General features: G+C 46.1%; 2 protein-coding genes and 1 pseudogene across 8 annotated transcripts; all 3 read right to left on the bottom strand.

Moving 5' to 3' along the window:
* Positions 1 to 4,410: 4,410 nt before the first annotated feature.
* Positions 4,411 to 9,664, bottom strand: Prnd (prion like protein doppel). Of its 5 annotated transcripts, NM_001429638.2 has the most exon segments (4): positions 4,411 to 6,172; positions 7,023 to 7,597; positions 9,456 to 9,495; positions 9,610 to 9,664. In NM_001429638.2, a coding segment is annotated over 1 exon segment (537 nt). In that variant the 5' UTR covers positions 7,587 to 7,597; positions 9,456 to 9,495; positions 9,610 to 9,664; the 3' UTR covers positions 4,411 to 6,172; positions 7,023 to 7,049.
* An 11,964-nt stretch (positions 9,665 to 21,628) lies between these two features.
* On the bottom strand, positions 21,629 to 37,236 carry Prnp (prion protein). Of its 3 annotated transcripts, NM_001395658.1 has the most exons (4): positions 37,188 to 37,236; positions 34,854 to 34,951; positions 24,906 to 25,001; positions 21,629 to 23,629 (listed from the first exon to the last, which is right to left on the bottom strand). In NM_001395658.1, the coding sequence occupies exon 4, from the start codon at positions 23,617 to 23,619 to the stop codon at positions 22,855 to 22,857; it is 765 nt and encodes a 254-aa protein (NP_001382587.1). In that variant the 5' UTR covers positions 23,620 to 23,629; positions 24,906 to 25,001; positions 34,854 to 34,951; positions 37,188 to 37,236; the 3' UTR covers positions 21,629 to 22,854. The 3 variants fall into 3 exon arrangements, with proteins under 3 accessions (NP_001382587.1, XP_087504791.1, NP_036763.1); XM_087648665.1 differs by lacking the exons at positions 34,854 to 34,951; positions 37,188 to 37,236 and adding an exon at positions 32,920 to 33,432; NM_012631.3 differs by lacking the exon at positions 24,906 to 25,001 and having other exon boundaries at positions 21,633 to 23,629; positions 37,188 to 37,234.
* Positions 37,237 to 38,342: 1,106 nt separating this feature from the next.
* LOC147995693 (cytochrome c, somatic pseudogene) lies at positions 38,343 to 38,686 on the bottom strand (annotated as a pseudogene).
* Between the last annotated feature and the right edge of the window lie 19,422 nt (positions 38,687 to 58,108).

The raw sequence follows: 58,108 nt of genomic DNA, 5'->3' as shown, positions 1-58,108 counted from the left end.
GTAAGATGCATATGTATATAGTCTATGTTAAGGAGAACATCTATTCAATAAGCAATTGCCCTAGATTTCATGTTAAGTCCTGTCAGATGTTTTCAGCTTATGCTTCATAAGGCCTTTAGACTGAGCTATGGTACATTTTCATAGTTTAAAAAGGAATGCCCAAAGCATGTTTGACTGCTAATACTATTGATGATTAATGTGACAGGTTGTAGAATCATCTAGGAGGCAAGTCTCTGGGCAAATACATGAGGAATTAATCGACGCGAAAAGACCCATCTTCTGTGTGGGCGGCTCCAAGTGGGTGGGAGTCTAGAACTAAGTAAAAGGAGAAAATGAGCTGTCTTTGTTACTTTTCTATTGTTGTGATTCTATGACCATGGCAACTTACAAAGAAGATGCTTAATTTGGACTTACAGTTTCAGGGGCTAGAGTCCATGAGCAGATGGCAGGACCAGTGGAGTGCTCCTATCTTGATGTGCAAGTGGGAAGCAGAGAGAGGGAGAGAGAGAAGGACAGACAGGGAGTGGTGAGTCTTTTGAAACTTCAAAGGTGCCCCCAGTGACACACCTCCTCAACAAGACCACACCTTCTTTTTTTTTAAGATTTATTTATTTATTATATATGAGTACACTGTAGCTGTCTTCAGATACACCAGAAGAGGGCATCGGATCTCTTTACAGATGGTTTTGAGCCACCATGTGGTTGCTGGGAATTGAACTCAAGACCTCTGGAAGAGCAGTCGGTGCTCTTAACTGCTGAGCCATCTCTCCAGCCCAAGACCACACCTTCTAATCCTTTCCAAACAGTTCTACTGATTGGACAACCAAGTATTCAAATGTATGAGCCTCTGGGCTCATCACGGGATCAAACCATCACAGGAAGAGAGCACCAGCATTCATCTGTTTGCTTCCTAAGTACAGACGCAATGTGACCCTGACCACACTCACTGTTTAGACAAAGAAGTGGAAGATTAAAGAGGAGGCTACGTGCATAACTCAGTGATGGAGTATTTGCCCAGTGTGTGTAAGGGCTTAGGTTCCTCCAACACACCATAAAACAAAGAGGTTAAATAATTTGATCAAAGATTACCTGTGCAAGGGTCAGGAAAGTGGCAGGGAGCAGCTCCACACAGAGCTATTCAGGGCCGAAAAATGAATTGTGTGTAACTGCTGACAGAGAAGGATGTGCACAAATCTCACATTTTATCACTGAGCAGAAAGATGCTCAAGATGTACACATTGCACGGCTCTGTCTTTATGGGGCACAAGAACAGACAGAGCCCACAGGGCAGAATGGTGCAAATGGCCATTTAAAAAGATGAAGAAAACCCCCAAGAATGTTTCTGTGTTTGTAGTTCTGTAGATATACACATGCCCAGGTTAGCATCCTCTCAGACAAGAGGAGCAAAGCTACAGACATCACCATGCTCAGCCAGGAGTAATTCTTTGATTCTGCTCAGAAATCAGGAGTAAGGGATGGGAGAGGTCCTGTCCTTTGGTGATTCTGAGTGGGCCAGAGGCTAAGGAAAACTTACTAAACCTTTGCCTCTTATTCAGAGGAAAGCAGAGGGGAGGGAGAACATGATTTTGGGTCTGGTCTTATTTTATGTATACTATGTTTATGCATATGGGTGTTTTACCTGAATGTATGTGAACAGTACATGTGCAGAGGCCTGCAGATGGCATCAGTTGTCCTGGAGCTGGAGTTACAGACAGTTGTGAGCTGTCATGTGGATGCTAGGGATGGCAACTACATCTTCTGAAGAACAGGCAGTGCTCTTAGCTGATGCTATGTCTCTAGACCCCAAGGATATGTTTTGGCTTATTCAAGCTTTCATCCCCTCCCCTCAAGTCTGTCTCTCTGTCTCTCTGTTTCTCTGTCTCTCTCTCCTTCTCTCTCCCTCCCTCTCCCTCTCCCTCTCCTCTCTCCCTCTCCTTATCCCCCTCCCTCTCCCCTCCCCCTCTCATTCTGTGGGTTGAATCTAGGGCGTTGTGTATGCTGGGCAGTTGTACCCTGTTCCTTTTTGTTCCTGAGTGCTAGGTAGCATAGATAAAAAAAAAAAAAAAAAAGCAAACCAAAAAACCAACCAATCAAACAAACAGTCAAACAAACGGACAAAAACTAGCTAAAAATGTAGGAAGCTTAAGTATGGATTTGATGATCCTAGACCCATACGCTGTTGTTACTGTTGACTTGACCCAACGCTATTTTGAGCTGTGTCTTTTAAAAACCCCTCTCCGAGGTGCTGAACTGTCTGTAAGGATTGCGTGGGGGAGGGCAGCTAAAACTACCCCTTAAGTCACAGGTCTCACTTCATTTCTAATGAACATGAGTTCTAAGGACTTCTTCCTTAGACACCCGTGGGTGTGCTCTCCACTGCCCTTCACCATTCTGGACACTGACCATCTCCTTCCCTCCAGAGAGGCCAGCTGTGCAGGTTAGTACCTCTGGCCCTGACCTGCTTGTTTCCGGCTTCCTCTAGTTCCTTTCTGTCTCCTGCCAATTTCCTTTCACAGTTTTTGGCCAAGTTGGCTGGAGTTAAAACAATTTACATTGTTTCAGAAGGCGACATTTCCACAAAAGAGTTAGTACCAAAATAGAATCTGGGAATCCCCAGGTGGGTGGGCCTACGGGACCCATGCACTGGGAGGCGTCTTGGGAAAGGAGGTGACAATTGAGTCCTGGACGATGTACAATTTGGAGGGTCGCCTGTGTGCCCATGAGGGTCTTTATGGGTGAGAATGGTGGCTCAGGTGGCTGATTCTTGTCTGATGCTTCCCACACAGTATCAGAGAAGCCAGTCCTTCCACCCACCCATCTGGTCCAATGCTTGCTGTGTAACAGCTTTCTGCTTTGGGGTCTAGAGAACGAGACCTCGGTCATTCTTGGTGCCTGTTTCTGCTCAAAGGGGGCACTCTCCCAGGCCCCGGACCCGATAGTTCCTATTTGTTGAGGGGTCAGCTGAGTGTATTTCTCTGGGACTTTCTTTGGACTGTTTAAAATGGGCTTAGAGATATCTCAGCGCACAGTAGCTTGTGTCTGCTCTTCCAGGAAGGCCTAACTTATTCCTGTTGGCAAAGTCCTGAATTCCCACTAGCAGAATGGTCTGATCCTTTGCCTTCTACCAAGAAATCTTGGTGCCTTGTTGAAAGGGATCTCTGCTACCAGTGAGGTACTGAAGAGAACTCAGTTTGTCTGACTTAAAGCCTTGGGGTAGGAAGGGCACTTGCTGCTATGGTTGCTGGCCTGGTCATGCTTGCCAATGGGTCTGCTCCTGAAGAGAGCTTTGCCTAAGCTTCCACTGAGGTGGGGAGGGGCAAAAGATGTGTGTGTGTGTGTGTGTGTGTGTGTGTGTGTGTGTGTGTGTGTGTGTGGTGGGGAACAATGACAATGTACACTGGTGAAGAGTTTTGTTTTTTTTTTAATTTTTTTCATCCCCTTGAAAATGAAATGAATGAAGAATTCTCTACTACAATGCTGTCTGCCTTTGGGCATGTGAGCCCTTCTGCTACTGTTTCAGTACAGACTCTGGTAGACTCCATAATGTGGCATGTGGGAATACCCAGGCACATTAGGGCACCCTTGTCTAGCCTTACACAGTGGAGAAAGTTCTGGGTAGAAGTGTTTGGGTATCCACACTGCAAGTTCATGGATCAGGCCTTGAGGTCCCTGATTCAATGAGCCACCACCACCCAGGCCAGTTACTGGCAGTTAGAGAACTTGAGGCCGGGAATGTCATAGCCACTGTTAGGGGCACATCTCACAAAGTCCACAGGTGGGTCTTCTGGAGGCTGGAAGCTGCCTTCTGGGTCAGTGGGGCACAAGGGTCTTGAAAGAGATGCTGGTCTTTTACCTAAGCTGAGAGGAGAGGGTGGCTGCTATGACAGGGCTCCATCCTGTTCTTAGTGAACCTGGTAATCTAGGGCATTCTCACTGGAATACAGGACTGGCATGGACAGGTTTATTGAGTCTGTCAAAAGGTCAGGGCCAGACTACCGGAAGAGTAAAGTCCCCTCTTACTGGGGGACACGGAGCCTGTGGACACTGCCTTCTGTATAGAAGGCTCACAGGCCCACTGTCTAATGTTTCTCTTCCACATGTTTTAGGCAAGGACCAGGTCTAGACTAGACAATGTTGATGGTTTTGGGCTATCTGAATGGTCTTCAGGGTCCTCAAGAAGTTTTTGTGTGCCCTCTGCTGAGGACAGCAGATGCTTAAGCAGTGTTGGAAAGAGTGACCTCCAGCTTCTCATACTTCAAAGAGATCATTCGCGGGGTGCTGAGAGCGCATCTCAGCTATGTCCCCACACAACCAGGGGATGCCTAATAAAGTCTGAGTTATCGATCTGCTTTGTCTTAGGGATTCCGTGGCAGGGAATCTTTTCTGCAGAAATAAAACCACCAGGCACCGTGGCTGTCTATTTACGGGTGTTTATTGTTTGCAGGATAAGAACAATCTGAGAATCTGTCAACAAGGAAATTGCTAAGTCACTTGAAGTGCATCTGTCCTGTGGAATATTTCATGGTCATCTAAAAGGACTAGTTAGATGTTACCTAGTTACCGATCCAGAGAGTGTAATGGTATTCCATTAAGTCAGGAATACAAGCCGCAGAGAAACAAACATACAAGTGCTCTTTGTATTTTAAAGGTTGTAATGAAACAAAATTAAAACCCTCATCTTTATATTTAGACACAGTAAAGGGGTACGGGTCTCATACTAGGGTAGAAGGAGGGGATAGGGTTAAAGAAACAAGAAAACAAAAGTCATTAAAAAATGGACAGAAAGCACTAAATGATGTCAAGTAAAGCTTTAAGGTACCCAGCGTTCTGGCCCGGTATTAGGATTGCAAATTGCTACATTTGCAGTTGCAAATGAGTAAAGGAGTGGGGAGTCTGGAGAGGTGAAAACTTTGTGACCGATCAGACTCAGGAATTGCAGCCCCGCCCCCTTTTACTCGGCTGTCAGTTTGCGTGCAGTTCTACAGAGCACACGTTTTAGCTCAGGAACTCTTAGAAGGGCTAAGAAACCCCCTCCTGATCCGTAAGTAAGTAAGCAAGAACATCCCTGCTTAAATAAAAAAACAAAACGAAATAAGCGAATTTGGTAGTCAAATCACACTGACACTTATTGGCTGTCGCAGTTAGTTCGTGGGCAGAGACGACCAATAGTCGGAGAGAACACGGCAATCGTGGAGCATGGACTCTGTCCAGCCTAAGCATTTTCTCGCCAGAAGGAAGTTGGCTGTCCACGGCTTTGTGCGTCCTGGAAACTAAGCCTTAAGCCTGGAGCTGAAATGACAACATCACCATCTAAGAACTATTCCTTCTTTCTTGCCTGATATTTAAAATGACATGCAAGGGATAAACTGTGTGTTCTGGGCTTCTCCACGCCCTCTGCTGTAGAATTAGTAGACAGTAAGCCGAGGGGGCGTGTCTTGGCGGCAGTGGAGTATTGTAGCAGGTTGGTTTTCGGGGGCTGTCTGTCCAGTGGTACAGGTTCCAGGGGAAGGCTGTGAATCCTTGGGCTGCCCTGCTTCATGTCCCTTTACCATGTGAAGCTTCCCAGAGGTGTCCTTGAGGAGAACTGATAGCACAGGGAACTCGGCTCGTGAGGTACTGTTATCAGCACTCGTGTTCTGGAACGTTGCAGATGACTCCTTTGACAATACCCGACCCCCCTGGCAGATGTTCCTTTTACAAGAGACTACAACCAGCAGCGGTTATCTCCAGAACCGTTCAGTTCAGCAACTTCTGGGGTCCTGAAAGGTGAGGAAAGCCTGCAGAAGAATCTTAAAAGATTTTTAAACATTCAAGTAGCACTCATAGTTTAATACACATTTAAATCCACAAAGTGGCATATCGATTTGTTATTGGGTCTCTCTAAAGGTGTCATTTCTCTTCAGCCTTTTGGCCAATAATTATATTTTTTGGAGTGTTAAATGATTCACAGAGATTAGCTCTTACCAAAGAGGTTTTAAAAACGGAGTGATTGCAGAGAGTCCTGTGCAAAGCAAGCGTCACAGATGTCTAAGAACACGCATGCACATAGGGCCAGGGGACTTCAGCAGTAAACACACATCGGGCTTGGTGCTATGTCTGTAATCCCGGCATTCAGGAGGCAGAGGCCAGAAGATCATGAGTTTGGGGCCAACCTGGGTACATAAATTCCTTTCTAGAAAAACAAAGGAACACACACACACACACACACACACACACACACAGAGAGAGAGAGAGAGAGAGAGAGAGAGAGAGAGAGAGAGAGAGATGCAAATGTGTTATTTACAAGGGTGTTTTTTTTTTAACTTTGCAGATATTGCAGGGACCCAACTAGCAACCGGCAATCCTTGTGAAGAAGCATCTAGAAACCACAAACACATCCGCCCTGAAGCTGCTGTCTGGGAGGTGAGTGATGAATTTCCCTACAATCTGATTTCTGAGCCTTTGTCTAGTGTCACGTCTACTTTAGTTTGACTTCTGTTATATTGTAGTGTCGGGCAAGGTGTCGTGTCAAGGTGCTCAGGGCTTCCCACTTACTTCAGAGTGTGACTTCCACATTTCACTCCACATTCAGGACTGCACTTGGACCTGAGTCTTGAAGGGACCAGGAGGCAGCTCTACACAGCCTCTTGTGTAGCTCTAGGCTACCCAGAGCAGAAAACCTGAGGGAAGATAGACCAGGGGAACCCCAGCTCTGCTATTTTCTAACTGTCCTGGAGGGGGACTCCAGCAATGTGAGCCTCAGTTTCCTGGAGTTGGGAAATCAGGTGGAGTGCCCAGGACAATTCTTTCATACTTTGACTGGTTTATCACCTAGTGTAGCTGTAAAGGCAGGAACAAGCTAGGTCCCACAGGGGTGGGGCATGGGGGCACTGTAACACCTTATCAAACACAGGGAGCAGAGGGAGTACTCGGGAGGGACTTTGGAAGTTGCCGAGAATCGCTACACACTGTACTTTCAGGACACTCGGGGGCTAGAGAGTGAGAACTGGGCTACCTCTGTTCACCTTTGCCCACCAGCTCACCTCTGTGGCTGCCAGTTTCATTGCTGTTTACTTCACAATAAACCAAATGAAACCCAGCAGGCAGACCATCGCCTGTTGGTCCACGGTGATTCGCAGCGCGGCTCCCCTTTCCAGCCAGAAATCGCAGTGCTTGGTGGAACAGATCTCTTTGATCAGCCGCCACAGGACTCGCTGGTGGAGCTTGCTATCCTGCTTCTCCCGGGAGAACTCAGCCTGATTGGCCGCCTGGGTGGCGTTGACGCAGCGGGTCACCAGCACCTCCTTGGTCACGTTGGCTTCAGAGCAGCCTTCGTAGTAGATCCCATCAGGGAACTGCCAGTAGTTGGCCGCATAGTACTTGTTGCCCTCTGCTCCAAAGTCGATGTCCAGCTTTCGGCCTTGCTTGATGAAGGCTCCTGGGCGGTTCTCAGCCACCTGGGCTTCGGTAATCTGGCCGCTGCTGGGCAGGACCTTCCGGTTCCACTTGAACCTATGCTTTATGCCCCTGGCCTTAACCGTGGAGAGGTGGCTAGCAAGCAGCAGGCAGAGGATGGCCAGCCCCCATGTACCCAGACGGTTCTTCATGGTGGGAGAATCTGTAAGGGAAAGGCTGAGCTGTCACTCTCTCTCCTCAGATGTCCTCCCGCCCTCCAACAGGTGACAGATTTTAAAGGAATCCTCATATCATAATGACGTCTCATGCACAGGCTGCCCAGGGTCAACCAGATGCCAGCTTTCTTTCTTTGTTTTGGCCAGGGTTACTCCTCTCGCTGTGATCTTGGCTGTTTGGGGCAGAGCTATTGACCAGGCATAGGAACACAGATATATAATGAAGACTGCTTTCTCTTGTGTTCCCCAGCCTTTCAAGTTAATGATCCCTGGGAGTTAAGAGTTGGAATCAAAGGACCTGACTTAGTCTTACTTTCCAGTGCCCCGAGTTGGCACCGTTCCAGACCTGTTCTGCTGTCTCCTCCCAGAAACTGGCTGCTGATTCTCAGAAGACCAGCGAGAGAAGTAGGCAAAGTTGGAGGAGAAAAGGAGAGTGGACACGTAGTCACCATCAAAATGTGCTGCCGGGAACTTTCCCAGTCTCACTCAGGGATGGTGTGTCCTCTGCTCATCCTAATAGCTTTTAATTACAAGCTTATTAAATGTCTGCCCTTATGCCAACTATGTCAAGTCCGTTTGTGGTATGATCTAATTCTCACAAGGAGAAAGTACTTTTCTCCAATCTTTATAAACTATTCTGGGATTCAGAGATGTCAAGTAATTTGCCCTAAGCTGCATGTACTAGGTGGCCAACTCGAGTTCAGCATTGATTCTGAGAGCACACACCCATAGCTGAGTCCCACTGCCTGTGAGGAATTCAGGGGCAGGTGCTGCTAATGGTTTGTGTTACTAGGGGTTACTAAGGGCGTGATGGCTCCTAGGCCAACAGAAATCAGGGCTGTTGAGGGATTTCGAGAGAAGCTAGAGCAGTGGTTCTCAACCTGTGGGTCATGGCCTCTTTGGGGGTCATGTATCAGAGGTACAATTCATGACAGTAGCAAAATTACAGCTATGACAGAACAAAGACATCATTTTATAGTTGGGTCATCACAGCATGAAAGGTCACCGTATCAGGAAGATGGAGAAGCATTGTGTGATTGCAAAGGGATATTAACAAGACTTGGGAGACTGCCAAGGCTACCTATCCCGGGGTCCAAAGAGCTGTTGATCTCAGGGAATCTGCCCTCCCTCCCCTTCACCGCCAGTTCTAGCAGTTGTGACATCTTGCTCCTGAAGCTACAGTGGCCACTGTGGAAATCCACCCTGAAGGCCAGCATCAGAGTTTTCCAGCACCAGGGTCTTTGTCTGTGTTGACCAGGGACATAGAGAGATTCCTACAGCATAATGTATCAGGGCTGTCACCTAGATGAAGATTTACCATGGACCGCTGGAGTGCCAGAGCAGGCATCTATCACTCACAGTAGGGTCCCCAGAAAGGCTCAATGATTCTGTTAGACCATTTGTCTCTGGGAGCAACACTTACAAAAACACAAAAGAAGACCCAAGCCTCTCCCAGCCTAAGAGCATACCCTGTCATCTACAGAGGATGCAAAGGGGCTTCACTGCACCATCCCTGTGGGCCCTGCCTGTCTCAGTCCTTCAGTGGGTAAAGCCTCTAACACCTCCCACTCCAAACACCCAGTGAACTCAAACCAACTTTTCCCCAACACAGAGTAAATATCCATTGGTCTTCCAATGAGGACTGTGATGTCGGACTCTACCTTGTGATAGTAGAAACCTTAAATAAAAGTAATAACATAAAAGACATTTAAGAGTGAGCCCTGCCCACCAAAACCAATTTTTTTTTATGAAAGCGCAGATTTCTTGAGATAAGACTTAGTTTTTACAGACAAGGGCTTAAAAGCAGCCACGAATTTCCCACCAGTCAGTCCTACAAGTACCTACCATTTCCCAGTAGCATCAGAGCACAGGAATGCAGAGGCAGCTAGGAATGAATGAGATGGCTTACAGCATCCCTCCCTGCCTGGGACAGGAGGGGGTGTTGGGTGGAAGGGAAGTCACAAGTCACCGCTGGGTCTGGGAAACCCCCGCCACATACCTTTGTTCTCTGCTACTCTGGCCTCTGAAGCTTGGAGCCCTCACTTCTCTGGAACAGTGTCTGTAAGCCACCACTCAGCTATATAGGCACTGCAGGGGGAGGGGGACCTCTCCACCGAGCTCCAGCCCTCCAAATAGGGCAGCCCTTCCCTTTACAACAGGGCCAATCAAGGGCTCCTGTGTCACTCCTCCTCCCTGGAAGGTTGGAGCTTCTTGTTACTCTTCACCGATAAAACCACGTGAAGATCCTGATGTTAAGAAAAGCCTGGGAAGAAGATTCAGGACTACAGCTTGAACAACTTCCAATGCCCATAGCCAAGAGGACTTAGAGAAATCTTTCGGGACACAGCTCTTGTCCTGCCCCTCAAGACCAACCTCCAGTGGCAAGGGGGCCTCTTTCAGGCAACCTCATGGGAAGGGACAATTAAGAAGGACTGCCATTTATCTGCACCCCCCTCCCATGCCATGTTGCTGGAGCTCACAAAAGTGGAAGAGTCATCACTTTCTCCTAGGTGGGTGGGAGAAGTGGGACTAATGAGCGAGTGGGGAGACGAACTTGAGAAGTTTCCAGGACTTTGGGCTGTTGGGGTCTCTATGGATACTTGAGGGTCAAGGTTAGCCCTTAGGCCAGTAGGTTACAGGTCTGTGAGAACTGGAGAAGTAGAGCTAGAAGGGCAGAAACCGGCTATACACAGATGATGGCAGTAAACGTTTATTCCTTCCTTACTGCTCAGGTGCGGTGAGGAGAAGATCCAGAATCACGACCCTGCCCCATGGCAGGAGGCTCACAGGTACCCGTGACTGTCCCAAGGCCTTAAACACACGGGATTTCTGGAGTGTCCCTGTTGTGATCACTACTGAAAGACAAAATTAAAAGTGAGTTCAGGAGGTAAGGATAGGTAAGATTGCCTGTAAACAGAATACAGCCTTTGTCTTCAACGGTGTCCCACTGCAAACTAAGTCAAGCTGCCTTTCCTATAATGGTCAGCAGATGGCGCCAGAAGACTCAACAAAGATTTTTCAGCCCGGAGGCAGACTCACTAGCTACCCACAACAGAATTAAGAACTTTTATAATTGGATTGAGGACGACTAGCTGTGCCCCAGCCTCACCTCCGCCTTTTTGCCTTTGTTTGTTTGTTTTACTTTAAAGGTTGTTTCATTTTCTTTCTTAAAAAGATGTTTGTATTTCTTTGTAGACTTACAGACTTTCTGTGCATGGGAACACACATCTCCCAAACACGGCCACTGTGATCTTTGTGTATATTATTTGCACAGGATTACTTGTGTAGACTATTTGTATTATTATATGCAGAGAAACAAAAACAACCCCCCCCAAATTTCTAACATTTACTACCCGAAGACAATCATCTGGATTTTTGTTGGTTATATACATGCTTAAGGGCATAATTACGGTTTGCTGCATGCAGAACTGGAAAGGACTCAGAATCTTCTAGTTCAGCAACTCCGTACTAACCGCGTCACAGGCTCAGACAGGTTCAAGACCATTTAACCTGGAGGCAATGCGTTCTGGGCCCTCATCCCTCCATACTGCCTCTGTGAACCACCCCTGCTGCTGCCTGTCTCCCTCAGCTTTCTAGTCCTTTTCTGAGGAGGGCTTTGCCAGAGGGTGGTAGGAAGCAGGGCCAAAACTGAAGAGATTTCAGATTCCTCTTGAATGAACAAAGTGCCGTCCTCAAAGGCACCAGGCTGGAGGACAGAACACGCTGGAGAATAAGGAGGAATTCTAGAAGCTAAGTGGCCAGCAAGACAAACTAAAGTGTGAGTCAGATGCAGTCTGTACATCGGACCCTGCTCACACGTGGCCTTCCTGCCCCACCTCACACGGTGAGGAAGAGGGAGGCTTCTTTACAGGAGCAGAGAGACCAGATTCAAGGGCATTGTCTTCTCTCCCAGACAATGATTGGAAGGCCACCAGGATGGTTTGTATATGTGTGGCCCAGAAAGTGGCACTATTAGAAGGTGTGGCCTTGTTGGAGTGGGTGTGTCTCTGTGGGCATGGGCTTAAGACCCTCACCCTAGCTACCTGGAAGTCAGTCTTCCACTAGCAGCCTTCAGATGAAGATGTTGAGCTCTCAGCTCTGTTTGCACCATGCCTGCCTGGATGCTGCCATGTTCCTGCCTTGAAGATAAAGGACTGAACCTCTGAACCTGTAAGCAAGCCAGCCTCGATTAAGTGTTGTCCTTATAAGACTTGCTTTGGTCATCACAGCAGTAAAACACTAAGACAGCTACCTAGGTGTGATGAACTGGCCTTGGGATGTGACTGTTCCAGGACTCCAGGGGCTATGGCACATATCTTGTGATTGAACGAATATTAGAAATTCAAGTGTGTTGAAAAGAAGTTACAGGAAAAAGGGATAACTCCAATATGCACAAATGGGTCTATATTTGATAAAGTCTTCAATTTGATTAGATCTTGGGTTAGTTAAGAACTCAAAAATAAATACAGTGACCGTCAAGATCCAACCTCCGACATGAAATACTCTTTTTTGAAAGCCTCCTGTGGGAGATCACTCCCTGCATTTTGTGCCAGGAGGAGAAGAGAATGGCATAGCTCCTCCTCTCATCCCCTCTTGGGTTCAATTAATGAATCATAGTTCCATGATGCTCTCAGTCATTCAGACCTCCAAGCTTCTCCGACATCATAAGGATCACATGCCACCATGGATCTCAGCAAAGACACTGAGGTCCAGGTCCCTGCTGAGTCCGCCCCTCTCCTCACTCTCCTGCGACTCTAGCCCTGTGTAGCTTGGTGAACAGAGCATCAACCACCAGCCTCCCGTACTCAAGCCCTCAATAATGCCTGTCCCTCCTGACCCCGTTGGGCCAAAGTTAAGTGTCCTGGTGGCTCAGAGGAGCCAGTCCACTGGATCCTGGCTTCCCATGTATTGCTTCAGGCCATGCCGCCTTTCTCTGGAGGACAGCTGGGCAGCCATGTTAGCCAGTGTCTCTGTTTCCACAGCACTCGACGCATCCCATCTGCCTCCTTGCCTCACAAACCAGACTGTGATGCTATTGGTGCTTCTTTAAAAGTCTTTCCAGCCCAGTGGCTTGGGTGCTGAGCAGCCTGATTGTGAGGTGTCCGGTACTGGGTGGTTATCACAGTCCCACCACAGGCTGGATGGTGGATTTTCCCCTTCCTTTATATGAAAGGTCAGTCCCCAAGGGCATCCATTATCTTCTTCACCTCACTCTTCTCCTCCTTGTTATCCAAATCTTCTCATAGGCTCCCCGGCTTTGGATCTGAGGAAGGACTCTCAGCATGCAGCTAATTTGCCTTTTTTTGCCAGTGCACTCAGCTAGGCGTAAGAAACAGCAAGCCAGGCCTCCATCTCCCCTTCTTCCTTTGCAAGTTAGAGGTGAACATGGAGGCTACCCTCACATGCATACCTTTCCCCCATTGTAAACCCTCGCCCCTTAGTACAGGCAAGTTCTCTCTGGGAAAACAGCTCAGACTAATTTACACATCTCCTTCCCCACAGCCCGAGCCATACAGCTGATACCACAGCTTGCTTTCAATATAGGTAGTTCACCAGAGGCTCGAGGGGCAGCCCATAATCACACAGGAGCTCATCAAGAGAGCACAGACTCCGTATCACATAGAAGAAGGTGACCACCCTAATGCTCCCCCCAAGGGCTCTGACATCTCAGACCTGGCTGCATGCCCCGTGCAACCAGCGTGTAGCCAGCACTGCCTCAAGGAGGGGGCCAAGAACAGCTTCACTGTTCTCTCAGAAGGTCAACAAAATAAATCCTCCCCCCTTATCGATGTCAGGTACATGGTCAGAGCGACAAAAAAGTCACTAATACATTCCCACCCACATCCTATGACAAACGAACCTGCGTTGTTTATAAGAAACCGTGTGAGGTGCAGCAAGGAGAACCAAAGGCGGCTCCTTACCTCGTGCACTTAACCGTTTGCCCCAGGTTTCTTTGGAACCTAACATGTGTTGTCCCTAAACCAGCAGGTAAAGGTCCAAAAGGACGTTCCTGAGGATGAAATCACTTGGAACAGACAAGCGGGGACAGGCAGTCACTGTCATAGTCCCGGGTGGTCTTTTCTCTCAGGGAAGTCCTTAGGTGCTGGGCATGAGCTCTGCCCCCAGACACTGGGGTTATCACACCAGAGGAGAGCAGAGAACCCTTTGCCTTAGACAGACAATGCTGTGTCTCCTGGGCATCTCTGGGGGAGGTGACAGTTGGTTCCCACATCCCTTCATAAGGTGCCATCGTCATAGCTGCTACAAGGAAGGGTTATCAGACGCTGCTGGCTACATACACTTGGGAGGACAGCGTTCCTTACACTCTTCCCCTGGAGCAGTAGAGAGCATTGTAAGTGTGCAGAGGCTGGTCTGGATGCACACGGGCACGCGCTGACATGTTAATTAGCGGCCTACCAGAAGCACTCACAAAGCCTTTAGGGCTGTAAAGGCAATGGACAAGGAATAGAGAGGTTGGTGCCAGAGACTGTGTCTGTGATAACCTTGGTCTCAAATCAAAGCTTTCTGTGCAGGGTAGCTTTGGTAGAGAAATCAATGGCCAAGCTGCAGAGGAGACAGGAGAACGCCAAGGTCACTTCTTGGAACTAGATCTGGCAAGAGTGGGAATTAGGGACTTGCGTGCTCTTACTGAAGTATAACATACAGAAAAAAAAAGGACACAATTTATTAACTAAAAAAACCCAAACTTTGTGCCTCTATCCATGTATGTAATAGATTATTCCAGAGAGTAATGGTACCCGATGTCTTGGCTTCTAGTATCAGGCTGGACCCCCTTGTCTTTTGTATGGAACATAGATGAAATCACGCGATAGCTTCTCCTTTACGGCTGGCTTCTTTTGTTGAGCATTGTGTGTGTGAGATTCACCAACATGGTTTCTTCAGAGATAGGATCTTTGATTCTCGCTGCTGGTACGTAAAAACAGACCACAGTCTACTTCCATTCGTCTCTTGCGAATGAATCTACTGCTATGGAAATTCTTGCGTAGGTGTGTTGGTGAGCATGGTCTCTATTTCTGTTCAGCAAATACGTAGGACTGGGGTTTTGGTCATTGATGAGACGTCTGGAGTACCCTTACGGTGACATCCACTTCCAACATGGATATCCTCAATTTAAAGGATTGGCTAAGTCTTCATTTCACTTTAACTGACATATGGGAAGAAAAATCAGATTTTGCATCTGGATACGAACCAACAGTCAATGGAAGAGACAAGCAGTGTGAAGTGCATATAGGAGAGGAGGTCCAGGTACAAAAGGAAGTCACCACAGAAAAGACCAAAGAATCCCAGACAACGCAGACAGGGTGACCCATTCTTAAGGATTTAGCAAGGCCCAGAGAAGGAATGCAGCGTGGGCTCTGGGAAGCTGAGCCCCAGGCGAAGCCTCCTTTTGCAATACCTGGAATTCACATAGCCCAGGCTTGCCAAACATCTTAATCATGTGACGAGGGTGTGCCCTCCCTCACCTGCATAATTTCCTTGTGAGGTAGGGAAGGGACATCTGGACAGAATGAGAAGGTAGGAGGAAGAAGACCACCAGGTATGTGAAGCAACCTCCAAGGCAGACAACATTCACTCCTTTACGATCCAGAGCTTGTCCTCCAGAAAAATCTTAGCTTGATTCTGAGTTAACTTTCAGTCTGTGCACATTCAAGAAGTAGGAAGTACGACTTCATTATTCAAAGTTTAGTAAGCTGGAGTGTAGAGAAAGAGTTTTCAGGCAGGATTGTGAGAAAAGAATAGTGCTTGTGGTCCTCCCTGTCATTGAGTGTTATGATCCATAAGTCCACTAGGGAAGGCCAGGGATGGTGACACACAGCAGAGAGGGCCTGGAGGCTGCGGAATCTTCCACGTGTTTTTTTTTTTTTTCCTTCATTGCTGAAGTTGGGCCCTTGGAAAGCAAAACTTTATTATGAAGCTGAGTGGATGCCTCCCGCATGTAAGGACTCATCCCTTGTCTGAGTGGTGTTGGTAATGTGGTAGGCAAGCCCACAGGATGGGCTTCACATCATGAAGGCAGAGGACCTTGCCAGTTTTCCATAATCCCACTGAATCACAGCCAACGCTCACTGCCTCATGTTAACTCATAATTAGCCTAGCTTTATGCCAGGACTCTTTGCCACATTATCTGTGTGGGAGGGGACATTATCTGCTTTAGAGTTTTTGTATCTTCACAGACATCAGCCAAACTAAACAAAATTTGGTTGAACATGAAACTTTTCCCTTGGTGCCAGACGTCATGGTGCGGTGGCTGAGCTATATAGAGAGCAGGAACATCTCTGTCTGCGCTGCAGTGGGCACTGGCAGGTGGCATCCTTGGCAATCCTAAAGCAAGTGCTGGGTAGTGGCTTCCATCTGTGCAAGGGCACAGAGCATATCAGACAGCAGTAGCTTCAGGAGAGACTTGGGGGAGAACCCAGAAGGTCCACACAGTCCTGAGGACGTCTTCAGACTCGTGCAGAACAACAGGCACACTACTAGGATGCTTACAAAGAGACGGCGTCGAGAACTGAATGGTGCCCTCACACATGGATAGGGAGAGATTCTAACTCCTAGTACCTCAGAATGTGGCTGTATTTGGAGATCAGGGCTGTGAAGGAGAGATTAAGTGATTAGGATGAGGTCATATGTGTGAACCATAATCCAAACAAAGCCGACGTCCTTATATGGAGAGGTGACTATGACACAGACATGCGCAGAGGGAAGCCCATTGCAGGAAGAAGGTGACCTCTGTGCCAGATTCCTGAGTTCTACAGTAAACCAATGACAAAGCATTTCCATAGTATATTTCTGGGAGAACTAATGGTGTGCCTTTGGACACGTGACAGATGAGTCCATCATCTGTCAGGTTTTTAAACTGGAGACCTTTGTGAGGACCTAATAAGGCCAGATGTGACAAGGGCGTGGCACAGAGACAAGACTGAATCAGTGCTAAAGACAGGATCCCTGAAGGCAGTGGGCCAAGATAAGGTTTCCTCTTTGGGGATTAGAACAGTTGCTAATCTTCTCTCTACAGAAGTATTATTTGTTCATTGTGAAAGATAGATCTGAGAAACAGAGCCCAAAGTATCACAACTTATGGGAGTGTGTGTGTGTGTGTGTGTGTGTGTGTGTGTGTGTGTGTGTGTCTGTGTGTGTTTGTGTCTGTGTGTGTGTGTGTTCATGTGAGAGATCCATTATGAGAAACTGGCTCATATAATAAAGGAGCTATGACATTCCATGATCTGCTCTCTTCTAACTGAAGAGCCGGGAAAGCCAGGGTTTCTAGTCCAAAGGTCCAGGAACCAACAGCATTGGTGTAAACCCCCGCTGTAGGACTGAGGAAGTGGACACTCAGATGATGCAGGGAGGGAGGAAGCAAAGTGGGCAAATTCCTCCTCCTCCCCCTTTTGTTTTAGTCCAAGCCTCAAGGGCTTGAAAGCTGACCATACACAGTGGTGGGAACACTCTCACACAGCCATTGAGCTAAATGCTAATTTCACCTACAAACACTCCCATAGACACGCTCAGATTAATGTTTAATCTGGGAACCCCTTGACACATGAAAGCAGCCACCACAGTATATTGTTTAGAAATATGAAAAATTACAAAAAGAAATAAAGATCACACCATCTTGTGGTAACTACCACCGACAAATTTATTCCTGCTACTTTCCTGTGTTCTTAAAAATACATATCTATATATGTGTATTTATACATTTGTACTCTGAGTTTCATAATGTAATATACATAATCTAATTTAATTTTTATACTTTACATTATATTATGTATTATGTACAGTTCCTTGAGTAATGAGCATTTTTGAAGCACAATTTTTTCTTCCATTTTTATTAACTTGTGTATTTCTTATTTACATTTCAAATGTTGTTCCCTTTCCTGGTTTCCTGTCCATCAGCCCCCTAGCCCTTCCCCCTCCCCTTCCTTATGGGTGTTCCCCTCCCCATCCTCCCCCCATTGCCGCCCTCCCGCCAACAGTCTAGTTCACTGGGGGTTCAGTCTTGGCAGAACCCAGGGCTTCCCCTTCCACTGGTGCTCTTACTAGGATATTCATTGCTACCTTTGAGGTCAGAGTCCAGGGTCAGTCCATGTATAGTCTTTAGGTAGTGGCTTAGTCCCTGGAAGCTCTGGTTGCTTGGCATTGTTGTTCATATGGGTTCTCGAGCCCCTTCAGCTATTGAGGTACAATGTTTAGTTGCCGTGTAACGTTCTATTGCACGAGAATACTATATATTTTTTTTAACTTTAAAATATGCTTTAGTGCAACGTTAAAATCATATTGGCTCCGAGGTCAGAGTTCAGAGTCAGTGTCAGCAAGTTCCCCTTGGGAGTGCACGTGCTCTGGCTGGGGCCAGTGGCATCCTCACGGTCTAAGGTAGGTTGTCAGGGTTTAGACATGGAGTATTCCTCGAAAGGCTCCTGTGTCGAGGGGGCAGCTCCTGTCTTGTGGATATAATCACTGAGAGATGACCGAATCATGCCAACACCAACCTCGTCAATGGGTTAACATGTCACACAGAATGGGAGGCCTGTCAGGAGGAGAGGGTTGGTCCCCGGGGGTGAGTCTGGGGAGGGGCTTACTCCTGGCCTGCTCCTGCCTGCCTCTCTTTCTGCTTCCTGACCAGGAGGTGAGTGAGCGTCCTTCCCACGTGACCTTTGCACAACAATGGGTCCAAGTGGCCATGAACTGAAACTTCAGAAACTGAATCAAAGCAAACATTTCCTCCATTCAACTATCTTTCAGACATTGATGACAGCGATGGGAAGTATAACATGTAGTCTGTAAGAAATTTCTGTAGCACTGGCCACCATCTAGAAGGTCACCAAGAATGTCCCTGGGAAGGTGAGGAGTGACTGTCGAGGGTGGTTGGATTGGCTCGAAGGTACCAGTGTGAAAACCCACTTATGTCTAGGTTTGAGAGGTACGCTGGGTTCGCAACACAACCAGTTCATCCTAAAGGAGAACATAAAATAATTTTCATGATTTGGGGCCTTTGTAAGAAGTAATAATTTTATTGTCAAAACCTGTGTTATTTGCAGGACTGAGAGAGAATTTTTAAGGAAGGCCCCTAGTCTGTGCCCATCCCTCCTCTCCCTATCTTATTGCATCCTGTAGAAGGGTCTTGAGCTCACAGATGTGAACACTTTAAGCTCACACACCTAAGCTTTCTCCGAGTCTCTTTGTCCCTCACAACCAAACTTTGGCCATCTGTAGGACACAGAGTCAAATCTTCATGAGGTGAAGTCCACCAGGAAAGAACAGACAGATAAGAGGTGTAAGAGGTCTTTGGGCAGAGATTTCCAGCATCCTTGATACCTGGAGAAAAGACGAGATCAGAGAAGCCTGCAGGGGACCTTTCAAGCACTCAGTGTATGCCAAGGCTCAGAGTTGGATCCTAGAATATTTTGGAGAAGCCAGTATCTCAGAAAAAGTGTGATCTGTGGCCCTGTGGGATAGCCTCCAAGGCCCAATTCCCAAGTACCATGAAGTGTTGGACTCAGAAGCAGCAGCTGCAGAATCAGTCCTGGCTTCATGGGATAAGAGTCAGGGCCCCCTCCACTGGATGTTGACTTTGAGGCAGCTACCCCTGGAAGTCCTTAGAAGCTATAATGCTGAACAGGAAATTACTCTCTGTCACACATATATCTCTTGAATCCACGAGGCCCATATCCATCTTAGAGAAACCACATGGCCCCGGATGTCACCGTCCTTGTTCCCTTGCAGGACCTGTGGGCAACTTACACAGAGAAAGTGAGTCTCCTGAGGGTCCAAGAGACCGAATGTACAAGAGAGTCTGGGTCTTCCTTTGAGAGCTCATCAGTGAAGTTGGTTGATGAAGTCAGTTCTGAAATCCATGCCAGGAGGACACTAATTCTGTTGACTGTGAGAAACTCCTTAGAAGTAATAGAGGGTAGGTGGGCCTGAGAGGTAGGAGGATTTCCATGAGTCAGTCAGGGCTACGTAAGATCCTATCTGCCTTAGTTAGGGTTTTATTGCTGTGAACAGACACCATGACCAATGTAAGTTTTATAAAGGACAACATTTAATTAGGGCTGGCTTACAGGTTCAGAGGTTCAGTCCTTTATCATCAAGGCAAGAACATGGCAGCATCCAGGCAGGCACGGTGCAGGAGGAGCTGAGAGTTCTACATCTTCATCTGAAGGAAGCCAGGAACTGACTGAGTATCCTCAGGCAGCTAGGAGGAGGGTCTCCAAGCCCACCCCCACAGTGACACACTTCCTCCAACAAGGCCACACCTCCTAATAGTGCCACTCCCTGGGTCAAGCATATGCAAACCGTCACACTATCATAAACCACGCCCACAAACAAAAGAAACAAGAGAGCCTAAGACATGTTTGCCAGGTTCTGCACCCTCCCTCATTGACTTCACCAATGCTTGTCCAAGGCTTGAGGAGTATCGGTGACTCCAACCTTGGTTTTCAGCTTCTGGTCTTCAGATCAGCAGTCATTTATCACCTGGGAACTTGCAGACCTCACAGACTCTGGGAAGTATAGAGCTCATCTCAGGTCTGCAGTCTCCTTGCGTATAACTAGCCTTGGTGAGAGTTCGAGAAGCCTGCATTGGTGGGATGGTTCCCACCCTGATTAACTAAAATTTCTCACTAATGGCGAACCTCAGGACTAGGGCTGAGCTTCATGGCCTTCACACTGTAGAACTTACCCTCTCTCCTGCTTGGTGGAGTTGCCCCCTGTGAGCTCTCTTACACGGCCCATGACTATCAGGACTGCTTTAATTCTCCTAGTGGGATTTTCCCCAGCAGGGCTGGGTGACCTTCACAGGCCTGCAGGTGGCGCTATCACAGCTGGAGCATCTGTGGGATGGAACATTGTGGTTTCCATCACCACTTCAGGTTTTATGCATTTGTACATGGCAGCTGCTCAGGAAAATTCCTACCCGGTGAGCAATCACATGGCTGCACTGGTGCCTCCCCACAACGGACACCTGAACAGTGAGCCAGGGCCTTTCCTTGCAATAGACACAGGTATTCAGAGTGAATTGCAAGTGTGGCCTTTTGGGCCAAAAGGTTAAACCTGAAATTGCAAAGCCTGAGTTATGAGGGCTTAAACCAGACACTTCGGAGCTTAAGTTTTTATTTTAATCGAGAAAATCTATTTCTAAGATGTGCACACCTGTAATCCCAGCACTCAGGAAGCAGAGGCAGGCAGATCTCTGTGAGTTCGAGGCCAGCCTGTTTGACATAGTGAGTTCCGGGACAGCCAGGGCTCTGTAGAGATAGATATTCCTGTCTCAAAAGAAAAAGTACATTTATGTCTAAGCCGGGCATGGGAGTTCACCTTTATAACCCCAACACAAGGGAGACTGGGGCAGGAGAACTGCTTTGAGTTCAAGTCCAGAGAAAAACTAACGTGATTTCAAAATTACAGATTGAGGTGTAGCTCAGTATGTCTGAGGGCCTGGGCTCAATCACCACACCATGGACCAAACAAATGGGGAGGGAGGGAGGGAGGGAGGAGGAAGGGAGGGAAGGAGGAGAAAGGGAGGGAGGGAGGAGAGAGAAAATGAATCTGAATTCAGAATAAACAAACTCCCTGGAGCTGAAGCAGTAGCTCAGTGGTTAAGGCCAGTGGCTGTTCTTTCAGAGTACCTGGTTCAAGTCCCAAACCCCACAGTGGCTCACAACCATTCATAACTTCAGTTCCAGGGGATCTTTTGAACAGTCATATATGTAGGCAAAACCACTGATTCACAGTGAAAAAAACAAAAAACAGAAAAACCTCTTCTGGAGTGGGGGAGCCCTACTCCCCAGTCTTCCCTCCCTCCCCAGGGAGTACTACTGTGTTTCTGCAGGACTCAGTACAACTTAAGGGAAAATGCAAAGTCAGTGGAAATGAGAAGACTCCTTATCAGAGGCCCATCAGGGACAGGGTGTGAAATGAGCCACTCCCAGGCTCAGATGAGCCCAAGCCACCCTTGTGACAAACACAGGGCCAGGAGCATTGAAGGAGAAAAACCCCACACGTGCTCATCATAGCTTCTATTTAATGTCAGTCAGATAGCAAACATTTATAAACTTTTTATATGACAAAACAAATACATGCGAAGTTACAAATATAGAAAACGTGAAGTACATGCAGATTCGAAGACCAGCTAGGGCTCTACTTTGGAATCATACGGAACCGAGTGCACATTGAAAGCCCAAGGGTCACACTTAGTACTGCACAGAACGGCCAGTGCGTTCCACACTTCAGATGCTTTAAAATAGAAGGCCTAAGCTTGAAGTTATATTTATATATTCTACACAGAACACCCGCGGTGCAGGCTGAACCGATCACAGGGTTGTGATGTCTGCTGGGGGAAATACAAAGCGATTTAAGGAAAAGTTAGCCTTACTTAGACAATGCTAGCAGAATTTCTCTTTCCACTTTGGAATGGAGCCTATTTCTCTCCTCTGCAGCCCAAGAGAATTTGTAGATTGTCTCTTTGTTGTCCAGTTCAAATACGAGTACAGAAACTTAGGGCACGACCTAATTCTAGCTCTTGATAATTATGAGACAGAAATGAAGAAACGCAGGGGTCTTGCCTTTGTCCCTTCACCATCTCTCCCATCACAGGAGACCATGCTTTTGTACTGCTGGTTCTCCTCAGAGTCAAAATCTCCTGGTTTAATCCAAGGCTAAAAATCATTCCAGCGCCTAGGGAATGAACACAGTTTGCTTTCAATGTCAGTAGGATAATTTGATTCTTTTTCTTGTTGCCTTCAATCAGCTATGGTTTATGTTAGAAAAGAAAGAATTCCACATGTGGATGCTCTAGATATCCCAGGCGGGAGGCTGTTTTCCAGGGTGCCATGCCCACACAGTGGCTTCTTTGGCTATAGAACCCTTTGCCTATACTAAGTTATGTGTGTCTCTGTCACCATGTCCTCTGGGTACAATTCAGGGGTTACACAGTATTTACTCAGTAGACCAAAACAAAGCCCTGACTAGCCAGCAGTTATTTGGTGTTATATTCTTACTGGCCTGGTGTTAACCCTGGCCCATGATGGACTCAATCAAAGGACGCTGAAGCGAATAGCATCTGGTCTACTGTACATTTCCCCAGACCCATCACTGCCAAGGGTATTAGCCTATGGGGGACAAAGAGAAGCAAGAATGAGACACCACCTCAATTGAAAGAGCTACAGGTGGGTAACCCCTCCCCCAGCCTAGACCACGAGAATGAGAAGGAACAAGCAGGAAGGCCTCCTCATCCCACGATCAGGAAGATGAGGAAGGAGATGAGGAGGATCACAGGAGGGGAGGAGAAAAGCACGGCGCTAGATCTTCTCCCGTCGTAATAGGCCTGGGACTCCTTCTGATACTGGGTGACGCACATCTGCTCCACCACACGCTCCATCATCTTCACGTCGGTCTCCGTGAAGTTCTCCCCCTTGGTGGTGGTGGTGACTGTATGCTGCTTGATGGTGATATTGACACAGTCGTGCACGAAGTTGTTCTGGTTGCTGTACTGATCCACCGGCCTGTAGTACACTTGGTTAGGGTAACGGTACATGTTTTCTCGGTAGTAGCGGTCCTCCCAGTCGTTGCCAAAATGGAGCATGGGCCTGCTCATGGCACTCCCCAACATGTAGCCACCAAGGCCCCCCACTACTGCCCCAGCTGCGGCAGCCCCTGCCACATGCTTGAGGTTGGTTTTTGGCTTGCTGGGCTTGTTCCACTGATTATGGGTACCCCCTCCTTGACTCCAGCCCCCGCCATGGGGCTGACCCCAGCCACCACCATGAGGTTGTCCCCAGCCACCACCATGAGGTTGTCCCCAGCCACCACCATGGGGCTGCCCCCAGGTACCACCACTCTGAGGTGGGTAACGGTTGCCTCCAGGGCTTCCCTGCCCAGGGTACCGGCTTCCACCAGTGTTCCACCCTCCAGGCTTTGGCCGCTTTTTGCAGAGGCCAACATCAGTACATGTAGTCACAAAGAGGGCCAGCAGCCAGTAGCCAAGGTTCGCCATGATGGCTGATCTGTGAAATGAAGAACAAGGCATCAGTGTCCGGCACTCAGGCTGAAGCTCCTAGACATCTTCAGAACAAATGTGTGAAGTCAGACCCCTGTGGCTTCTCCTTTAGGAGAAAAGTAAGTCAGACGTACACAGCTCATTCCCATCCTCTTAGGACAGATTTGACAATGTTTCACTCTGTTCCCTGAAAACAAGAATTACCCCAATTGGTAAACTACATCTGGTCTGGGAAATACCACATTGGAGTTAATGCCATGGCTTTGAGCTTCGACAATGCGGTGGCATTTGGAACTGGACATGGTCTTGTGGGGTCTTGAGCCATACTCAGAAGGCTGCTCTAATGGAGCCAGGGTCCTGTGGGGCCTGAGCCATACATGGAGGAGAACCTTTATCCACAGATGTAGACCTCATTCACCAGAATTCAAAAAGTCACCTGCGGGGCAGCTGTGTGGATCTGTGAACACACCCGTCCTGAGTAACACACCACACCACACCACACCACACCACACCACACCACACCACACCACACCACACCACACCACAAGGGCCTGAGTCAGGGTCTAGTCAGGAAGACTCCTGAGTGGCTGCATCAGGAGCAAAGACTTGAAGATAGCTGACTCAGTAAGCCCTGGAGCGAGGACTAACTCTCTCGAAAGCCAGGCACAAGGAAGTGACTTTGGTGCCCTCAGCACTTGGGAGGTAGAGGCTGAAGGAGGAGGTGTGAGTTCTACAAAGTCTGGGTTTTAGAGCTCATGTCTCAAAATCCAAACCAAAGCAAGAATCTCTGTTTCGTTCCATTTTATGGACAAGGTTAGTGCCTGGCACAGAGGAGTACGCAATGGATAGCTGTCAAGTGAAGGAGTTAACGTCCCCTGAGTGTACTAAAGTCAAGGATCTCCTTGAAGGAATTTCCAGCCTAGGTTTATCAGAGACAGGAAATACCGAGGGTTTGGAAGGCTCACTTGAGAATTCCTTACCCTCTCCATAGACAAGAGAGACAGACACACTGGGTTGCCAAGATAAATCTAGTTGCATTCTCAAGAAGTGTGGTGGTCTCACGTGTGTAAGTCTGAGTTTAGCATGAATGCCTTTTTTCGGGGGGGGGGAATGGGGGTAGGGCTTCGCTCTGAAGCTTGGGTTTGCTTTGAACTCATGGCAATCCTCCTGCCTCAGCCTCTTCAGTACTCAGATCACAGACATGTACCATTGTTTTCTTCTGATTTTTGGTACAGAATGGGCAGTACAGTTTAGAAAACAACAAACACACTGAACAGCCTCACCTACAAGTTACAAGTGTGCCTTCATCAAATATAGCCTTCTTTCAGCTTAGTGATCTCATTCACCCTGGGTACTGAGCCAGGATCCAAGGGCAGAGGCTAAAGAAAACAGAGACTACTGAGCAACATTACCATACCCCAGGTCAATACATACATCCCCAAAATGCCAGTTAGCCATAAAACCTAAAAGGCGACACAGTCACACTCTGGTGAGTCCTGCTTCCAGCACTGACATGTCTTCACATTGAAAAAGATTAGAAAATTACTTTTCTTTTTAAGATTTACTTATTATATATAAATAACTGAGTAAACTGTCGCTGTCTTCAGACACACCAGAAGAGGGCATCGGATCCAATTACAGATGGTTGTGAGTCACCATGTGGTTGCTGGGATTTGAACTCAGGACCTCTGGAAGAGCAGTGCTCTTAACCACTGAGCCATCTCTCCAGCCCCTGAAAATTACTTTTCAGTTAAATTGTATGATGTACATGAGAAAAACTAGTAAAGAAATCACTAACGGTCTGTTCCTATTTCTGCTTAAATCACTGAAAAGCAAGAGCTGTAGGAAGTGAATCAAAACTGATTTAGAAAACACAAGCCAGAATAAAGGACTGAGACCAGACCAGACCAGACAAGCTGGGAATCTGGAAGTTTCTTCTAGTGAAGGTCAGGGGTCAGACTGGAGGCCAGGGGGCATATACGCTCCCACAGTTCCAGCCTGGAGCCTTTCAGTTCTGTTCCCTGGTCCCCATTTTCTCATAGCCCAGCTCTTGGCCTCCATGTGACTGTCCCCTCACTTTCGGTCTCAGTCTATCCTGGACTTCATGGTAAACCCATTTAATCCCAGTACATGGTAGGCTGAGACAGGAGGATTGAAAGTTCAGTATAAGTGTTGGGGAAGGAATCAGTGATAGAGCACCTGCTTAGCTTATGTGAGGCCCTGGGTTCAATCCCCAGAACCCCAATCAATCAATCAATCAATCAATCAATCAATCAACCTCTCAGTCTAAAGGATGTTTATGTAAACCACTTTTCCATTCATGCTACTGAGCCAAACCTAGCTGTAAGTTCTAGAGTTTCTCTTTGTCTCAGCATACATGAAACTATTAGCAAACCCTTTCAGTTCTATCTGTACAGCGAATCTTAAGCCCGTTGGGTTTTCACAGTCTCAACACTACTATCTTGGTTGGTGCTTCCACTACTGCTCATGTGAATCCTCCCACAGCTGTCCATCTGTCCTCCCTGACTGTCCCCAACTCTGCCCAGCTCCTCTTATCTTGCGTTTTCCTGTTACCACGGTCACACTGTACTGCTTCCCCAAGGGGCAATCTACACTCAGGTTAAAATACAAAGTCCCAGCCACACTGCCTGTTTGTCACAGGATTTGGCTTCACTCCCTCTCCCCAGCCTGCTTAAACCTGTTAGAAACAAAGAATCCCCTCGGCATTACACAAAGAAACAGATGAACACAGACGCAGTGAGAGCAGTTTGGCAGGGTGGTTTCTTTTTGAAAAAAAAAAAGGGCGCCCCAGAACTGAAGCAGAGCTGCAGAAAACACACGGAGCCAGAAGTTCCCTTGTGCTTTATCCTAACGCAGGTGGTGACTGTGTCTCTGCCTCATTGGCTGGGATCCTACCTCGCCATCTTTTCAGATGTGCTAGTTTTGAAAGAAATCAGCACAAAGGAAATGAAGGGGAAGGGGAAAGGGTTGGCTGCCATAGGCCATCAGGTTCTAGGAAGGAAATCGTTTGTAGGGAGCTGGGGCTTTGTGTAAAGTAAGGTTTTAACAGGTAGGGGAGATGAAAAGATCGGGGTAGAAGTGTTACAAGGTCAGGAGGTTACGGAATCTAAGCTCGGAATCTAAGCTCGCTAGGAAACAAGCATCCCTCATAAACCCCACAAGTGGGTCCCGCCTCTGGGTCTTGGCTCGTATAGCATCCCTCTCCCATCTTCTTTCCCTGCTTCTTTCCAGAGCAAGAAATATGCTTGATGCAGGAGTTACTGCAGACTTACTGTCCCATTTTCTCCACCATGGGCAGGCTCCTCCAGGGCAGTCTTGGGTCTGTTTACAGCAGTGCCCCCATAGTGCCTGACCAGCAGAGGGATGACAAGCAGAGGGAAGCGCTTTTACAGAAACGTAGCCAATGAGCAACTAGGAATCGGTATTTGCAATGGATGGCGAAGGAAAAAGTATTTAAAAATCTACAAAACATTCTTTTTTACAACGGTCAGCTAATTTTACCGTTTTGCTGCATTAAGCAAACACTTATTTCATATGCGAGGCACCGTGGTTGGCTAGGGCTGGCTGAAGACGGAGTATTATCTGAAATGGGCGAGAAGGCTGCTGGGAAGCATACTGCATTGGGCTTTGCATATGCTTCTTTAAGGCAGCACAGATCCCAGCCAAGGGTGTGGCTCAGGGGAAGAGCATTTGCCTGGACTTGTCCTGGTATCTGTTTATTGCAGTACAAAGGGAAAAAAAGTTACAGTTGTGTGATCTGGAGAATCAGGAGTGGGAAACGACACCACACAGGAATAAGGACATAGAAGGTGATGGGGACAGACAGCAGCTAGAGTGGAGGTGGGCGGGGCTAGAGGGACGCTGGCAGATCTGAGGACACATGAACCGGAGCTGTTAGGTGTACAGCGGAAAGGCAAGGCAAGGCAAGGAGAGGTCAGGTAACAGGGCCATCCGTGCACGGCAAGCAGACCTCAGGGCAGACTTCACCTGCCATTCTTGGTCTAACAGTACAGCATCCCTTTTAGTCCCAAAGAAAGAAAACAGGCAGCTGTGTCAGTGCTACCCACCACTCCCATCAGGATGCTGGTTCTACGGCTGGCCTTAAGAGAGACCGTGAAGGCTCTGACTGGGTCTGACTGAAGAGTTTGGGTTGTTTTTCAGAAGGAACATTCGTCATGAAGCAGGGACTTTGTGTACTTGTGTTCAAGCCTAGGCGTGACTGTGTAAAGAGAACAGAGCCTGAGTCTTAGGCTGCTGCAGTGGGAGCTAATGGGAGCAGAACCATGTGATTCAGTGGGCAGCCTCTGGGGGAACACAGTGTCTGATGTGTAAATGGTGAGAAACTGAAAGACTGGGAGCCCAACTTCTGGACTGGGCAGTAACATGCACAGAACATGGAAAGTATCCAGTCTGGAGGGAGGTGGACCAGGGATCTAGTTTTGGCTACGCTGATGTTTGTCAAGCAACATGAGTGTCGAGAGCTTCAAGCATCTGGGATAAGGAACAGGCAACAACTGGATGTCAGCTGGGGAGCTGTCCTGGGAGCCGTGTTTGCCAGTACTGAGAGTGATGGATAATGTTGGAAAATTATAAAACATATCAAGACAGGATCATTTCAAAGTCAGATGAGAACAAGAAAAAAATCATTTAATCATGAAATTCCTATACAAAGTCATTTCTAAAGAAGGACACAGACCTTACACAAGGCCTAAGGGGGCCTAAGTACTAAATTCAAAGCCCTTGTTCTAAAAATAGGACCATCCCGGTGACTAGTTCCTGGGCTGTGGATGTAGCTCATGGCAGTGTATCTGCCTGGGGTCCAGCCTCAGCACTGCAAACAGTCGTTGGTTCATTAGGTTGCTGGGAAGAAAGATTAGCTTTCTGAGTTCATGGCTGTGTTGTGATGTCATCTAAGATATTTTAGTAAGGACTTAATAAAGGTTATTAACTATATTTCTCACTAAGAACACTCCTGATCAGTAGGCAGTATGAAATTTCCTTAGCTTGATAAATATCATAATAAAACCACAGCACGTAGCGAATGGTCCTTGAATACATTCCTTTTAAGAGCAGAGGCAGATTAGAAACAAGAACTTCCACTGCTCACAGGACTCAAGGTGCCAATGCCGTGTTTAAAGATGAAGAAATTGCAGGTGCAGGAACTAGAAGGAAAGAGGGCACGCTGGCGTCATTCCAGTGAACACTGTCACAACAGGAGATGAGGGTAGATGGCACACACCTTTAAGCCCAGCACTTTCGAGGCAGAGGCAGTGGATCTCTAGACTGAGGCCAGCCTGTTCTACAAATCAAGTTCCCGGACAGTCAAGGCTATACAGAGAAACCCTGTCACAAAAAAATCCTGCAGACAAGGTAAAAGGAACAACGATAGCGGAATTCCGCAAGGTTGCAGGGGTCAGGGTAGGTGTCTTATTTTCCTATTGCTGTGACAATACGCCATGCAGAAGGGTAGGAGCCCATCACCATCACGGGGGACAGGGAGCTTGGCAGCAGGCACGCAGGCATGGCGCTACTGCAGTCGCTAGAGCTCACATCTTGATCCCAAAGCAGAAGGCAGACAGAGCGAACTGGAAATGGCAAAGTCTTCGGAAACCTCCCAGCCCTTCCTCCAGGGCCACACTTTCTCCAGCAAGGTCGTACCTCCTAATCCTTCCCAACAGCCACCAGCTTGGGACCAAAATACTCACATGCCTAAGATTTATGGGAACACCTCACTCAAACCACCACAGCAAACAAACAGAAAGCAGTGTCATTTCTATACCAGCCACAGTTAACTAGAAAAGAATAGATATCCACGTAGCAAGCAAACTGTAAAATATCTAGATGTGACAAAACTAAATAAAGAGTGATTTTATATGGCAGAAATTCAAAACTCTAACTCTAGGTTGATTTTTTTGAATAACCTAATAAACACGCTTGGAAAAAGACATATTTATTACATGGGAAAAAAAGACCTTAATAAAAAAAAAATCAACCTTAAAGGACAAAAAAGGAGTGCAGAATGTAGCACACCAGACTTAAATCATATTATAAAACCATTAAAAAAAAGTACCATAAAGCCACTAAAATTCAGAAATAGATCGACGGAATAAAGCTAAATACAGAAGCAGGTACACATTTTACGAAAGTACTTGATATATCAGTGGGTACCATGAACCAATAAGAAAGAAAGGTTTGATGGTCCTGGGAAACTGGAGAAATAACCAAATGAATCCCTAACCCCAAATGCAAAAGTAGAAGACTCTAGACAGACCACAGACCTAACTGTTAGGGAGGTCGCGCACCACCTTAATCCAGCTCTGGATGACACAGCGAGACCCATCTCTAAACATAAAACAATAAATTGGCCGTTGAAAAGAATAGTTCTCCAAAGTACAAATGGTCAATAAACATATGAACAGTGTTCAGTTACCACTGGCTGTCACAGAAGCGCAAATCCAAATTACAGGGAGTCCATCTCATCCAGGCTAGAATGTCTACCCTTAAGACAAATAGCAAATGCCAGCAAAGATGAGGAGAGAAGGGAATCCTTACACACTACTGTGTAAGGACTGTAAATTAGACCTCACCACAGAAATATATATATAGGTTCTGCAGAAAACTGAAACTAAGGGGTTGGGGATTTGGCTCAGTGGTACAGTGCTTGCCTAGCAAGCGCAAGGCCCTGGGTTCGGTCCCCACCTCCGAAAAAAAAAAAAAAAAAAAAAAGAAAGGGAAAGAAAACTGAAACTAGTTCTACCCCATGACCTAGCTACACCTAGGTATTTATCCAAAGGATTCCAAGTTAGCACGTCAGAGACACTTGCATGCTGGTGTTTGAAAACTAAGTCATGGAACCGACCTTGGTGTCTATCAGCAGAGAAGGGGATAAAGACAATGGGGCTTCAGCCATAAAGAACAGCAAAACCATGCCATTTGGAGGGAAGGATGCAACCGGAGAGTATCATTTCAGATGAACGAAGTTGGGCAAATGTTGCATGTGCTCTCTCACATATGGTTCTCAGGTTTTACATAGGTACACAAAATACTGTCCGTCTGGCTGGCTTGAAAGGACAGTGAACCTGTCTAGGGAAGGCTGGGAGGCAGGGGCATGGCTGAAGCACATTCTATAACGTAGGAAATGTCCTTACATAACTCAGTACTATGTACATTAACTATATGTTAAAAAAAAAGGTGTGTCCTCCTGCTGCCCCCTATTGTGTGTGTCTATGGTACATGTATGTGTGCATGTAAGTGAGCATGTCTGTGTGTGCATGTGTATGATATAAAAATACAGATGAGTGCCTTTGTGAGTCAGAAGGTGAAGGACGGTTTTCCAGACTAGGAGACACAAGGCATGGGCAAAACCAGAGGGGTGGATTTAATGACTAAATAACCAAGAAAGCTTGCTCCATGCTACGAAGAACCACCACGAGCAAAGCTGACAGAACACGTATGATATGCTAATGGGCACAGCACCGATGGTGTCTGTAACACTGCAGCTGGACAAAGAGCTTCACGAGAAGACAGACATCAATTCTCTGAGGAAATGATTAACACATAAACCATTAACTCACCGTAGTGGGAGAGCCAATGGGTGCATAAGCATATTAAAAGTCCTTAGGAACCAACAAATAAAAAGAGAGAGAACAAAAACAAAAGGGGGGTTGGATGTTGTCAAGATGGTGGAATCACGGGGGGGGGGGGGATCCAGGAGCCCACACAGCCAGCAGGAGAACACGAGTGGTATAAATGGATACTGAGAATGAAAACATTAGTGACTACACAACCACAGAGGGAGAATATGAAGAGAGAATTTCAAAACGAACTATTGTCTTTGTAAGAAATAGTTTACTAAATAAATCTAGAATGTGTGGACTTTGGAAATAAAATTAAAAGTCATTTGATAATAAAGACGCGCAGGTCTTTATTGAACAAACGACACAGTAGAGCAACAAACACAGCCACAAAGTAGAGTTGTAGCTCAGTGGGCAGAGCACTTGGCTGGGATGTGTGAGGCCCTGGGTTCGAGTGCCAGCATTTAAAAATAAATAAATAAATAAATAAATAAATAAATAAATAAATAAATAAATAAATAACCACCCTGACGTGGCAGCTGTAGGTTGGACGTGAGAAAGCTTTAGAGGGACAGTAACTATACATTATATTTGTTTTATGAACTCAAAATCTTTGGGAAATGGGCATGTTCCCATTAACATACAAATTATAAGTGACTTTAGAATGAATCCATTCGATACATCTTTATTGAATGACTAACATATGCACTTTAAAAAGCAGAGAGCTAGGAATGGGGGCATACACCTGTAATCCTAGTACAAGAGAGAGTTTTCATTAATGTGAGGACAGCATCAAGCCTATTGCCATTTTTAGATTGTTCTAGGAGCTTACAGAGCTGTGATTTTTTTACATGAAAATGATGGAAAATCACCTAGAAAAGCCTCTGGGTGGCAGGGAAAAGTGAGCTCACTAGAATGGCAGTCTTTGAAATGGGCTGCATCTAAAGACAGTGGGGTAACGTTCCATTCACAGTGACATTAAGAAATATCTAGGCAAAATATCTAGGGTTCAGCCTCAATATAAACAGCAGACTTACTGAGAAAAGCTACACAATTTTGCTGAGATATTAAAAATACGAGGAGGCTGGAGAGATGGCTCAGCGTCAGAGGTCCTGAGTTCAAGTCCCGGCAACCACATGGTGGCTCACAACCATCTGTAATGGGATCTCATGCCTTCCTCTGCTGTGTCTGAAGGCAGCTACAGTATACTCATATATGTAAAGTAAATAAATGAATATTTTTTAAAAATACTAGAAAAAGCAAAAGACATGTATTAATGGATTTTAGAAACTGATATAAGAAGAGATTGCAACTCTTCAAATAATCCAGTGTCAACAGTATTTTATCCAAATTCAGAGGAGTTTAAGAAACATGGTGCAGTGACACTTGCAGGGCGTGGTGTCCATGAATGCAGTCCCAGCGACTGAAAGGTGGAGGCAGTAGGATAAGGAGCTCAGGACCAGTCTTGGCTACAAATAGTTGGAAGCCAGACTGGGCTGAGACCCAGTCAGCCTTCCCTGCCTGTGTGCCTAAAAGGGACTGGATCGAGGATTTAGCTCAATGCTAGATCATTTGTCTGGTACCTGTGAGACTCTGAAGCTGCTTCCTGGCACCAAACCAAACCAAACAAACAACAAAAACCCCAAACAAAACCCCTAAGACCCGAAGAGATGTTTGTATGAGAACAGAATCCAGCGCATACCTGGTCCAACACTGCAAACCTGCACACATACCACAGGGTTCTGCTCTCAGGAGCAACACGTGCAGCTACAGAACCAGAGAGAGGGTACAAAAGGTCTGCGAGCCACACAGTTATTCTAGTCCTGCAACACACAGGCATCAAGGGGTAGAGCGGCTAAGAACCTGTCCTGAAGTTGTAGCAGCATAAGATGCTGCCGCTGAGATCCATATATACTGACTAGTTTCTGCAGTCCTGTAAGGCAGTGATCTGAGATTCAGAATACATACAACTTGAAAGTTTAACCTGTTAAATTACGAAGCACAGAGAATAACACACACATACACACAGGCACACACACACCCAGAGACATATGCATACACTAATACATACAGACATAATATGCACACACTCAAATACACAAAGACAGACACACACATATACACAGACAGACAGACACATACACACCCTCTACTCTCCATCCTTGGGGGGAAATTTCCTGTCTGTGCTAAGTATAATTAATTCATTTCTTATCATTTGATGTCACAGACCCTTAAGGAAATGGATCAAGCTATGAAAGACAATGGGAAACATTTCAGGACCTCAGTATCTTCAGGCCCATCTCTGGATTAAATGGAGTAAAGGGTCCCTAAGCTGACTCACAATCAGAGCTACTTTAAGAACTTTCGAAAAAACATCAGATATCCTCCCGGGATCCTGTCAGTATTTAAAGATGGAATGGGAGAGGTTGGAAAAGCCTCCCACGGAGCCTGCTGCCCTCCCACCCGCCGGCCCGCCCGCCTACCGGTCCACGGAGCCTCCTGCCCTCCCACGGAGCCTCCTGCCCTCCCACGGAGCCTGCTGCCCTCCCACGGAGCCTGCTGTCCTCCCACCCGCCGGCCCGCCCGCCTACCCGTCCACGGAGCCTGCTGCCCTCCCACGGAGCCTGCTGCCCTCCCGCCCGCCCGCCCGCCCGCCCGCCCGCCCGCCCGCCCGCCCGCCCGCCCGCCGGCCCAAGGAGCCTGCTGCCCTCCCACCCGCCCGCCCGCCCGCCCGCCCGCCCGCCCGCCCGCCCGCCCGCCCGCCCGCCCGCCCGCCGGCCCAAGGAGCCTGCTGCCCTCCCACCCGCCGGCCGCCCGCCCGCCCGCCCGCCCGCCTTCCCTCCCTGGAAAAGCTAGGTCATCCGGAACTCAACATTTTGCACTTCCTGTTAAGAGGATGCAGCTCCTTTGAGGTAAGTGCACAACACTGCAGGAGCAACGGGCAGAGGGCTATTTAACACACGGGAACAGCAGTTCTCCACGTTTAAGAGCTAATGCCTGCCATGCACTGCTTTATGACGCTGTAGCCATCCCTGCTTTAGATACGGATGTATATTTTTAAGTATTTATCATGCAGGAGCTCACAGATGCCTTTCAAGAATGGAATGGGAAAGTTAAAACCAACATTCAGAAAAACTAGCTGGGTGTAGTGACTTGGCTCAGAACTCACAGGACTACAAGGCTGCACACAGGGAGTTCCAGGTCAGCCTGTGCATATGAAACCCTGCCTGAAAACCAACACTGAAGCAAAACCAAAAACCTCAACCCTCAAACCAAGAACAAAAGAAAAAGCCATAATTAAAAAACAAAACAAAAACTAAACAAACAAAAACCCCTTTACTCTGCCTTTCTTATTTGGTTGAGATTTGGCATAAAACTGCTTTTCTATTATTATTATTTTTTTAAAAAAATGCTTACAGTTCCTTGGCCCAGCAGTCCTCGAGAAAGCAGTGACCCTTGTCCCATAGAATCAAGCTGACTTTAAATGACAGCAGGGTACAGTGAGGAGCAGGTCCCACATTACCAGGTGGAGTCTGGAGCAGGCCTGTTCCTTAGTTTTCTGGCCCCCATTTCCCCAGACAGTTGGTGATTTTCAATCCCCGACCCACAGACCATCATGATTCACAGGGCACTTACAGTCGGCTTGGCTCTCCTAAACCGGACTGGTACCGCTAAGAAGGCAGAATACTTCAGTTGGGTTGAAATGGTTCAGTTTTGAAATATATTCAGGAGTCCTTTAAAACAACAAAAAGAAAAACTAGAATTGATAAATAAGTCTGAGAACTGAAAGATGATCTAATCTCATATGCAAATTATCAAGCCAAAACTAAATAGTCATATAAAATGGAGCAGTATTTGAGAATGGAAATAAGGGCAGATTCAAACATACTCCAAAAAGGCAAACAGGGCATGGTCATGTTAATTTAGACACTAAAAAACTATCCCTGGGTTCAATCCCCAGTATTTTAAGGAAAGAAGCCTGTGAACTTTTTTTTTTTTTTTTAGTTGTTTGTTAGTGGAAACAATACAGCAACAAACATAAAGAAAGCCAAGATCAGACATCTTCTGAGCTCTTTCATTATAGCTCTTCTGGGCTTTTCAGAGGACAGCATGGGTCCAGAGGAGTCCCGGTCTCCTAACCTGTACTTTGACTCTGTTTTTCCCAGGGATACATGGAGTCTAAAATGAAGAGTGTTCTTCGGGATTGCTACAGCTCCCTCACGAGCCTGTCAGTTTCTTAGCTGCTCGCCTGTTAAACATTTAGGTTGCTTTTCCCTTGGATCTAATTTTCTGTAACTGTTGGCCATATGGCTCCCCTAGCCCTTTGTTGGTTCCACCACGGCAGGTGAATTGCCAGAAGTGGGGTTTCTGGGTCACAGCATGCAACTAATAATACCTCACCAGATTGTTTTACGGCTGGGCACAGTGGCTTATGCCTGTACCAGGGCATTCTGGGGAATCACAGGGAGGATTGCCACAAATTTGAGGCCTGCCTGGTCTACATAGCGAATTCCAGCTACATATCCATATTGAAAGCCTGTTATTGAGCTCTCAAACAAGCACACTCCAGACTAACCCAGGAACCAACCAACCAAACAAACAAACAAAAGCCCTTACTGACTTACACTGTCAACTAAGTGTGAATGGGAAACAGAATAGTATACTTTCAACATCGAGTTTTGCACAGTTAATCTCTGAAATAAATGCCAGACATGGGTAGCAGTTTTCTCCTTTCTAAATGTGAATGAGAGGGGATGGGGGGGGGTGTTCGGTAGTTAAGAGCTCTGGCTGCTCTTCCAGACAGCCTGGATTGGGGTTCTGAGCTCCCCTGTGGCAGGGGCTCACAGAATCATCCCTAGCTCTAGTTCCAGGGCTTCCAACACCCTGTCTCTTCTGACCTCCGCAGAACCAGGCTTGTATACATGCTTCTGTGGAGCGAAACACTCATGCTCATAAAATAGATAGTAGTCTTTTAAAGAAAGGAATAAATAAAAGGAACCCCAGGCAATGCCAAGTCATAACGTTGGTTGTAAAGCAATCAATCGAGCTCTTAAGGAGGGCCACCTGCTCCCCAAACTTGAACACGGTGGTTTCAGACAACCTCTAGGTTAGGGTTGCTGCTGTCATCATCTCTGTCTGTTTAATCGATGTAAAGACAACAAACTTGCTTTAATTTGCATCTTATTCAGAAAATGACTCATCCTTCAGTCCCTGCTATAAATAATATGGAAAGCTCGTGTCAGATTCAAATACAACCCAAATCATCCCTTAGCTTTCTATTTCCTTGGACTCTTTGAAGCACTCGGATGTGTGTGTAGGTAAAGTAGTTCCTTTTTTTTTTTTTATTGAATAGTTAAATTTTTCAAGATGTCTGGCATTTTAATGCAAAATTTTGATTCCTGTTTGTGGTATAATTAAATTTGCAACGTCTTTAATTCCATCCTCCCAGGAGTTTCTCTTAAGGAAATGAGGAATTTAGCACACCGGCAACTGCTATTAAACCACGATATTCAAAGTAAAAGAATATAAGACAACCATGAAAACGCCTAGGCAGGGCAGTGAAGGCGAACGGCTGCGCTGAGTATGAAACTGAGCAAGGGGAGCAATGAGTGTGGTGCTGAGGACGGATGAGACCGTGGTGGAATCACGGGGTGAAATTATGTTCGCTGTAGCTATTACAACGAGAGAAGAAAACAGCACAGGGCGGTTAAAAGATGCCACCCCCCCCCCAACCCCCCATCCCCCACAGCGATGTTGAGCTGTGAATCAGGCTCGGCTCCCGGCCTCGCTGCCCTGGGATTCGGTCCCTCCAGGAGTCGCGCAGCAGCGGGTGCACAGCCACCTCCTAGCCAAGCTCAACCCCAGTCCCAGCCCCGCGGCCTCAAGTCCCGGAGAGGCACAGTAAGCCGAGCTTGTCGACGGGAGGAAGGCTGAATGCTCGCTGACGCCTGGCTTCAGCAGCCCGCTTACCTGCCACCGACGCGACGCTCAGACTCCGTCTGCTGCTCTGACAACGCGGGGGAGCGGGGCGTGGTGAGGGACCCGACAGGCCGGGGGCTGGGCGGGGCGAGGGGCGGAGCGTGATGCTCACCAATGGCTTCTCGCGGTGGGATGAGTCACCGCTCCGTACTGGCTTAAATGCTTGTTATCTGTTTAACCCCCTCCCCCCGTACTCCCCTCCCCACCCCAGTGTCAGCACTCTGTGACGACGCTCACAGACTATAAAAGTCATCTTTAATGGAAGACTGATCCAGAACCCAGCGCTCCCGTTACATAATGGGTAGTCGAGAAAATGAAAGGTTACCTAACGGAAAGAAAAAGCCATCGTGGAACTTTGGTAACAAGAAATTGGTAAAGAGGAAGATTTTTGACATTTCCCCATAAACTATAAAAGAATTAGAGGCTTAGAAAGTATATTGGCCATTGAATGTTGGTTTATCATTCTCGGTTGATTCCCTTCTTTCCTTTCTTTTTCAACTATAAAGAAGTGTTAAATACTCTTTATTTGATATCATACATAAACCACCGTAAATGCCTTTCAGTGGTGAAAGGCAGCATCACTGATGTAGGGAATTCTTTTTTTTTTTTTTTTTGGTTCTTTTTTTTCGGAGCTGGGGACCGAACCCAGGGCCTTGCACTTTCTAGGTAAGCGCTCTACCACTGAGCTAAATCCCCAGCCCCAGGGAATTCTAATTAAAACAGCAATGTCAAGAATAGTTCCTTCCTGGTGTTTAGCATTGCCTGTCAGAGGCCAGTGAACACACACTGAAGCACGGGTGAGTCTTCTTGTTTCTGAGACAGCGATAGAATTTTCCCAGTGTTTAAACATATTCATAGACCCAGTTATACAGATCTAAGTATAAAAACACTCAATAGGTTTGAGGTGACAGCCACATATTTATGGAAAGTAAAACATTACTAATTAAGTCCAGTCTTATCTTGAGAAAGGGAGAGCAGTGATAGCATGTATTCAATTGGAAGTGTTACTTTAAAAGAGATCATGTCCACCTATGACAGGTCAGTTTTACTTAAATCAAGGCTGTCCAACAAAAACATTGTTAGCCATTCATGATCTGAATTTGGTGTATGAATTAAATTATGGTATACATTAAAAGCCATACGACATTTGTTTTGTAATAAATAAGACAGTAGAATTACTCATTAGCAGCCTTTTAAAGATAAGCTATTAGGTCCGCCCTTTCTCCCTTCTTAATTCCAGTGAAGATCATTTTTGTTCCAGAGATGTACTTTTTGGGATTCTCCAAATACTCCATCAAGGTATCCTCTCCTCAGGTGATGCCTTTGTTCTTGTTGGTGTCTGTGTAAGAGAATTCAGCAGCCTGGCCTGTCTTCCACCCAAACAGACCACGGAGGTTTGGTCCAGTCTCATGTTTGCCTCTCTTCTCCACAGTGTGACACTGGGCACACTTCTGAACAAAAATCTCCTTGCCTTTTTCAACATTACCCATTTTAAATTCAGTCTGGCTGGTCAACACCACCAACATTCAGGCTCTTAGATGTCCTACTCTCTCCCTTCTTTCCTTTCCTTTCTTTTTCTCTCCCTCCCTTTTTTCTTTATGTTTGGAGACAGAGTCTCTTAGCCCAAGTTGGCCTGTTCTACCCTCTAAGTAGTTCAAGCTGACCTCACACTCAAAGCAACGCTTCTGCCTCAGCTTCCTGAGTTCTCAGATTATTGACATGTACCACCGTGTCCAGCTCGTTTAATCTTGTTTTGCTTTTACTGTGTCCAAAGGAAAAGTACACTACATTTAAGAGCCCCCATGAACACCGCCTGAAGCAGCTTAAGGGAAATGATGCTCTTGTTCAAGATGCCTGCTGACTTGGACAGGTGAAAACCTGCAATCAGAGAAGTCGAGGCAGGAGACTCAAGTTCAAGGCTGACCCAGGCAACATAATGAGACCTTGTTTGAAAGAGAAGGGGGTTAGGAATCAGGGCGCTGGGTTGGTTCCCAAGCATGAGGACCTGAGTTTGGAATCCAGGGACCACTGGACAGTGATTGGGGAAGACGTGACATTGACCTCTGGCCTCCACACATAGGATGACATGTGCCCTCATATATATGTGCACACAGCCCCATACACATATAACATATTCCCATGCCATGTATATAAATTGCTACCAGTACTGGGACAGAAGGGGTCATAAACCACAAGGAAATGTAATCTCCTGTCCCTGTGAGGAGAGGGAGACACTGAAGATTATTGACAAACACAAAATTGGATTTGGATTAAATATTTGTGTCCAGTATTAGGATCCAGGAGGAGAGGGTGGTAAGAGAGTATTGGAGCCAGGAGGATTAAAGTTGTTATGAAGTAGTCATGGAGCCAGAGGATTATAGTTATGATAAAATAGGTGTGTGTGTGTGTGCGTGTGTACATATGTGGGTACGCTCTTGACAGCTGTTTGGGAAGAGGACATGCATGAGAGGGCTGGAGCAGAGCCTTTGGCTGAGATGACCCAGATTTCAGCCTGTTAGAAATGAGTGGTGCTGGTGGCTGCTTAACATTTACTCTGTGTTCTTAAGGAATACACTGACCGTCTTTCAGATCCTTGCCTTCCTGCCTCAGAGAGTACTCATTGTGATCAGGGTGACCGCATCTTTGAATTTCTCAGAGGCCCTCCACTTGCTGTCAGAGATGGCAGGGGACGCAGGAGAGGAGTGGGTAGATTCACTTAGGGAAGGGACCAGCCTTCCCCTCACCTCCATCTGGCCTCTCCCACAGGGGGACTCTGAAAGGCTTGGTTAAAAGATATCAGCTTTTTCCTCTAAGAATCAAATACCTACTGGCTGACTGCTCTCTTCCCACCAGGAAGTGGCTTTAAAAGCTTTTTGGATGGGAGTTGGGAGGTCTCTAGAAAGGAAAGGGGACTGGCTGCTTGGCAGCTACTGGGTTATAATAATAACCTACCTGGTTATTATTGACATGCAAGGCTGGGCATGGTGGTATAAGTGTGCCAACCTAGCATTTGGGAAGTCATTGTTGGGAGAAAGGACATAATTTAAATAAGCATGTGGCTGGTGGGTTTGTGGAAAGGCCGAGAGGAGTCAAACCTCTTTCTGCTGTTTAGTGGCTGTTCTGAGTTACACACAGGGAGTGTGGCAGGTTTGCTGTTTTGAGCGGCAGAATGAGACTGTGAACACGGCAATGGTTGGAGCTATTACCAAAGCTAATTTGCAACACCGCATTATTTTTCTTTCATTAAATAAAGAAAATGAGGCGAACTAGACTTGACAAACGTGCTCTGAGGAGACCATCACAAAATTCCCTCTGAAGACTGGCGACCCCAGGGGCATGCTTTATGCTTCTGATTTTTTTCTGCTAAGGAAAGGCACCTTGAAATGGGAAGCTAAAGAGTGAGAACATGGTGGAGGGACATGAGGACTCAAGCCAAGGCAGAGCCTACATCTGTGTTAGACGCATTCCAGACCCTGGGCCTATTGGGGTCTAATCTTGGGGGAGGAGCAAGTTGCCTGAAAGTAGGTGGTGTAGGCTATTACACCTGTGGCTCAAAGCCCAGGTTTGAAAACTTCTGTCTTCTTAGAAATGACGAGATGGCACAATTTAACCCTAGTAGGCAAAAGACAGTGTTACGGCTTGAATGTGTCCCCTTCAAATGTCACCAGTGGGGTGTTGTTATGAAGTGGGGCCTCCTTCCCGTCATAAATGGGATTCAGGCCCTTGTAGAGGAAGTTTCAAACATGGCTTTATGGTTTGGATATAAAGTGCCCCATAGGCTTTTGTGTGTGGATGCTTGTTTCCAGGGAGTGGTGCTGTTCTGGGGTTTATAGAACCTTTGGTGTATGAGCCCTATACCAAATTTGAAGTTAGAGTGTTACATAATATGGTCAGCAAGTTTCAGAACCCCTTCTGCCTGGTGCAAACAAAACTTACTTTGGTTGTGGACCTATCCTTTAAAGGCTGAGCCATCCCTTTACTGAGGTGGACCTTGAAGACTTCTCTGGTGCTGGTCTAAGTTCCCCCCTCCTGACCCACATGCTTGCTGTCAACGCAGCCATGCCTTCCTTGTAAGGACTCCCTGTTACCCGAGTTTTCTCCCTTAAGTCCTTTTTGTCAGGAACTGAATCAGAACAATAACTCACACACCCGGCTTTTCCTAATGCCCTCCATGTTCTGCCTTGTTATGGGATCCAGCGGTCTCACCATCCCCAGAGGACACAGCAGTAAAACAGGCCTCTCCTAAAACCAACACCAAGCCTGTTGGCACCCTGGTTCTTAATGAGCCTGTGACATTCTGTCATAGTGTCAGAAGTGGACTAAGGCAAATGGTTTCTGTGGCTCCTGGTGGTATTCGGTGTTATTTCCACAAAGTCTGAAAGCTTTGAATGGTAGAGGTAGAGAAGCACTACAACATGTGGTTTAGTTCTTTGGTTAGCATGTCCAGATGGTTTGAATTTGAAGTTAGACTGTTACGTAACATTGACAGCAAGCTCCAGAGCCCCCTTCAGCCTGGTGCAAAGAAAATGCAACTTATTTTGGTTGTGAGCCTTAGCCTTTAAAGGCTGAGACATCCCTTCAGCACCAAATGAAACTTATTATGACGCAGTACATGACAGCTGGCACCGGGACACCCAGGCCAGGGGCAGCCAAGCCCCAGGCAGCATTTAAACAGCTGCTCCTCTCGCTTCATTTCTTCAATTATTTGTTATGTATGACAGAAGTTGTATATCTCCAGTAAGTACATTGGAAAATACAGACAAAAATAAAGAAAAACATTCATGGGGGGACTTGAGCAGTTAGCTCAGTAGTTAAGAACACTGGCTGCTCTTCCAGATGTTCTGGGTTCGGTTCCCAGCACCCATGTAGTAGCTTACAAATTTCTGAAACTCCAGCTCTAGGGGATCTGATGCTCTCTTCTGGCCTCTGCAGGAGCCAGCCATGCATGTGGTACACAGACAGACTTTCAGACAAAACATCTATGAACATGAAATCAATAAAAATATTTTAAAATATTCCTGGTTTTAGTCCTCTCGTCTTTTCTGCACCTAACCAGGTATAGTTCTGAGCTTTGAACTAGTCTCTCCCTGGGTTGCAATATCTTCTGTGATGCTGTTTCAGTTGTTTCAGTGCCTTCCAGTGGTTGCCCCATGCACACATCCCTGCAGCCAGATGCCATGCTGGGATCCATCCATGGCATGGAAAGGCTTGGCAGGTGTCTTGGCTTTGGAATCAAGAAGCCAACATGCTTGGATGAGTATATTTCTCCAAAAGGTTCCCTGAGTCTTCTGATGTAGAACTACAGTTGTTTTCTAATCATTGCCAACTTGATACATGAAAATGGTGTTTGTTCAATACTTAAAGGTCTTTTGATTGATTTAAGACTGTCTTAGTTAGTGTTTTATTGCCATGAACAGACAACATGACCAAGGCAACTATTATGAAAGAAAACATTTAGTTGGGGCTGGCTTACGGTTTCAGAGGTTCAGTCCATTATCATCATGGTGGGACACATCCAGGCAGACATGGTGCTGGAGGAGCTGAGGGTTCTACATCTTGCTTCAAAGGCAGCAGCAGGAGACTATCTTCTGCAGGCAGCCAGGAATGGGGGCTCTCATGCACTGGGAGGAGCTTGAGCACCAGGAGTCCGCAAAGCCTGCCTACACAGTGGCAGCCTTTCTCCAACAAGACCACACCTATTCCAACAAGAACACACTTCATGGGCCACTTACCATGGGGCAAGCATATTCAAACCACCACAAAGACTAATTGTGAAATTTTGGCTTCTAAAGAATTTCAAGAGGCAAATGAGGAAGCATTCTGACATCAAGGGGGCAAGGCGTGGAGATTACCTAACAATCTTCAGGTCACTGCTCTCAGTTTCCTTGTCTCTTTCCTCTTTCTTTGTTAGATACTGATTTAAGTTACTCTCAGAGTTCAGTTTATACCCCATGTTTTACAAGCACTCTGTATCTACTGAAAACAAGCTGGGAGAGAGGGGTCTCTTTCTTTCTGGGGTGTGTGTATTTGTGCATGCATGTGTGTGTGCGTGTGTGTGTGTGTGTGTGTGTGTGTGTGTGTGTGTGTGTGTGTGTGTGATGCATGCATGCACATTGGGGTCTTCCTCAATCTCTTCTCACCCTGTTTCTGGAGACAGGGTCTCTCACTGAACCTGAGTTCCTCATTGCAGCTTTCAGAGAATTCCAGGCTAGTCTGGGCTAGACTAAGAAAACCAAAAGCCAATTCAAACCAGACCAAAAACTTGGGAGTCCTCTCTGAAACATAAACACCAGGGAGAGATGGCTCCTCACCCCCACGGGAGACAGAGCCTGGCTTTGATGGGCACCATTCTCTAAGCAGCAGGATTACGTCCTGCCGTGAACATGTGCAGCTTGTCTTTACTTCAGATAAAGCTAATCAGGAAGTACGCCACAGCCTCACTTGCCAGGTTAAACCATGTGATAAATGGTGTTGTCAAGCTGAAGACCAATTACTAAAGTTTACATGCACAATGTCCGGCATCTACTGGCTTATAGAAAGGGCAACATTCTTCCTGTCTGCACACTCCCTTAGCAGATTGCCAGCGGTGCACATCACATTCGGGTTGAATGCTTGTTCAATAATAAAGCTCTTTTCTTTTTATACTATCTTTGTGAGATCTTTTTTTTTCCCTAAAACCATTTATTTCAACCTATCTTCTTTCCATTTTGCTCAAATATCTGCTGAAGAATACGTTGGGATCACCCAACAGTTGTTCTGACACATTCGGTGGCCTGAGAAGTGGGAGTGGCAAACCATTCCTCCATGGCTGGGTAGGCATTTCTGTCTTCAGTAGGAAACTTCTGGATGGGCACAGAGGGTATCCGCACACCTTCAGACCAGGCGCAGACAGCCACACCACTTCAGGCTGAGCACCAGTAAGTTCAGGAGCTGGTGTGGTCCGTTCGCCTGACACTCCTCTTTGGTTACAGCCTTTTATCTGTGCTTTCTCTCCCCTCTCCATCTCTTCAGGATCTCTAGAGGAGTTGACTGGGCATACATGGGCCATCTCATGGGCAATGGTACCATAGATGCCCAGAACTTCCTAGCCAGTATTCACCACATCAGACACACTGAGTGAGCTCCCTTTCTGTTGCTTGGGATGACAATGTCCACACAGCCCAGTGGAGAATCTGTACAGTAGATAGGTTACATAAGATGCCTCTGTGAGGACCTAGTTGTCTGCCCTTGGGATCAGTCACCACCAGCAGACATGCTTCCTGCAGGCTGTTTGGATCTGCTTAGTGAAGGTCCCAGAGTATGATGTGGCTAGCACATGGATTGACTATCAGCAGCAAGTGTCAACATGCCTCACTGGCTGGTTGGTATTCATGGAGGAGAGGATGCTGGCATCAGCAGGGTTCTCTCAATGGCAGCGGTGGCTGGAATTAGCTGCAGAGCTGCCCAGGTCCTTTACAGATCGATCATGTAGATACCATGGTTTTCTTTCTGTAGAGATCCCATTCTGTTTAGAAATCAAAGCTGGTGCCACCAAAGTTGGGCCCTCCTCCAAGGAATTTGAAAACATACTTCTTCATTTGCAGGATATGGAGGGCTCTGGACTTTGTGTGTGAGCTTCCCTTTAAGTTATGATGGGAGTCAACGACAATGCTGTATGACCCCTTTCTGGTAGCACAGAAAGGTTGAAAGATCTAGGTTGGGATAAGGTTGTAGTTATAATCAAGTTCCCCAGCAACTATGGTAGTTTGAATGAAAATAGCCCCCATAGGCCCATAGATAGTGGCACTATTTAGGAGGTATGGCCTTGTAGGAAGAAGTGTGTAATTGGGGGTGGGCTTTGAGGTTTCAAATGCTCAAGCCAGACCCAGAATTACCCTCCCTTTCTGCTGCCTTTGAATCCAGATGTAGGGCTCTCAGCTCCCTCCCTAGTACCACGTCTGCCTGCATTCCACCATGTTTCCTACCATAACGATAATGGACTGAAAACCTCTGAACTGTAAGCCAATTCCAATTAATTGTTTTTCTTTATAAGAGTTGCTGTGGTCATGGTGTCTCTTCACAGCAATAAAAAACCCAATGAAGACAAACATCCACTTGGGGCTTCCTGGGATTTTTTTTTTAATTACATTTTGAGCATCATTTTGTGGGGGGGAAGAGGGCAGCACAGAATCTAAGATCCATAGATTGCTAGGAAAGCACTCCAACATTAAGCCATATTCTTAGACCCCTCCCTCCTCAGTTAGATAGACTATATAACCCAGACTGGCCTTGAGCTCACAACAATCCCCCTGACTTTGCCCAAGTGTGTGTCACCATGCCCTGGTGAACAGAACCTTAGATGTAATAAAAGTGTTAGTCTAGCATGTAGTTGGGGCTGAGGCACCCGGGACAAAGACTTTGTGAAGGGAACACACTTACCTTTTTTGTGTAGCAGCATCTATTCCTCTCTGTAGGGGAAGTACTTTCCCTTTTAATGTACAGGGCTTTTCTGCCTCAGTACCCGTGAAACACTAGGGAAGTGGCTTAAATGCCACGTATTTTCCTCTGACCTGTAAGTTCTCCTAAAAGTACTGGCAAAAGAAAGGTTTTGAAACAGTCTTCTTCTCCATCCTCCATGCAGTGATGACTCAGTTTGCAGTCAAAACACACTAACCTGCCAGGGAAACACACACCAGGCCTCACCCTGAGCACTGTCAGCAGCCTGAGTGCAGGGGAATCTCGTGCTCCTGGCTTCCATTCCTCTGACTCAACCTCCGATGGTGACAAAGTATCCAGAAATAGCAACTGCCTTCTTGAGTCTTGTATCCTCCTGAATTCTGCTAACTTCACACCCCCTTCCTCCTCTTCTGTTTCCCTCTCTGCCATAAATCTGGAGGATATGAGGGGTTTGTCTCTTCATTATATGGTCTCCTGGGTCCTCTTCCTCTTCTCCTAGGCCCCTTGACAAAAATCTCTCACTTACAGGATTTATTCCTGATCCCTAAGCATCCTGGGAAGGAAGCCATCTGCCATGAAGAAAGCAAGAGAGAACTTGTTTACATTCCTGACATTCACAGCCGCTAGGCTGACATAAAGTCTTAGAATTGTTTGAACATTTGTCAAGGAATCCCACAGGATCCAGATTTATTGAAAACAACCAAAGGATGAGGGAGACGATGGGAGGAGAAGAAAGGGGAAGTGGGGAGAGAACATGGCTTGGGAACATAGGGTAACCTTTCAGTAATGTTCTTTGAATAGTGTCATGACTGGGAAGTCCCTAGACGAAAAGAAGAGCTGTGAATGCAGAGAAATGTGAATTGCAGCCTGAGACATTTGCCACCAAAACATTGAGTTTCTATGGTTTGGACTTAGAAGTGAGAGGAGAGCCATTCCTAACTTACCGGAGACAACTTGGTTAAAAACAGTGCTTGGGTGTAAGGGTATGAAAGGTCAATCCAAGGGTATGGCAAAGCCATAGGGCCTCTCTGATCAAGAGAACAATACAAGTTTGGCGGAGAAGCCATGACTGCAGATAGCCAGACCAAAGGCAGCATTTATTACAAGCAATATAGTGCCATTATAAGCAAACACCAAGAGGTTGGGTTCCTTTACAAAGGAACTATTTCGGTTCACAGTTCTGAAGGGTAAAAGACACTGCACTGGATTCTACTTATCCCTGAGGAAAAGGTCTTGGTGGCAAGCATGTGTGCAAAGGAAGACATCACACAGTAAAACAAGAAGCTAGGAAAAGTGCTTCCGGGAGTTGGCCTCACTCCTCTGATTTGTTCCTACGGGAACCTGGAGACTCAACAGTTCTTGGATAGCGACCTTTAGTGGACAGAGCTCTAATGGCCTAGGGGTGTTAGCGAAGCTGCACTGAGCACCCCTGTGTTTGCATGAGAAACTCCTCAGCTTCTGTCCCCAAATCAAAAGTTTGTGCTTCTAAGGAATAGTCTTCCTTGTTCATATATATATATATGTTTCCCTCTTGTGTAAATAGTTGTTGCAGACTGATTGCTACAAGTGAGTACATAAAACCTTGATGCTGTGAAGTTTCCTAGCAAAAAGCACACCCGTTTGCATTTCTGCTAACAGTGTTGAGAACACACGTTTTCACGGCTTTGCTGTTACTTCTTAGTTTCTAAAGTTTTGGCATTTGGATGCACACAAAATTATATTTAGTAATTCAAATTTCCATGATCTGGGTATTGTTCTGGGTGTGGGGGTTTATGCCTTTAATTCTAGTACTTAGAAGGCTGAGGAATGAAGATGGATGTGAATTTGAGGCCAGTGTGAGTTATGTAGTAATTTTCTACTATCCAAAAACCTGACCATGTTTCAAAAATAAAGATTACAAAAAAGGACGTTGAGTCTTTCATGTTTAGAGCCATTTGTTACTTTTCTTATAATTAATCACACACTTTACTTTTTCCGCAGGATAGTTGTTTTAGTTAAGGTTTTTATTGCTGTGATAAAACACATGGCCAAAAGCAACTTGGAAGGAAAAGATTTATTTCAATCTCCAGCTTATAGTCAGCCCATCATCTAGGGAAGTCATCCGGGCAGGAACCTGGAGGCAGGATGTTACTTCCTGACTTGCTACCCATGACTTGCTCAGCTTGTGTCTTATACCATCCAGTACCACTTGCCCAGGTCTGACACTGCCCATAGTCAATCACTAATCAGGAAAATGCACCACAGGATTACCCATTGGCATTTCTCAAGTAAAATTCTTCCCAGATAATCTTGTGTCAAGTTGACATAAAAACTAGCCAGCATGGTCCAGCCTGGGTAGTGGGGGTGGGGCTGGGGGCTGGGGTTTCTGGTGAGCCTGTTCCAGGCTGTGAGAACGGGAGAGCCAGGTGACCAGCTCTGATACTTTTTAGGACCAGATCTAGGACTTTGAACTGGTCTACTCCAACATCTCCCTATCAGTGAATGCATGAAGGGCTGGTCCTACAGATTCAAAACTCAGGATCTCCATGACATGGGCCAACAACAGGATATCTGAGAGGAGCCCAGTGAGGATCCAGTATTGACAGAGTAGAAGAAGCCAGAAGCCTAATTCCAGACCAATGAGTCATTGCAATGGATATTGGCAAGCAAAGAAGTGTGGACAAAAGGGTCCACTGTGACACATTAGAGCTTTTACAACAAGTTTTTCCCCTCTCTGTTGATGGAGAGACCACAAGGGTAGGGAGTGAGTAGGAGGGGAGGAGTGAGTGGGGTTGGTGTGTATGATACGAAATTAACAAAGAACCAATACAAAGTTAAAAAACAAAACAAAACTAGCCAGCACAATGACCTCTTGTCAACTTGACACATAAACACACTGCTTATTAAGCCATAACCTTTCCCTTTTTTTTGTCCCCAAGATTTCATGTTAGCATTAATATGATGATTTAAAACATTTCAACTTTTAAAAGTCCCACAGTCTTTAAAAACTCAAACACTTTAAAAATTCAGTCTCTTTAAAACACCCAGTCTGGAAAGTATCAGAAATCACTCTAAAACCCCAAAGGCTCTTCAAAATTCTAAATCTCCAAAATTTCAGTCTCTTGACGGGGGTGGGGGTCCTATAAAATATAAGTTATGTACTTTCTTATTCTGAGAGGGAAAGACTAGGCCACAGTCAGAGCCAAAGTGTAATGGTGTCAGACTTTGGGGACCCATGACCTTCTTCTGGGTTCCAAGGGGCTTGGCAGGATGTTTCCACCTCTGCTCTCTGCAGCACACACAGCTTGACTTCTAGACTCAAGCAGGCTCCCCTCCATGGCTGCTTTTGCTCTTTATGGTCTTTCCATGGTCCTGGCATCTCCAACATGCTGGAGTCTTCATTGCAACTGGGCCACACCTTTACCAGTAGCCTCTCCAGAGCTTTTTCAGAGACTGTAAGCAGGCCACACAGTACCAAGGCTCACTTTCTCTCCGTAACCCCTTCATTTTGGGCTTCTCACTGCTGCCGAGTCTCTACCTTCACCAATGGCCTCTTCTAGCCTCTCACAGTGCCAGACCTCAGCTACTCTCCATGACCCCTTTAAGCCTTCAAAACCAGTACCACTTGGGAAACTCTTACACATTACCAAGTTTGACTGCCAACATGAGGTATCACCTCAGCCGCCTCTGGACACCTTCTGTGTGCTGACACTGAAGAAATGCTCTGGGATTTATGGTCTTCAGTGATGCTGGTCTCTTCTTAATCACTGCTATTTCCTCAGCTCTAGCTAACCAGCATCAATTGTCCCAGTAAAACAAAGGTTTCACTTTAATGGCTCTGATCGTTTGTGAATCACAACCAATTCTTCAGCCCTAATTGACCAATATCAGATTCTTAAAACTCAAAATAGAGGGTGGCCCTATAGTCCAAAGAGATTCCCAAACTTCTCAATGAATCTTCACAAGCCAGGCCTCCTCCACTGTCCGCATTGCTCTCAACATTCCTACCTCTCAAAGTCCCACAGAAAAGCTGGCTGAGCTCCTACAGTCCAGTGACTTTTTTAGCCCAAAGTTCTCAAATATCACCACAACCCTCTCCCAAATACATTGTCAGGGCTGTCACAGCAATATCCTATCCCTTAGTATCAATTTCTGTCTTAGTTTCTACTGCTGTGATGAAATTCCGTGGCCAAAAATAAATTAGGAAGAAAGGGGTTTATTTTATCATCCAGTGTGTAGTCTGTCACCTAGGGAAGTCAGAACAGGAAGTAGAAACCTGGGAGGCAGAACTGATGCAGAGGCCATGGAGGGTGCTGCTTATTGGCTTGCTCCCCATGGCTTGCTCAGCCTTTCTTATATCATCCAAGACCACCTGCAGGGTGGCACTACCCAATGGGATGGGCCCACTCATGTCAATCATAAATCAAAAATGTACCACGGTAGTGTCTACAGGCTAATCTGGTGGGGGCGTTTTCTGGGTTAAAATTCCTTCTTCCTTGATAATCCTAAATTGTATCAAGTTGACATCAAAACTAGTCAATGCAAACATTATTTTTGTTTTTTTAATAGTAGGAAGCCAATTTTGGTCTCCTTCATGTAGCATAGATATTTTACTTTGATTTCTTTTAAGACACAAACTTCTACACTTACTAACCATACCTGTACTGCGTAGGAAATGGAAAGTGTAAGGTTGTGCCTTGGTCAATGTGCTAGACAATACCTGGGAGTTTGTAATTTATGAATGATGGGGATTTATTTCTTACAGTTTTGGGGGCTGAAAGTCCAAAGACAAGAGGTCTGCACCGGTGTCTTCCCAACATCGAAGAAAGGACACAAGTGAGCACAGGTTGGGGAAGGGCAGACTCGTCCTTCCCCTGGGAGCCTGTATCCTAGCAACTTACCTCCTCCTGTGATCATGACATCAACATACTTATCAGAAGGAAGCCTGGTGTCCTGGTCACCTCTAACAGTCCACAGCTTGGCACCATTACACAGGAACTGTGAGAGACATTTGAGTCACACTGATCTACCAGACATCTTGCAGCTTCCAGCTTTCATACGATCCCCCATTTATCTTAAAAAAAAATTCACCATGAGAATAGTGCTTTTAATTTTCATTAAAAACTTAAGTCTTTGTTCCATGAAGGATAAATTCGATCAAAGGAAGCCACACGACTTGTTTTCCGCAAGTGGCTGGCAGATCATCCTCACGGATGGCCTCACAGGACACAGATTTCTCTCCACGGCTTTGAAATGTCACCTGTAAGATAATGTATGGAATCTTCGTGTGCACTTGAGTTTATTGTATATTTTAATTTTCTTGTCTCCTACTTTTCATGTTTTCTTTTAAATAGTTATTATTGTAGTCTCACCATTTGTTTTAATGTCTCTTAGTCTTAGCTTACCTGCACTATTTTCTTCCAGAAATTTCTTTGGCTCTTTGCAGTTGTTTTTATTTTAGGAATAAAAATGGCAGCAGTAACACTCATGCCCGCTCTGTGTGCCAGGTGCTGTCAGAAACACTTTCATGTGTTAATTAATTCAGACTTTCATTACAAGAGCTTTTATTAATTCCATTGCGTATCTGAGGAAGTTGGCAGTGATGGTTGCAAGGTTGGCGACAAAGACAGACAGGCTGAGGAGATGGCTCAGCGGTTAAGAGGACCTGGATTTGGTTCTCATGGCCATCCGCAACTCCAATTCCAAAGACTCTATTTCTTCTGGTCTCTGGGGACACAAAACACACAGATATATCTGCAGACAAAAAAACACATGTACATAAAGTAGAATTAAAAACAAAATTTTAAAAATCCAGACAGACAAAGGGATTAGCAATTTGGAGATGGCACAGCTTTATTGTGGGCAAGGCTTGCAGAGGGCACCAGAGTGCCCACCCTCTACTCATAAGTAGACAGAGAGATGAAAGGGGTCTAAAGAGCAGCCTCTTTTGTCCAGCCAGGAAAGTAAGATGAGTAGTCAATTATAAAATGTCACATACTCGGGGCTGGGGATTTAGCTCAGTGGTAGAGCGCTTACCTAGGAAGCACAAGGCCCTGGGTTCGGTCCCCAGCTCCGAAAAAAAGAACCAAAAAAAAATGTCACATACTCATAAACATTGATTACTGGGAGGGAAGATTCTATAAAAACAAGTTACTTCAGCTGTGGGAACCAAATTACTTTAGTTTGAAGAACTGACATTGTTTAAGCAAAATGGAGGAAATTTACAACAAGTGCAACCATGACTACCAAGAACAAAGCAAGTTTGCCCAGCAGAACTCAGACGTACTTTGTCTCTTGTTTTGTTTTTCTTCCTCGGCAGTACTAGAGATCAAATCTGGGACCTCATGCCTGTGGAGTGAGGCCTGTACACTAAGCCATGGCCTTACCCCTCGCTTTCATTTTGAGTAAGACTGTATTGTGTGGGTGATGGGACTCGAACCTGGGCCCTCCCTCTGCAAGAGCAGCATCTGCTCTTAACCACCAAGCCATCTCTCTATCCTCCAGCCAGATCTTTATATTTCCCATAGTTCTCTTCCAATTTGTTTTGCATTATTGTCAGAGACGTCGCCATTGTCCTCCAGGCTTTTAAACAGATCATGTACACTTCTTATCGAGAGTATTCCTGTTCTAGTGACATTAGTTTTCATTGCTACTATGAATGGAATATTTTCTTTGTGTGACACACACACACACACACACACACACACATCATAGGTTCCATTTGATTAGAGAAAAATACTTTTATGCTAATTTCACAGTCCTGTCACAGTCTCAAATTGTTTCTGAAGGCATTCCTAGTCTGTCCCTTCGGGTTCCAGGAGCATGCTCACAGCAGCCACGGATTGTGATGACAGGGCCTCCTTTGTGCTGGGTTTGTCACTCTTTCCTCTTCTTTGCTTGGACTGGGGAAGGCTTTTAGAACTGTAGTGGATCCAGTAATGGCTGCCCTTGCTTGTAAAGGCAGCACCGTTCAGCACAGGACTGTGGATGGCAGTGAGGGGATATCTATGATTACCATCACACTAAACATTAAGTAAACCCTGGAATGGGTCTTGTTAAATATCACTTCCTTGTCTACACCTTCAAACACATGAACTATGGTACATATGAATTACAATGTATTTCATAATATTGAACCACTTAGTTATGATTTTAATGACTGTTAGGCCTATTCTAATAGTTGACTTAGAGATGTGCTTTGATACTCTTGAGAATGGCTGAGTTGCAGAATGTTTGTCCCTCTGCCCTGTTAGCCATTTCAGAAGAGAGATTTTTGCCAAGAGACTCATTAGTATGAGAAAATGAGCGGTTCGCTCCTACAGCAGACAGAGCCAGTCTTTGACAGTGTCTAGAACTGCTTCAGAGCTCTGGCACAGCAAAGGGATCAACAGGGTGGAAAGTGGCCTACAAGATGGGAGAAAGTATTCAAAATGTATACATCCAGCAAGGGGCTAATACCTAGGATTCTCAAGAAATTCAACTCAGTGGAGAAAACAAACCAAAACCAACCTGCTTTTAAAGTGGACTAGAAATTTTGGTCAGTTGCTTTTCCTGTAGCTCCGAGCGAATCTTTGATACAAACAAGTTTAAGAAGGAAAAGTTTAGTGAGACCCTGTTTTCAGGCACAGCCAGGCAGCTCAGTGCGTTTCATGCTGGCCCAGGGATCAGAACAAGGGGGATGCTGGTCCTCAGTTAGCCCATCCCCTTTTCCCTCTTGCTCTGCCTGCACTCTGGGCCAATGGGGCTGTGACACTCTTCTGTCCTCTCCCACCCCTCCTGGAAACACACCTAGAGTGTGTGCCTCATCAGTCTCCTAGGTGATTTGAAATCTAGTCAACTTGGCAATAAAGACTTAACGGTTACAAAGGCCTAAAAAACATGTCCCAGAGGAAGACACACAGTGGCCAATAGGCATATGAAACAGAGATCACTATCCGTGACTATTCACCAGGAAACGGAAATCAAAACCACAGTGAAGTAGAATGGGTATTCTTCAAACATCCCCAAAGACAAATATTGATGAGGATATCAAGAAAAAGAAACTAGAAAATGTTGTTAAGAAAATAAATTAGTCGCTATCATGGAAAAGTGTGAAGCTTCCACAAAAAAGATAAAGGTTAGACTAACCCTCTGATGGGCAACCCGGGAACAGTGTATATATCCTAAGGCAGTTGAAAGAGGCCCCTGAATTCTCCTGGACTACAGTGGCCAAGCCACAGTGTCCACTTCCGTGTCTATCAGTGAACAGGGGAGAAAGCAAAGGTGGCATGCAGCTACAACGGAATACTACTCAGCCCGAGAACGAACCCCTGCCGTTTGTTGTGAGAAAGGTGAACCCGGAAGAAACTATACCAACTGAAATAAGCCAGACAGAGAAATAAATAAAAAAATAATGCACGTGCTCAGTCACAGAGTCTCAATAAAACGTGAACTCTGGAAGCAACGCAGGAAATGCAGGTTACTGGAGGGTGAGATAGGGAGGAGGTGGGCAAAGGAGGAGGAAATGTTGGCTGAAGACACACATAGGTAGGAGGAACGTGATAGGTTATTTCTTAACAGGTGAAAAGAGCAACTCAAGCCAGGTAGAATACATTGAAGGCAGGTTTATTGGGAGAGTTCACTGACCTCAAGTACTGAGGTAGTGGAGGAGAGGGAAGAGAAAGAAAGGGCACAGGAAGAGAGAGAAGAAAGAAGAGAGGGAGGGAGGGAGGGCAAAATGTCTGGATGATGTAGGGAGGAGCCTCTGGGGGAGGGCAGCCCAGCTCTTGCAATGGAAAGTTTAGGGTCAGGGGCAGGTTATGCCAGGTGGGGACTGAGGGATGCTGGGAGGAGCTGGAGACCAGGTTTATTTCAATATGTAACATGTGCACCTCAGTGCCTTGTCCTGAGGGGTGGAAACCAAACAGAACAAACTTTAAGGATGAACTGTACTGCAGGGTTACCATAGTAAATGATATCATGCTATAGTCTTGAAAAATGTAAAGACAACAGATGCTACTTGCTTTACAAGTGAGAGACGGGGGCTTGGGGGGAGGGAGAGAAGTGTACAGTGCAATGTAGTTGCTAATTAGCGACACTACCATCCCATAACAGACTTCAGAATACCATGTTTTGTATGATAAAATCATTTGGTTAATCATATATTCAAACATTTTCAAATGAAAAAACCCTAGAAGTGTTAGTATATGACCTTTAAAATATAGCATTTAAACTTTCATTGCTGAGCTGGGTGTGGTCCCAGTACTTGAGAGGCAAAGGCAGGAGAATCTCTGAGCTGAAGGCCAGCCTGGTCTACACAGTGAATTCCAGGACAGCCAGAACTAAATAAAGATTCTGAGAATGAAGTTATTTTATTTTATTTTTTTTTATTTTTAGTTTTTAATTGCAGCATTACATAATTAAGACTCACCAATACAATCCATACATAAATGATTCATTTGTGCGGTGTGATGACCTTTGGTAATTTTTATCTATGGAAATGGCCTCATATAACACAGAGGACAGACCCTAAGAGGGTCCTTTTCAGATTTGACTGTTTACTAAGCTCTGAACCACCACTGTCGGCAGTCCATCACTATTCTTTCTAGACTTTAAAATAAATGACGTGTACAGTTCGTAACACTTTTTGACTGTTCAGACTTGTCTCTGAGATTTATCCATATTATGTTAGCATTTCATACCTTTGCTAAATTGCACAGGAAACTGTAGGGCATTTAGCAGTCCAGCAAGGTTTGAGAGTATAAATAGAGACCTAATAGATCCTTAGCTCCCAACTCTGCAGAAAGCCTTGTTTTTAATCTGTGACTCTGGGCTCTGCAGAGAGGGCTTGCTTTTCTGGGTTCTAAGAAAACAATGGGCCTTGCTTGGGAGTGGGTGTGGGGCGGGAGCAGCTGCGTCCTAGCTTCTTTCTCGGTTTCTGCATCCTCTCTGAAGTCTGAGGTTTCTTTGCTTCACTGTCTGCCCTCCTCCAGTGAGTCTGGTTTACAGAAGTCGGGATTTTGCACACTGATAGGGCCTTATATGCTTTTAAAATACTATTCTAAGGCCCCTTCAGTTTCTCAGGCTTAGAGATAAAAGTGTATGGTGACATCTGAATGACAGATCACGACACAAGCGGTTGCCCCATCCCCTCACAAGCTGCTGTTGCTCTTCTTGCTTCTACCTTAAGGCTTTAGCTGATGTTTGTCAATAAACCATTTCTCTGCATAGGATGGAGAGTGCTGTACAACAGCCATACCTTCAATTCTAGATGGGCGAGTTTGTGGGTGTTTGGAAAAGAATAAATAACAAGCAACAAGTAGACAATAAACTAACGCGGGTGCTCAAAACATCCAGCAGAAATCCACTGGGGAAAGATAAGGCAGACATGGAATTCCCTCCCTCCCTTCCTCCTTCCCTACCTTCCTCCCTCCCTCCCTATCTCCCTCCCTCCCTCCCTCCTCTCCTCTTCTTTCCCCCTCCCTCCCCACCCATCCCTTTGGTTTTGAGACAGCCTCACTATGTTGCCCAGGCTGACCTCTTAGCCCTCTGGGTGCTGACATGAGCCATCATGCCCACTTCGAGAGAGTTTTTGGTTTTGCTGAATAAAGAAGCAAGCGGGGGTAGCTGCAGGGACCACCAGCCACTAGGGAGTGAACTCCTGAGGGCAGTTGAAAGACCCTCAGACAGAAGAGACTCTCGCTCCAGTCCTGAGGACACTCACCACCCCACGAACACACGGGACTCAGTCTTGATGTAAAAACAAGAGGTTTACTCGTGATACCAATGCATTGGGGCTCGACACGGTCCTCACGCAGGAGGGATGTGAAGAGACTCGAACAACAGAAATGTACAGCTTAAATAGCCATTTAAGGTTACACAGTTTCATTAGCTCAGCTATTTCGTGCCAAGGATAACTAGGCAGATGTTTCTCGTCCTGGAATTCCTGGGATAAGGCCTTAACCACATCAATGTAGCTATTTCAGTACCAAGGACGTCTAACTTGATATATGTTTTCTTATCCTGGGGTTCCCAGGACAAGGACCAAGATATCTGTCTTGGCAGGTGTTTCTCTCCTGGAGTTCCTAGGACAAGGCTATAGCTATGTCAGCACAGCTGCATTCAGTACCAAGGACATCTCACTTCTATAGTGGTCAGTTAGGTTCCCAGAGATGTTTCCTGTCTTGTAATTGCCCTGCAGTAAATATGTTCTATACCCTCTGTTCTTATGGTCCGGCAGCTTCCTAGAGAGTGGGTGGGAATGTGCTTTCTGTACTTTCTGGTCTATTGTCTAACACCTAGGGGCTAAGCAAGGGCCAGCTTAAAAGATTCTCATTCTTAAGAAATGTCTGCACTAATATCAAATGGGGATCTTTCACAGTGAGCAGCTCTCAAAGGAAAAGACCAGAAACAAGGTCACATTTTCTGGCAAACGTACCCTTCCTGACCAGGTTCCCTGACACTGGGGACCCCAGAGAGGTGGCCTGGACTGCAGACGCTCTTTCTTCACTCTGCACAGGCATGCTGAGTGGCCTCAGAGGTGGCTGTCACTGCTCCTCCTGAGGAGTTTCCTTAACTACTTTTTCCCTGTTAGTGTCTTGGGTTTCAAAGAGGGTGATTGTATATATATTCTTGGTGTTTTGACTATTTTTTTGGGAGCTTTCTCACATGTTTGCATATACATTATATTGCTATTTTAAAATTAAAATATAATTACTTCATTTCCCCTTCCTCTCCTCCCTTCAACTCTTCCCATCCCTCCTCCCACTCCGTCTCAAGTTCATGGTTTCTTTTTATTATTGTTACAGACACACACACACACACACACACACACACACACACACTATTGTTACACACACACACACTATTGTTACACACACACTATTGTTACACACACACACTATTGTTACACACACACACTATTGTTACACACACACACTATTGTTACACACACACACTATTGTTACACACACACACTATTGTCACACACACTATTGTTACACACACACTATTGTTACACACACACACACTATTGTTACACACACACACACACACACACACACACACACATGCAATTAAAAGGCAAATGTTATCTCTGTCCTGATAGCCAGAAATTTGTTTATATTTCCTGATTGAGCACAGGGAGCAGTAAATTCACTAAAAGCCAACCAGTCCATTGAAGGGTCAGTTTATCATGTAACAAGTTAACCCTTTTAAATGTGGAGTTCAGACCGAAGCTTTTGTTCCCTTCAGCTCCAGAGATGGGGAGATTTGAGAAGTAATTCGGTTTAGGTGAGGCCGGAAGGTGGGATAGTGGCCTTGTAAAAAGAAGAAAGGCATGCAGAGGCATATAAAGACAGCCTTCTGTAAGCCAAAACCCAACCGCACTGGCCCCTGACCTGGGTCTGGGGCCCAGGAATTGTGAGAGAATGCACAAAGAGGCTGGCTGCTCAAGCCACTTGGGTCACAGTATTTAGTCACAGCAGTGTAAGCTGACTGCGGATGTCTCTCTTCCCTAA

Source organism: Rattus norvegicus, chromosome 3 (genome assembly GCF_021556685.1).
Source record: "Rattus norvegicus strain SHRSP/BbbUtx chromosome 3, alternate assembly SHRSP_T2T, whole genome shotgun sequence".
Lineage (NCBI taxonomy): Eukaryota > Metazoa > Chordata > Mammalia > Rodentia > Muridae > Rattus > Rattus norvegicus.
Note: the sequence above shows the minus strand (reverse complement) of the source record. Positions and strands in the feature narration are given on the sequence as shown.

Excerpts from the sequence above, each read along its gene's own strand:
- Prnp (NM_001395658.1), bottom strand. The coding sequence starts at position 23,619 with ATGGCGAACCTTGGCTACTGGCTGCTGGCCCTCTTTGTGACTACATGT.